The sequence below is a fragment of the Gymnoscopelus braueri genome (genome assembly GCF_963280865.1).
Source record: "Gymnoscopelus braueri genome assembly, chromosome: 18".
Taxonomy (NCBI): Eukaryota; Metazoa; Chordata; class Actinopteri; order Myctophiformes; family Myctophidae; genus Gymnoscopelus; species Gymnoscopelus braueri.
This window is the reverse complement of record NC_137618.1, coordinates 4,076,494-4,148,582: the sequence shown is the minus strand read 5'-3', so window position 1 is coordinate 4,148,582 and position 72,089 is coordinate 4,076,494. Positions and strand designations below refer to the sequence as shown.

Below are 72,089 nucleotides of genomic sequence, written 5' to 3'. Positions count from 1 at the left end.
TTCATGATTTGAGGCATTTTGTTCAAGACGGAGCACTCCTGCAAACTTTGGAAGCCAATCTTAGCCAATCAGGATGGAATATGAAAAATCTGAACACCCGTTTTGTTTTCATCACAATAGAGATACTGTGTACGGATTTGCGTGATGTTTGGACAAAATCTGTAGGAGTACTGTAATTTTTTTTGTTGCAAACATTGGTCTCCTGGTGGCGCTATAACAGTGCCATGTGAAAAATTTAAGGCAGAGGCTCTGCTCTGGCATCCAGGGAGTGTGTGTGCACAGTTTCGCTGCGATCATGCCAACGGTGCCGGAGATTAGCTGTCCACAGACGGAACCACACACACACACGGACGGACGGACGGACGGACGGACAGACAGACAGTGTGCAAAACATAGTCTCGGCCATGCCTTTCGGCCTGGTGGAGACAATAAACAATTAAATGGTGGCACACTATAGAAGCAGACACTAGATGGTGTGTCTGTATCAGTGCTATTGAATACCCTTTACGTCTGTGTGTGGATTCTGCAAATATTGATCCAATGAAAAGTATTAAAAAGTGGTTCTGACTAAGGGCTCCTGCATGCTACCAGATCAGTCAAACCACCTGACGCCAACTCTGGATCATCATTGATTAGAATGACAAAGTCAGACGGTAAAAATCTCCACAATAATGGTAAAAAAAACCCTCCTAACTCCACTTCAGCTGTATTTAGGTAAAGTGATGATAATATAAAGACACATTCAAGTATCTGACAAATGTATAAAGTCACCAACTTTGATGAGGCAGTATTGTTTTGTTCTAAGAAAAAGTTTTTTTTAAATTTTCCTGAGAAATATTTTGGACATGGTCTCTGCCTGACAGCAGAGATATAATAGATGAACTGGTAATGATAGAGATATAATAGATTAACTGGTAATAATAGAGATATAATAGATAAAGTCGTAATAATATAGATATACTCACAGAGTAGAGCGCAGGGCAGAATGCGACCCATCCTTTACTGTGATGAACGGCTCTGAAAAGCTACTTCCTATTGAAGTAATTATACATTTATGTGGTATTGCTGCTGATGTAGAGGGGTGGGGGCGGAGGGTGGTGTAGAGAGATGCACGCGAGAGAGAGAGAGTATGAGTAAATGCAATGCCAGTGGTGGAAAGTAACTAAGTACATGTACTCAAGTACTGTACTTAAGCACATTTTTGAGGATTTTTTTTACTTTACTGGAGTATTTCCAATTTTCAATACTTTTACTTCTACTTCACTACATCTCAGAGGTAAATATTATACTTTTACTCCACTATAATTATTTGAAAAGTTTAGTTACTAGATATAGATATAAATGATTATATCATAAAACATACATTAACCACTTTAGCCCTATTTTATATATAGGCTATATGAAAATAGCAGATCTACAAGCTCACAACGCGTCGCATCGCGACGCGTTGTGAGCTTGTAGATCGTCTATTTTCAAACATTTTACTACTTTTACTTTTGGTACTTTAAGTATATTTTAATGCCAATACTTTTGTACTTTTACTCAAGTGACATAGTATTTCTACATTGTGGTATTGCTACTTTTACTTGAGTAATATATCTGAGTACTTCTTCCACCACCACTGTGCAATGCACATTGTCTAGCGCTCTGGATAAAGGTGTAAATGTGTAAATGCACCATTTAGCATTTATTTTACCATTAAAAGAGTATGAGAAAGATGAGTATTATAAACATTGATATGAAATGTAGCGTGTTTAGAGACACAGGAAGGTAGTTATTATTTGCATGGTGAGTCATGCTGTGGTTTGGAGGGAGGATGTAACTTTAGGTCTTGTTTTCTTTCGATTTCTTACCTCTCTATAGATGGGTTTCCGCGCGACGTCATCACAGAGCAGAGTGTGCATTCTGCGCATGCGGGAGGTAGAACGACCCGGAAGTGCCATTCACTCTATTGTTATTTTCGGGATTTAGATAGGCATAATGCTGCTATTATAGGCATACTAGGCATAATGCTGCTATTATATACAGACAGATCCAACTTCCGACAAATCATTTTTATTGAGTAAAGAAGATATTACAAACTGCATCATTTAATCTACTTTCATTAAACCCGGTGAAGACCATTTATTTTATCAATGTACAGTGGCCAGAGATGCTGCGGGTAATAGCGCCCTCTACAGGCTCTTCCCTCCACTGCGCGCGCATCATCCTCTCATGTTTACAAACGGGAAACCCATCTATATGCTGGTGTTTAAGACAATACATAACAGTGTGTTAAATGTGATTAAATGAAATAAGTTGAAATATTAAGACAAACATATGATAATGCTGTAGGATTGGTGGATTTAAGTTTAGTGTGTCCTTGCTGTTACACTGTTGTTACAAACTGTTGTTTGTTACATCTAGCAGTGTAGTGGTGCAGTAAGCAGCAGTATGTGATACAGGAGACATGGATTAAATTAAATTAAATTAAATGAACGGTAGAATGATGGAAACTGTGTACAAACAACAGCAGAAAAGTAGTTAAAGGCTGCAGGCAACAATGAGTTGTCAGTAGAGTAGAAATGTACAGGAAGCAGTAAGTGGTTTAGGCTGAAGTGTGGTTTGGATCATGTGACAAAGATGTGAATGTACAAACATTCACTTTGGTGGGTTGCCGTGCAACATATTGTAGAGCAGGGCCCAGCGTGTCCAAACGTTTTTCAAATGTGACCATATTTGAAAATATGAAAATATCTCAGGGTGTCTGTCTGAATCTCCTGTCATATCTGTACCATACCTTTGGATCATAGCAAGGTCACATGGACATGCATCGCTTTACAACTATTTTATCAACCTACAGTGCAATAGCAATAGTCTTTAGATGACAGTGTAGCAAATGCAACCAGGTGTGAAAAGTCCATAAAAAAATCTGCCCTCATGCCATTATTGGCCCCAGGACAGACTTTGGACATGCCTGCAGCCTGCTGTGGTCACGTGACGGGTGCTGCCACTCCTCCGCTTCCTTTCGCCCCGGGTCAGCGGCGACGAACGGCGGGCGGCCTGCCGAGACGTCCGGACCTGGACGGGCACCGCCAGTTTCCAGGTGCGCCGTCCGGTCCCTCCGTGCTGGTTCACGGTCTCGGCAGGGCCGCTCGTGACCCGTTTCCCGGTCGTCGCTGTCCGGGGCCTCTTCTCTTCTGCCCTGGTTTTGTTCAGGTAAATAATAATGTGACTTTGCATGTTGCCTGAAATACTTTATAACCTAACACAAATAGGGTGACCACCTCCAAACAGGCCCATTGAGGGACAGGTGAACCCCTTTTGCGGGACATCGCGGGACACATGCACGCGCGCTGTGACCCGCCCGTGCGAAACCTTTCGGTTATTGGGCGGATTCTGTTAGTTTTCTTTCCGATTTTTGGTTACTTTATTTCGGTTTTAGGGTTAGGATTATAGGGTCAGGTTAGGGTTATGTTATTTAATTCATATTTTTGCCTGATTTTACCGATTTATTATCACAAAATCTTTTGCAAAAAGTGGGGGGTATGAAATCACGGATCTGTGAGAGTGAGGGTGTCGCGTCGTACGCACGCACAGTGAATGGCCATGACGCCCCTTAAACCCCTTTCTTTCAGAAGATAGACAGACAATAATAACAAATATAATGCGGCTGAAAAACTTTGGTCAACTTCATTATGTACTTGCATAATACATGGTCTTTTGGTCGCAAAAAAATACCTAGTCTACTTTGGATCTGCTGGATAGGGTTCTGTGCAGACTGCAGTCCATTTGGAAACATTTGTTTGGACCCTACCTGGTCGTAGTGTCACTGGTCCAGGTCCATTGCTCCTAACATTATCAGAATGGCAGCTGCTAAATCCTTTGATCTCTGATGACCGTAACATTCTCAGTGTCCTCCTCTTCAATACCTTCGGTTTTGGTCAAACCACCCCCCAACTTGGAAGCACCAGGAGGTTGTTTGTTTATAATTATTCACAACGAATCTTTGGATTTGATGATAAACTCCCGTGGTCGCTAGTTTGAGTCGTGGTGGGGGTCTATCACTTTCTGTTTCTTCTTCCTCGGTAGCTTTCACTGTTTTAAAATACTTGCTTAAATCTGCACACTTTGCAGCTATAGCAGAGATAGCTCTTGTATCCTCTCATTATGTTGTTGAGCTCCTGATTATTTTATTTCCCCAAATTTGACTTGTAAACAAGCCGGTGAATGAATCACATGTTGCTGCTGGTGGCCGGGATATAATACAAGAACGCCTCGTCCCAAAACACACTCGGCCCGGGTATATCCGGCGGCCTCGGTCGGCGAAAAAAATCGGGGCGAGTGTGTTTTGGGTGCGAGTGGTTTTTTGGGGCTGCGTGCGTTTCTCGTCAATGAGTATTGCGGAAATAATATGAATACTATTATGGGGATATGATATAATCCTATAGACGCTAATATATTGGAGAAAAAATATATATAATAGCAGTTTTTTTTCCTCTCTCGAATCTTTGATTCGCGGGACATTGTTCCGTTTGTGCGGGACGCGGGACAGACGGTCCAATTTCGGGACTGTCCCCCGAGATTCGGGACGGGTGGTCACCCTAAACACAAACTTTACATGCAGAACTCCCAGAACACACAGCTTCATATAATATATGAAGCTTATTATTTTGTACATAATTTTTCATAGTTTATAGGTTTAGATTACATAAGATTACATAAGATACTGTAATTTTGAAAAGATAATGATCATTTCTTAAAATATACAGTAGCGCCCGGTCGGTGCTCTTCTTTGGATTTCTCAATAAAATTATACATTGAGCAGTGAGCACATTGAAAAACGGTATCAGAAAACTAATGTGTATTATGTGGAGAGAGAGAGAGAGAGAGAGAGAGAGAGAGAGAGAGAGAGAGAGAGAGAGAGACTTCCTATTGAAATAGCTTCATTTGGTATTACTGCTGCTGCAGAGAGAGAGAGAGCGAGAGAGAGCGAGAGAGAGAGAGAGAGAGAGAGACTTTAATATAATTAAATATAAATATTAAATAAATACACAAATAAATAACACAGGATCACTCCATGCTCGTTCATAAATGGAAAATAATAAGAAAAGCACCAACATGTCTTGTTCTAGGTCTCAACATTCCTAAGAAGTGATTACGTAATTTTACCTTGACCTTTGATCTGCAGTGGGAGAAATGTATAGAATGCCAACTGTGCATATCATATGTTCAAAATCATTTGTGTTGTATCTAATTCATATTTAATGTTGTATTTAGAATGTTAGGCTCCATAGCAGGGGATCAAAAACTCCTGTTGCTGTCATTCAGTTAACAACTGTGTTTCCATATAAGGACTGCTCAGTTAGTTCTACTAATTGTGGAACTCTCAGTGTAGCATATTGTTGTGTTATTGGCTTCGTCCACACGTACACAGGTATTTTTAAAAGCGTAGCTTTTTCGTTTTCGTTTTTGAAAAGCCCCGCGTCTACGCCGCCCCGTTTACAAAAATATCTCTGTCCACACTACAACGTATTAAGACGGTAAAAACGCAGCTGTTATCGAAAGACTGTCTATTTACAGCGGCCAACAACTGCAGTCTCGTGATGACAGCCAGATATATCTTATTCAAGATTTTTGTAATTTTGAAAAGATAATGATCATTTCTTAAAATATACAGTATAGTCAGGGCTGTTAACAAAAAAAGGGGGACACGGCTGACAAAAGCGCCAATTTTTTTCTACATGCTCTCCATCACCATAAGTTTCATTTTGGACGGGGAGCCACGTCATCAAGATGGCAGAAGGCGGCCATCTTGGATTTCAAAGATGGCCACCATGTAATATCTTAAAGTGCCAATATCTCGGCTTCAAAGCCACTTAGAAGGTCAATCTTGGTGTCAAAATATAAATTTTCTGGGTCAAGGAATGCAATAAAGCTATTGAGAATTCCACTAGATGTTTATTTGTGCCACGATCAAATAAATTTCGGTTAGCAGTCAGACACAGAAAATGGAGCATGAAGTGAATTGACATTCAAATTATCTGTCACATTGACAACTGCAAAGCTCTGTGCAATTCCAGTGTGCCTTCTTGCATGAGCACCTTGCACCACAACCACGTTTACAACCGCACTTGACCAGTTCATTGCAGGCTTTTGACGCCATCGGTAGAATGCTCCACACAGGAAGCCAGACCTGGTTGTTGTCATCCAATGTCCATCCCCATCCTTCTGGACTGGGTGTCGGCTGCTGGGCCAGTTCAGACGTGGACCAGATCCCAGACTGGTAGGCAACTCGCTTCACGTGCTGCAACAGTGAATCTTGCGTTGGTGGAATGTGTTCCATCGTTTTGTTCTTCTGGCAGAACAACTCTCGCCGTGCTTCATTGACAGATTCCAAATCACTTGTCTTATCATACATGATGACTGTGAAACGCTCAAGAAGCTGAAAGTGTTGGGCATCTATGGTCACTGAAGTGTATGGATTTTCTGCCATGTAGTTGAAGGCCTGGGTGACCTCAGGGTAGGACTTCCATGCCACCCATGCTGACTTCTTTCCTTTCCCGCAGAATGCTGATGTTGTGTCACAGCCTGTGTAACAGTGGAAGATGGGAAGTGCTGTGGACTTGTCTTTGCCCAGAGCATGGCAGATGGTGTTTATATGAACATAGGTGTAGTTCTTGCCAGTGCCAAAAGCAACCCAGATGTCTGCAGCTGGATACTTGGTGAGCAGGGCATGGAACTTGCCGATGAGGATAACGACAACATCCGTATCCACAGTGCGTATCAAGCAGGTAGAACAGCCATGTTCCAGGGCATCAAGCAGGTGAATCAATATCCTGGTGTCGGCCTCTTCGTGGTTACATGGCAGCATGGAGTGGCTGGTGTCTGTGCCGACCATTGTGATGCCAGATGTGATGAAGACCAGCTTGCCCTCTGGCCAGGCGGTGGATGCAATCTTCCCAGAGAGAAAGGTAAAGAGTTCCTGCTTGTTTATAGGATCACGCAGGAAATCTGGCCAATTCCCCGTTAGCTTGTTCTGACCAGCCACCTTCCGTCGTATACCTTTGCCTCGCTTCTCCCTTGTTGACTCTTTTATGCTGCTGGTGATGTAAGTATCCCAGACCACATCAACTCTTTTGGAGATCTACAAAGCCCAATCCATTGTGTGCAAGAGACGAGATTGGCAAGGGGCAGGCAAAAATCTAAACTGTGTAAGGCAAGGGGTCGAAAACCAAAGGGGCAGTCAGAGAAGGCAGAGGTACCGGCAAGGGCTGGGCAAAAACGTAGTATAGAAAACAGAACAGAGATCAGTTAGGGCAAAAAACTTGATTTTGAACAATGCTTGAGAGCTTGGGTAAACACAAGGCAATCTGGCAAGACACTGGAGAGAGACTGAGGCTTAAAGGGATACTTCACTTTAGGGCCGGGGAAACATTTAAAAAATATATTAAAAATAAATGAAAAAACTTATGGAAAATTCATGGCCCCCTCACGCATTAGAGTGTCCTACTAATGTGTGAGGGGGCCTTTATTTTGCCATAACTTCTTTCATTTTTTTTTAATATATATTTTTAATGTTTATTTTATGTGAAAGTGAAGTATCCCTTTAAGTACTGTAGGCATGATTGCAGGTGAGTGAATGCAGGTGGTCACACTGGCAGGAACCAGATCCAGACACACCCACACCCTAGGGACTAACAGGACACAGGTGGAGATAACTAATAATCACAGGGAGGAGAGACAAGGCAGGTAAACAGTAACTAGGCAGACAGGAAACAATAGGAACGATACTACAAAATAGATAGGAAAAATAGGAAATAACAAGAGTCAGATCTGTCAAAGTTTAATAAACACACACACACACACACACACACACACACACACACACACACACACTGAGATGTTGTGCATAATCTAGACGAAGCATTGAGCACGAATTGTGTACATATATTGCCAGAATTTACCAAATTATCTAATATTGGCTGAATTAGTCACTTATTGATATTCCCTATAGTTTTATTGCATTCCTTGTCCCAGAAAATGTATATTTTGACACCAAGATTGACCTTCTAAGTGGCTTGGAAGCCGAGATATTGGCTTTTATAGATATTGCATGGTGGCCATCTTTGTAATCCAAGATGGCCGCCTTCTGCCATCTTGATGGTGTGGCTCCCCGTCCAAAATGAAACTTATGGTGATGGAGAACACGTAAAAAAAATGTGGTGCTTTTGTCAGCCGTGTCCCCCTTTTTCAAAAATCTGGTCTTAAGCAACCGGGCTAGTAGCGCCCGGTCTGTGCTCTTCTTTGGATTTCTCAATAAAATTACATTGAGCAGTGAGCACATTGAAAAACGGTATCAGAAAACAATGTGTATTATGTATTCTTATATTTACAACACAAATCTTCTATGGGGCCAAATACATGTTCATTTGGGGGTCCTTGACATGGAAAAGGTTTGAGAACCACTAGGCTAAAGGAAGCACCGGTCCTGCAGCCTGATCTCCAGAGATCTCCGTAACATTGCACGGAACAGTGCACTTCATTCCGTGGATAGTCGCCTAGAAACCCCGAAATTGCGTGCATATGTACGGCGAGTCCCACGGTGGGCGTAACCAGTCGCAAGCAGTCCCCACAACAAAATTTACGATTCTGTGCCTATCGGTACATAACTCAAACGGCGCTGAGTAGGCACAGGCGAACGTCACACCGTTCAGGACGGCAACTCGGTCGCCTTAGCTCCCTCGGTGGTCCTTCACGGGGTGACAGTTCGCCTGTGACTGCGCGCCTCCGTCATGGTTTAGTCACAATGGGGGAGATGCGAGGCGGCTATTCACGGAATTTCGGGTTTTTCCGTGTCTATTCACGGAATTTCAAAAACTTCAAAAACGTTCAAAGAGAACGTTTCCTCTGGAGATCGGGTTGGGTCCTGACTGACATCATGCTTCTTGTGACGTGTGACGATGGACTGTTTGTTTGGTCATCATTTGTCCTGGTTGTTTAGGATGTTGTTGATAAGATACAATAAAATAATACAATAAAATCACAAAAAAAGTCAGTAGTCTTTGGAAGCAACTGTTCTCACCAATACGTGGAGTTACATCATAGCAAGGGAACTACACAAGCTAACCTCTACCAAAGTAGCATTGTGCTTTAAAGTGTGTTGCTCAGGGGCACTGGGCGAGCCAAGGGTTGTGTTGTGTTGTGTTGTGTTGTGTACTTAGACGTTGTATGTTCCAGTAAACAGTGCAGTTATGTGGGTTGTATAGGTCATAGTAGATGAAAATACACTATGAGAGAACGTGTGGTTGCATGTTGTTCCTCTTGTGGTTTTTGTTCATCTCTGCTCTGCTGCGTTCACACGCTGCTGTGGGTCTGTGTGTGTGTGTGTGTGTGTGTGTGTGTGTGTGTGTGTGTGTGTGTGTGTGTGTGTGTGTGTGTGTGTGTGTGTGTGTGTGTGTGTGTAAAGCACCATTTTGTAGTAGCAGGCCGGTGGTGCAGTTTTGGTAGCCATGTTGAGGACATTGCTTCCTCTTTGACAGTGACATGCTGCAGTGTGAGCTGTCATCATGGAACTGACAATCATTGACAGCCTGTCGACCAATTTTCTGATGAAAGCCCGTACTTATTTTATTTTTCAACTTGTTTGTTTTGTTTTAAATTTCTGTTTAGTTTTGATTAGTTTGTGACGTTGGTTTGCTATGTTTGCTATTTTGGAGAAGAGGGTGTTATCCAATTCTAGTGTTAGTTATTTTTGATAGTTTTTGTTGAGAGCGAGGGCCAAGCCACCAATGTGACCCCTAGACCCCGAGCTCCTGTGAGGCCGCCGCCCCAAGCACCAGCCGTGTCAGCCGGAAAGAAGAAGAGAGAGAAGCTGAAGCAGAACCGTGCTGCGAGGGCACCAGCCAATGGGTGGCCTGCAGGCGGCGAGCAATGGAACAATTGGAATCAACCATACAACGCTGTTCCTACACCAGGGGGGGGTCCGCCGACCTACCCCCATCCATATGCACCGAGGGGACCTCACCAGGGACCCTACCCCAGCCCTCATCCTAACACAGGATTCTATGGGGCGCCCCCTGCCCAATACCAACCCGATACAAGAGGCCAGCAAGGTCCCTATTACTAGGGATTATTGCCACATGTAAAACAATGCTTAGCTAGTTGTTAGCCCTTCAGAGAAATGCTAGCACTATATGACTCAGCTATAAATGTGTTTTCTGCTAGAAATGTTTCTCATGCACTGTCTAGGTAAAACTGATAAAATACTAGACGCTCAAGGTCACGCACCGGCTGCAGCTGTTATGCGTCACTATGGGAACATGTGTACGTGCTTCAAGGGTTGGGAGTTGAGCAGGAGGGAGGGGCGGAGGATGCTATGTACTGACAGTATACTGCCACAAGGGTTTAATGTATTTAACCCCCGAGCGCCTAGGTGGGGCGAGACACTCTTCCTGGACTTTTGCATCTACGACATCTGTTGTCATATACAGCTAACAGCCACCTCGTGGCCTCTCATCTTTTCAATACTTTACTACTCTATATTTGTAACTCACTTCCTAATAAATACTTTTTATTGAACTTCACTTTGTGCGACGACTGCCTCCCCAATGCCTCATTAGCTGAGAAAGATATCCTGGGTTTTTGTCCTTTTCCTGTATTTCTGTGGTAAGAGTGGTAACACAAATTATTACATTAATAATAGGAGCCAGCCTGTGTTTGAGAGTTCCTCTCTAACTGGCACAGGTGGGGACAGGCCCTGTCCACGGCCTTAGGTTTCATTCTCACGATATTTCCCTAGTGGAGATATCTATCTGTTGTTTATTACTGAGTAAGACGGTTGGCGCATCCAGTCCATCTCTCAACGAGTGGCTCTCAATTATTTCCTATACAAGCAGGATACAGAGCGCCGCTCACGAGAGATCACTTGGCACCAGCCGCTTAGTGATAACACAGAGCCAAGAGTGAAATTAGGTCTGTACAGTTGATGTTGAAGCACACGCAGATACGACAGCAGTTGTGTCCCGTAGCTGCTGGTGAAAGACGCCTAGGCAATAGTATTGGTCTCCGATCACTGAGTGTTTATTAAATCTTATTCTAGATTTGTGCCTGAGTTCTGAGCAATGTTTAGTCCAAGTCTGAGTCTGGTCATTGTCGGAAACCACTTGTAATCTACCAAGAATAGATCCTCTAGGTTGAACTCAAGAGACAGAGTTTATCCATTCTAGATAAAGCGATAAATAGGAGTAAGGTTAAAATTCCGGTAACCGGAGAGACTATAGCACATCTCGAAGGGGTTCCGGTGGGGAGTCTGGGTGATTACTGACCCAGGGTCTGATTCCCTCAACATGGCGTCCCTGGGTGGACACGAGTCCATCGTTATCTAGGAGTTACAAGCCGTATATCAGGACTCAGGAAGTATAGCTATTATTACTCTAATTTGTGAGCATAGAGCTAATTTGTACTGGGGGCTGTATCCGCTAGCGTATCTCTCCTAACAGGGTGAAACAGAGGCTGGTATGCGCAACCAGCAGCCACAGGTGGTAAAAACATCTCTGTGAAGGACCAGCATAACTGCTCGAAAGCCACGAGATAAGAGTTAGAGATAATATTACTTATGCGAAAGATTAGCAAAATCCAACCTAGCTAAAAGGATATGGCAACCTCAAGTTCCACTCCCACAGAGGGAGCGAGTAATGAGGATTTTTCCTCCTCATCAGACGAGGAAGAAGGGGACGATCATAGCGATCCTCTCCAAGCCTTTCCTGCCCTGTCACATATTACTGATGCATTAAGGCATTTCCATTTGGGCATTGTAAAATGCCCAAATGCTACCATTGTAGGCCCCCCACCGGGCTGCAATGAAGCCTTCCCTAGTGAAGGGCAAGTACAACTCACTAATGAGGTTATCGGTCGGGGTCGACGCCATGCACTAGCAATGCATCGGCGCTTGGATCAAAGGAAAACCTCAAAGGTGACAGAACCCCGGGCTACAGGTTCCCCAAACGAACCGCCACCCCGGGGGGAAAGAAAGGCCAGAGAGAAAAACACCCAGAGCCCGAAGTCCCAGGGAGAACCCCGGACCACAGGCCAAAAACCATTGGTACCCTACCTCGATAAGGAGGTATGGGGGAAACTCTCAAAGGAGGAGCAGGAAGCGCATCGCGCCAAGCGTGTTGCTCGGAAAGCTCCAGTCCAAGAGCAAGAAGCGCACCGCGCCAAACGCGTTGCCCTGAAGGCTCCTGTGAGCCTATATATGCTTGCCTATATATTTAAAAAGCAAGAGTAAATACCATTATCTCGATAGATTCAGAATACAGGCCTCTATCAGCGGCACTGGAAATTAATGCTACTGAGAAAGACTGAACGCTCCTCTGTAATATTGACGGGGAAGAACACCTCGTAGACACAGGAGCTGAAGTCACATTGCATGCTAATATACCAGCTATATGCCCGTATGATATATGTGTGTGTGTGTGTATATATATATGTGGATATGTGTATATGTGCATGTCACTCTTTAATGCCCACTGCTGGAAAGCATGGGATTGAAGGGATAGTGGCTAAGCCTGGTTTGGCGCCTTTATTGGCCCCAAAATAACTCTTGGCCTTAGCAAAACCGGATGATGAAATCATTATTCAGGTTTAATAAAGGTGCTTCCTATGTTTGCACCTACTGGCTTGCAAGTAGCTATCATATTATGCAGCGTACTGAAGGAGGGACCAGAAATGGAATCCCTCCAGATGAACAATGCAACCTACTTCAAAGCCGAACCAGTAACCAAGGTATTGGAAGATAGGGGAATCCAGGCTCTCTGGTCAGTACCCTATCTAGCTAGTACCAATGGTGTGGCCAAACGCACAGTGCGGGAGGTCAAGGATTTCGCGTGCGTGAGGGGGTGGAGAGTACATAGGACGAACCCCTCCCTCTCCTCAGGTTACACGACACTGTAAACCTAGGAAGAGAGTTGAAGAGGTACGTGCCAGGCACTGACCCCTCTCCTCCTCTCTTTTCCGTAGGTGAAGAAGTGTGGGTGTGCCGCAGACCTGAGGGACGAAATTCTAAGCTGAAGAGTGAGGGACGTGACACTTTGTTAGAGGTGTTGAGTCCACACAGGTTGGTATTACAGGAATTTGGTGTAGTTAATACTAAGCAGATTCGCAAAACTCAGTGATTTAGTACTATGGCGTCGAAGCATTCTAAAGCAGAGAATAAGGTTGAGACCCAGAGGTCCCTACCTTTTGCTTTGGAGTGTGCCAACAAGCGGGCACTCTTTGTTATGTCTCCTGGCACCAACGGTAAGGATATCTGGCTAGGGAGAGGCATGGGGACGGCTAAGGAGGCGAAGGGTGGGTTCTTGCCAATAATAGGTTTTGACAAGAAGCCCATAGAGTGGCTGTGGAGACACTCCCCCTGCCTGTGCGCAGTGTGCGACGTGATAGTTGCAGCACAGCGTTGGGCGGGGCAGGGTAAATGCAAGCCAGCTGCAGTTCCGCCAGGGTGGGTGACACAGCTGAGTATGAGGGAGGATGCGACTATTGACCTAGGCCCTAGAGAAGGCCCTAGGGGCTGTCGTATCCTACTCTGTGGCACGTGTTACGTTAACTGGTGTGGCAGAATAGTACTGGCGAGTTATCCGCCCATGAGTAAATCATGGGCCAACAAGTGCCAGTGCGCTTGGACGGGAGATGAGTTGTTCCCATGCCCCCTGCATAAGGGCGCAAAGGTCAACTCTGGCGTTTGTATTACAACGGGAAAAGGTTACCTGCAGAGTGGGATGACCCCGGTTCGAAAGGCCCTGGCCAATAAGGCTGGGATCCAGTTCAAAGGGAGTACGGAGGATTTACACCTCCTGACCCTGTCTGACCTGGAGAAGTCTATCAACTGGTGTTATCCCATTCCTGTGCCTTCCCGTTCCTCTCGCACCCATTGGAAAAAGGGCCGAGAGACCATATGCATCGCCGACACTCCATCACGGCGGATGGTCCTGGGGGCCGACCCCAAAGGCAAATCTGCTGAAAAGATGGTGGGCAAAGCAGTGGTACTGAGCATACAGGCATTAATAAAATGCATGCTGGGGGCTCGTACTGCATTAAGCGTACCGTGTGAGCGTGTGCCGTACCAAGACGATAGTTATAGTCTATCTCCCGGCCCCCTTCGGTTCTGAGGCTGCCGGGCTGTCATTAGGCTCCTGTGTAACCCATGGTAAACACCCTGAAAAGGAAGGATACCAGTGGGTCAGGGCAACCGTGTCAGTGGACGTGGACCCTGAAGGTAATGTGATCTCATTTGGGTTCGGAGTTATTCCCGTGCCCGATAGGACCCTTACACCTAAACTGCCACGGGTTTCATTTGCGGTCCCCTTAGGGGAAAGACAGGTGCAGCCTGATGGATGGGTGGAGGGGACTGAGAAAGAAGGACTATGGCGCAGGGCCGTAAGGACTTTCGGGGGAGATAGAAAGGATGCGGGAACCTATTAAGGTAGTCTTGACTGTGACCCTTCTCCCCGCAGGTCTCCAGCGGTGACAAGGGGAGGGGGAGTGCCAGGATGACTGACCGCGCTGATGAGGGGAATGACGGAGGAGATGATACAATCTTTAGAGAAACTTTCCTGGGCCCCAGGACAGGTATTACTCCTCCAGAAATTCCCCGAAAAATCAGTATCACCCGAATGACGGCCAAACTATTAGTAAAAGTCACTTTCACGGCTATGGCTCTGGTGGTGACTTTAGGACTCATAAGGGCCCTGTCGCACCCCCGGACACGGGTGCAATGGGAATATGAGTTTCCCCCTACCCTGAATACCAGGGAAGGGGGGGTACTAGGTGTCCTTACAATAGTAAGTCCAATGCCATGCATGAGACAGAATAACCCCCAGACACACTGGGAGTTGTGGAAGTCATTCCAAAACGCTGAGAATGGAGGCCCTCCTTTGGACTTAACAAAGCTAGGGCCACCACCCCAGTGTTCTCTTATGGAGAATGACATCGACTGTCACGTCATGAATCCCGAGCACTGTAACTCGCACCTTACATGGCCCGAGCTAACGGAGCAAAGGGAGGAGGAAGTAAAAGGATTGTTAGACTACGAAATAGACTCAATCAGTGTAAACAGGCTACGTGGAGAGGTGGTCCAGAAGCTGAGAACAGTAGAAGGGCCCCGAACCACATATGCTTGTGTGACTGTGACAACACGCTTCCGCTATGAGGGGGACCCAAAGTGGGAACCTTGGGAGGAAGTGTCCAATTGTTCTCTGACCCAAGTCAATCAGACTAAGGCAGTGAAATTGGAAAACGGTCGCAAATTTGTGTCAGTATTGAACCCTGTAACAGTGGAGGTGCATGTTGTAACTACTGTGACGAGATGGCCCATTAGTGAGAAAAGAGAGCTAGATGCTTTCTTAAAGGAAATGGCAAACCTTATGGAGGTTCTAAATATGCTAGATATTCTAGAAAATCCTCAGAGGGATACGCCAATAGCTATTCCTTTGATGGCTGCACCTCTGGTAAAACATGGTTCAAAACAATTGGCCCGGGAAAAGCTAGCCTCAGGGTTCTCTTTATCTCCGGTCAAGAAGTGGTATCCTTGGGTCCTTGCTAAAAAGAAGCCAGGACCCGGAGGATACCGAGCCTACCCACCTGGCTTGCCATGGATTCTTAGAGAAACCTTGGCCGGAGGCCACACTCTGTACACATTCGAAGCTCCCGTTCTCGACCCAGAGCAAGTAAGCAAACTCACCGGCTCCTTTGGGACCCGAGTGATGGATGCTCTCTTGCACTGCGTGGAGGGAGGCCTGAATGAAACAGATAGGCCATGGAGAGACCTGGATAAAACCACGTTTCTCAAAAAGGCGATCCGCGAGGAAGGAACCTTGGTCCCTATGTGCCGTGAGGCCCGGACTATGGGGATCCAACTTGGCGGAAATGGCACAATAGGAGAACCGGCCTCCTGTCGATTCAATTTTAGAGATCGATTAAGGAGGTATAGAATGACGTTGAATAGGGACGGAAATGCACTAAACGATTGGGGCTATTATGCGGGTCTGGGGCTAACCCATGACGAGACACTGCTAATACAGCACTGTTGGCATAAAAGCCGCAAGTCAGAGGACGACAAGCTAGTCATGTTCCTACATCAACAATTCGCAGCAATGGTCACGGGTCTCCAGTTATCTACCGAAAGAGTAATCTCCAAGGAGAAGCCCTCCCTCCCCGGGATGTTGCGGGTGTCTCTAGGCAAGATGGCTAGAGACATAGTGCCCCCAACTACGGTGAGGGGGAATACTCTGGAGGAACTACTGGAAAATCACGGCCCTAACCGCGAAAGCAAAAAGGTTCTCCCACCTAAATTACATAAGTCATTAAACCCAATCCATGATTCCCCAGGGGAACTGGATATCCCCCCACCCTTGCTTTTAACCAGGAAGACGAAAGATGGTTACAAAGTAAGGTGGGGCCTGGAGCCCTCTTTTGGGGCGACAGGTGCGGAGTTGGGTGACTACCCGGACACCACCTATGGGTATCCGGGGAAGCAATATTGCACTAAGGAAAACTGGATGTGGTGCTACCAGGTAGATTCGTTTCCCCAAACCCATGTGGACGAAGCCACATCCGCGATGGTGGATCTGGTATCCACTAGGAGAATAACCCACGTCAATAACCAGACCTGGGTGACCTGGGGAACACAGCCACTAGGCATAACACAGACTTTTGGCCAAAGTATGGACAAAATTCTGGATTGGTACTACGTTGCGCGTAATCCACCCCCCCAGCCGGGGGCTTGGGCTAACATGCACTGGTATGACGCTCCTATAGCTGCGACGCCTTTAGATGGAAAGAGGTGGAGGGCTGTACATGGAGATCTAGGCACAGAGTACCTAGATCCCAACTACCCTCGTAATATAGGAGCCCCATTAGTGGTGCTTAACTGTCACCGCACTTCACCTGCCGGCCCTTTGGGTAAGCGCTTGGCAACGGTTAATTGGCAAGGAAGGACCCTAAAATGTGGAAACTCAATGAATATCAATGAGGAGGTCTACGTGAAGGGGTACCCCTACTTTTTCCCGCCTTCAGCGTACCTTCTGAATAGATGGAGCTATGCTAATTCCCGATTTTGCAATGACCGAGATCGGACTAGGCGAGAAAAACAATTATATGATTGCAATAGTTACAATAAGTATGCTGCAATCACTGGACAGTGTGCCAGAGCCACCTTCGATTACCAATCTCCCTGGCAGGGCCCTTCCTCCTACCTCCAGGAGGGGGGTTCGGTCACGGCTCCTGGCGAAGGATGGACCACTAAGCAATTCTCTCTTGAGGGGGTCTGGCCTATAACTCATGGCTGGAACCTCAGCGAGGGGAATTGTTCACAGGATAGATCTCCAAGGGACCGGTGGAATTATAGTGATTTCACAGCTACCATGATAATCTTAGCAGCAGCTACCGGTAGCGCTGCCAAGGATTTGGGGAATTCTATCATAGAAGGAGCCTCTGAGATATACACTCAAGTTACATCTCTCATTCAGACAGCCTGGGTTACCATAGCAACGATCCTCAAGTGGGGGGTTCCAGTAATGTTGGCTGTGGGATTTGTTATCTTTGTCTCAATTCTGCATAAAATTGGCCTCCTTCCATTAGTGGGCGAGACCTTGAAGGCAGTGGGCCAATCTGTAGTAGGAAAAATCAAGCCTCCCCTCGAAGGGGAGGATGAATTCTTACTGTAAGTTACGTCACAACTCCCTGAAGAGAGAAGTCACCCTTGATAAGCAAGGATGGGTAGGGCTCTTACACACTCCGAGGTTGACTCTCCGAGGTAAAAGTGCCAATATGTCTCTCTTCCAGGCAAACGACGTCGAAATGACAGGAGATACAGCAGGGCCTTCTGGTCATATGACAGACGCCCAGATTACTGTTTTTCTGTCTGAAGACCAGACCCTGGCAACCCCGACTGAGACCCGTGTCACGACTGGTCTGGTTGAGACTGCCGGGGTCTGGCGAACTCCAGGGGTGTCTCCTCAAGAGACCCCCAGACCCGTTGGGGGTCCCATACCCTCCTCTACCCAGATGGGCGGGAGAAGCTCAGGCCAGATGACTTCCACCTGGGAGTCAGTGACCGAGACCAGAGGTTTGGCCAGTCGCATGGCCCGGCTGAATCTGCTTGACCTTGCTGGGGAACGGATGTCTGACTTAAAACTGCGTGATCCAAAAAATTGGATCAATATCATGGGAATCCAATCTGGGAGGAGGCCTACTAGAGAGCCCTACCACCCTATGGGATGGCATGCTAAGGCACGTTTTGAGGAAGTTTCCGAACTACTGTCACGCATCACCAATCATCTCCTTGGGGACGGATGGGGTTCTACGCTCCCGGCCAGAGTCACCATCTACCAAGTCGTCCGACCTGACCAGAGCATGACTGGATGGCAAAACATGCTGTGGGCCTGCATCGACGAAGCCCAGGGTCACGACGAACTGTTCCACGAAGTTGCCGTACTGGGCCCATGTGCAGAACCAGAGAAGATGCAATACTTCACTGGGGTCCGAGTCACGAGGAAAGGCCGCCGTGAGAGGAGAGCTGGAGATCCAGAGGTCAGAGGGGGTGTTGAGAGCGAGGGCCAAGCCACCAATGTGACCCCTAGACCCCGAGCTCCTGTGAGGCCGCCGCCCCAAGCACCAGCCGTGTCAGCCGGAAAGAAGAAGAGAGAGAAGCTGAAGCAGAACCGTGCTGCGAGGGCACCAGCCAATGGGTGGCCTGCAGGCGGCGAGCAATGGAACAATTGGAATCAACCATACAACGCTGTTCCTACACCAGGGGGGGGTCCGCCGACCTACCCCCATCCATATGCACCGAGGGGACCTCACCAGGGACCCTACCCCAGCCCTCATCCTAACACAGGATTCTATGGGGCGCCCCCTGCCCAATACCAACCCGATACAAGAGGCCAGCAAGGTCCCTATTACTAGGGATTATTGCCACATGTAAAACAATGCTTAGCTAGTTGTTAGCCCTTCAGAGAAATGCTAGCACTATATGACTCAGCTATAAATGTGTTTTCTGCTAGAAATGTTTCTCATGCACTGTCTAGGTAAAACTGATAAAATACTAGACGCTCAAGGTCACGCACCGGCTGCAGCTGTTATGCGTCACTATGGGAACATGTGTACGTGCTTCAAGGGTTGGGAGTTGAGCAGGAGGGAGGGGCGGAGGATGCTATGTACTGACAGTATACTGCCACAAGGGTTTAATGTATTTAACCCCCGAGCGCCTAGGTGGGGCGAGACACTCTTCCTGGACTTTTGCATCTACGACATCTGTTGTCATATACAGCTAACAGCCACCTCGTGGCCTCTCATCTTTTCAATACTTTACTACTCTATATTTGTAACTCACTTCCTAATAAATACTTTTTATTGAACTTCACTTTGTGCGACGACTGCCTCCCCAATGCCTCATTAGCTGAGAAAGATATCCTGGGTTTTTGTCCTTTTCCTGTATTTCTGTGGTAAGAGTGGTAACACAAATTATTACATTAATAATAGGAGCCAGCCTGTGTTTGAGAGTTCCTCTCTAACTGGCACAGGTGGGGACAGGCCCTGTCCACGGCCTTAGGTTTCATTCTCACGATATTTCCCTAGTGGAGATATCTATCTGTTGTTTATTACTGAGTAAGACGGTTGGCGCATCCAGTCCATCTCTCAACGAGTGGCTCTCAATTATTTCCTATACAAGCAGGATACAGAGCGCCGCTCACGAGAGATCACTTGGCACCAGCCGCTTAGTGATAACACAGAGCCAAGAGTGAAATTAGGTCTGTACAGTTGATGTTGAAGCACACGCAGATACGACAGCAGTTGTGTCCCGTAGCTGCTGGTGAAAGACGCCTAGGCAATAGTATTGGTCTCCGATCACTGAGTGTTTATTAAATCTTATTCTAGATTTGTGCCTGAGTTCTGAGCAATGTTTAGTCCAAGTCTGAGTCTGGTCATTGTCGGAAACCACTTGTAATCTACCAAGAATAGATCCTCTAGGTTGAACTCAAGAGACAGAGTTTATCCATTCTAGATAAAGCGATAAATAGGAGTAAGGTTAAAATTCCGGTAACCGGAGAGACTATAGCACATCTCGAAGGGGTTCCGGTGGGGAGTCTGGGTGATTACTGACCCAGGGTCTGATTCCCTCAACAGTTTTAGTTAGCTATAATAACCTTATATCTTCCTGAACATGTTTAGCTGGTCGCACTCACTAAAGAAAATATTGTTGGTTCATAAGCTTCTACCCGGCTCCAGCTTGCCTCCCTTGTCTGTGGTGCATGCTATGATGTCGAATGCCTGGCCTCTCCTTCTTTACATATCCTTGCACAAACAGGCTACAAACACAGTGAATATATTAGACTGACATCGCCATCTAGAGGGCCATTGAGTAATAGTTGTTATCTCTATGATAAATACAATTCCAACTACATGCCCTTTATGTGAAGAAGAAGTGGACCATTTTTCATAGTTTTAATGGATGGAAAATGTTTCTCTGATGTATTTGAATACATAATTAATTACATAATTGTTTGGTGAAGAGTGATCTAAGACAGCCTTCATTTAGTGAGTTGGTATAACAGTTGTTATGGCAACTGTTACATTCAGTGGTGGAAGAAGTACTACATTGTTTTTTACTAAATTAACATTAAAGTAAAACAAATACAAGTAAAAGTCCTGTATTCAAAGATGTAAGTAAAAGTACAAAAGTGTTGGCATCACAATGTACCAAAAGTAAGTTGTTTTAAGAGACGATCTACAAGCTCACAACGTGTTGCGATGTGACGCATTGTGAGCTTGTAGATTGGCTATTTTTGAATAGACAAAGTACAAAATAGGGCTTAACTGGTTAATGTATTGTTTTGTAATCTAGATCTACAAAATAACTTGTAACTAGTGGAGTAAAAAGTACAATATTTACCTCTGAAATGTAGTGGAATAGATAGAAGTATATATAGTATTGCACATTTATGTAAATACTCAAGTAAAGTAAAAAAAAAAATTGTGTCTTGGACACAGTAGTTACACAAATGAGTGAGAGATTAAGCAAGAAGGCATGCAAAATATAAAACAATTGGAAAACTCACTCGCTCCTGACAGGTATTCCAAATGATGCTGTCCGTAAATATCCTGAACTGCATCAAGACAACAATTCAATTGGCCATGTTTAAACAGAGCAGAGCACAGAGCAAAATGGGGGAAATTACCGGGGAACAAAACAAAAAAGGGCCCCAAAGGACCCATATGGTAGATCCGGCTCTGGAATAAAATGCTTATGAGGAGAGGTCGAGGGATGACAGAGAGCTGAAACGTTTGACATGGTTGCTCTCCATGCCAGCTTGCACTGAAATCAACATTGCTATGCAAGAGCTGACAGGGGTGAACCACAGCACTGGCTCGAGCAGATCACAGACCTGACAGATACAAGACAAGCACGGAAACACTCACGGTTCTGAACTATTTCCTAAAAAGACCATTTCTGCTCGGATTCAAGCTTGCACAGTATGTGGAGTATTGCGCAGTATGTGGGGTCCATGCACATTGCACACACTTATGTGAATGTAGCAAAGGCCATCTTGGCCAGCATGGATAGACAGACTAATGCTGAGTTCAAGTTAAAGAAGAGGGGTCAGGCAATCACCATGAGTACAAAATCCTCATTGAAGATTGATGGCGAAGCAGTGCAGTTGGATCCTCAACTATGCAATTGGATCCTCAACTACTTTTCCAGCGACTCACAATTGCTGCAAAGGCTTCCCAAGACCTGGCATCAGTGTTTAAGTATGAGTAGTCATCCTCCAGCACTGCACTGTTAGCCCAGATTTTATTTGTACTCAAAAAATGAATTACAATGTAAATAGATTATTAGAATGTACTTAACATTTTGTTTTGTGTTGTGCTGCAGGTCTCAGGAAGAGATGCTTTGGAAATGTGCTGCAGGTCTCAGGAAGAGATGCTTTGGAAATGTGCTGCAGGTCTCAGGAAGAGATGCTTTGGAAATGTAAGTGTTGCCCTTTTAACATTTCAAAGCCAGGGTCAGTTAGACACCGCCCGGCTGCTTTGGCAGCCACATAAGCCAGTGCTAGCAGAGGCCATCTGGGCGCTCCATACACCTGCCTTCCAGGAGTCACAGGCCATGTTCAGTATGTGCTGGATGGTGGAGAACTTGTTCAGCTTATCCCGTGGACACTCATCTGCAAGCGGTGCGGCAAGAATTTCACAAAGAGCTATGGAGAGGCAGTTTGACGGTTATCAGGGCACATGCACCAAAATACATGTAACATGACACACCGCAGGCAAGCAGGTAGGAGGACTGGAGCAACCGTAAAACCATGGATGAGTGCATGACTGTTACAATGAATAAAGACTAGTTCCTTGCAAACAACACAGTCTGCAGTCTTCACCTGCAGACAAAGACATGTCAGACTCAGACATACCGTGCCCCAGGAAATGCTGATCTCCTGCAAAAAGCAGTGCAGTGTGAGACCTGGAACATCAAGTTTCTCAAGCAGAATCTGGGTACCAGTGTGTGTACTCACATCCTCTTCATCCTTGTGTAGTGATTCGCGCCGAGCTGGGGTTGAACCCCAGTCTCCCAGTCGGCAAACTGACGCACAACCTACCACAGATACCTTAAAAAAAAAACTGATTTATTAACTCATTGACTGCCATTGACGAGTGTACTCGTCATGTGGTGTTTTCAGTGGTTTACGATAGAGGGCGCTGTTCCGCAGCCTGTGAATGATCCCATGATCACCCAAGAAGAGTACACCCAGAAAGCATGTGATAACAAAATGAAGCTGGTTTCGTTTAGTATTATAGGATTTGTAAAAGTAAAATTTTCTCTGCTTTCTGTTGCTTTTTGGCAAAAACAAGCCACATTCAACTGCCTATAACTATGGAATGGATTATCCCGACGGCATGCTTTTTTCCCCCACCGGGTGGATCGTCGTGAAGGATAATATTCTATGATTTTTTACAACGCTCAAAATCACTGGCAAGGCGGGTAAAGACGATGTTTTAACTCTGGCAGTCAATGAGTAAAGTACCTAAAGACCAATTAACAAAACTGTTATGTAGTGTGTTAGTCTGTAGAATCAATCAGTAGTGTAGGTGTAGAATCAGTAGTGCAGGTGAGTGGATGTGTAAGGTATGGGGTTTTATGCAAACAAACAAACAAACCAAAGTGTGCAAGGGGAGAATGAGAGAGTCAGAGTCGTATGGAGTCAGTTCAGTCTCATAATTAATAAATCCACAAGTCCTGGTTTGAATCCACACAGGGTGATTTGCAAGTGTTTTTCAGCACTACAAATAATATGCTTCACGTTTGTGTTTCAAATCCTCAGTTTCAAATGCTATGCTTCACGTTTGTGTTTGAAATCCACAGTTTCAAATGCTCACGTTTGTGTTTCAAATCCACAGTTTCAAATGCTCTGCTTCACATATAACATTATATTTGTGAAGCAGAGCATCTGGAATAGTGGATTTGGATATTTATCTCCAATTCACTCAATTTACAAATGCACACTTAATTAACTTTGCAAATAAAATATCTAATTACAAATGAAAAAGTAATCTACAAATGTTTTTTTTCCCCCACACACGCGTCATAAATCCACCATTCATGCTGTGATGTGCATTTGCACACTGCTTCTCTGTGGTGAAACTCCCCTGTGCATTCGTGAATCTCCCCTGACGTTGGGCATAGACGAACGTCATCACTGGCTGATGAATCTGTCAATCAAAAATCATGATTCTGATTGACAGGTTCATCAGCCAATCAGATGCATTCGCTTTCAGCTAATCATAATGGGCTTTTACATTTTCTCTGCCAATCTCTGCCAATCAAATGGTCATTATATCTATTATCTGCACCTGCGCAGAGTTGAAAACAAACACGGTGGATAATGGTGGACAGAAGTTTGGAACGGCAGAGAAGCAACATGAGTAATACTACTGGGTCTGGAAGTGGTCAACAACGTGAATCTGTAAGGATTCAGTCTCCCCCTGCCACTTGTGTCGTCATAGTGACAAACTTTCATGTATACGTCCTGCCGGGACCCGCTGAATTCACGCCAAAGGGCTCAGAAGAAGAACTATAGCTTGCCATTGCCGGGCTTGGGAAGAGGATGCTAAGCCTACCAGATCACTGGGAACACAATGTGGTAATGTGTTGATGCTAACTGATTAATACATATTGATAAGTTGCTGTATAGTGGGTTTTCTTATTTTACTTAACTTTTCTTTCTTTCTTTCTCCCCTTTTCTTTTCTTTTTTTTAAAGATTGAAGCTCAACTTTTTGAGGAATTTCCCAAACTGAAGACTTTAAAGGGAGGCTGTGTTACAAGTCTACAGGTAGCATTTTTCTCCATTTCCAATTATGAACATATGTTGCATGTGTTTTTCATGTTAAAATCCCCAGAGAACATCCTCAAGAAGGCGCAGCTGTACTTTCTGAGGCGCCTTAAAAAATTTGGCTTAAGTACAAAAGGACTAGTGAACTTTTATCGTTGCATAATTGAAAGTGTCTTAACTGGCTGTATCACAGTGTGGTACGGTAACACGACCGCTCAGGACTGCAACAGGTTGCAGAGGACCATTAAAACAGCAGCTAAAATCATCGGCAGCACAGAACTACCCAGTCTCCACAACATCTACACCACTCGCTGTATGAAAAAAGCCCACAACATCATTAAAGACACCAGCCACCCCGCAAATACCCTGTTTAGACTACTTCCTTCCAAAAAACGCTACCAGAGCATCTATTCTCGCACCACCCGTCTCAGTAACAGTTTCTTCCCTCAGGCAGTCAGGCTGTTGAACAGCTGACCTTGTTTTGCACTGTATGGTCATTCACTTGCACTTTATTTTGTATTTTGTGTTTGTCTTTTCTTTGCACTATAGATGTTGTTTATGTGTATATAATGACTGAGAATGCTCTGAGCAAAACAAATTTCATTGTATTTATACTTGTATTTATACATATGACAAATAAACCTGAACTGAACTGAACTGAACTTTGAATTAACCATTCACATCACTCTTCGTATTGTAGAGGTGCATGTTATTGTAGAGGTGCATGTTTTCCTGATTGATTTATGTTCTAATGGACACTATTTCCATTTTAAATTAGGTGGTAGTGGACGTCGCAAGTTGTCAGTCTTTTTACCGGCCCCTAATGATCTCAGGAGCGTATCCAGTAATGGCAAGAACACTTAATTTCTAGCACCGCTACAGGAGGAGATGTCTACTGAGCCACTTCCCTATGTCTCTCCACTTCCCCATGACTCTCCAGAGTTCGCCAAGATGCCCAAGGCAAACTGCATGAAATGTGGAAGTCTTTTGCCTTTGCAGATGTTACCGTTGCATTTGGAGGGATGCACTGGCAAAGTAAGCTGTACAGCTTTTCTCTAATTTCTTATGTTATTTTTTCTCTTTTTCGTGTGTGCAAATGACTGTTTGAATGTCTACAGCTCTGGCTCTCTTTTATTTTTTTTAAGGAGAGTGAATCCGAGGCATCTCCTGACGAAGACTGCACTGTTATTGAGGAGCTAGTACTTCGTACTACAGCTGTCGCAGACCTTCCTACTGCTGAGATTGAAGACTCCACAGAGATGTGGTGGTGAAGACATTTTTGACCCTACTCAATATTTATTTCCTGTTTATTAACAAGCTAGATAGACATAGGCTCCTGTTACTGAACAAACACTAAAGCAATGATTACTATCAAAATGTAGAACTGTTCCACAAAAATATTACTTTGACAACCCAAATACTTTTGTATCTGATCCCCTGTAGACCATCATTAAGAAGATTCGCCACAAAAAACTTTCGAATGTAAAGTGTAAAACACAATGTGTGTGTGTGTGTGTGTGTGTGTGTGTGTTTTTTAGGTTATTTTCGATCTCCAGTGAAAGGAGTTTATTACTTCAGCTTCACTGCAGCTACCATGGGATCATCAGAGTGTATGGATATCAAGATGTATACAAATAATCAGCAACTCATTTATAACTATTTATGCAATAATCATGCAGCTTATGAATACATATCTAATGGAGTGATAGTAGAGATGGAGCAGGGAGACACAGTAGACGTGAGGTTACCTGGCGGTTCCTACAGGCTCTATGATGACAAAAGCAATCACAACACATTCAGGTTTTTGTGCGAATGAAAGATTCGCCACAAAAAACATGCGACAGTGACGAGGAAGAGGATGACGCTGGATTTCTGGATTTCTCAGGAAATTAACTGAGGAAGGTAACTGTCTCCTATGAAAAAGAAGAGTCTGCACACTGGTGAGGCTGAAAAAGCTCTGCTGTGTATTTATTGCGTTTGTCAACATTTCGGCACATTCAGACCTTCATCAGACCTTCATTTTTGTTTAAATAATACTTTTGTTTGTCTTGCACCTGGGCCACAATGTGTGTGCACTACCTTTTTCAACTGTCTCCTATGTCCGCATGCATTGCATTTCTCATTTCAATTTGCCTTGGCGTTTATGTAAGAATGGACAAAAGGAGCAAATGGCAGTTCTGTTTCCAAAACTGTGAAAATAGCGGAGCTACAAGCAAAATCGCATGACACATTGTGAGCTTGTAGATCGGCTATTATTGCTAAATTTTTGCAAATGCATTTTTAGGTGTCGCATCATTTAAATGTTCTCTTCCATAGCGTCACCAGAGGTGCTTCGTAAACTCATCAGATTCTGGGTCGGTTGGGAGCAGCTATCGATTAGCCTCTATGTCAAGGTTGTACACTCAACCTACCCAGTGGCTCACACCTGCCTATACACTTTGGAGCTCCCTGGCCATTACTAGACCTACGAAACTTTCCACCAGGATCTTCTGATGTGCCTTGACTCCATCAGCTCTGGCTTTGGAAAAGTGTAGGTGCCAAGTGTAACCCAAAATGTCACAATGCCACTTTAAATTATAGAACGATACATGCACATGCATGCATACAGTGTTACTGTGATTGGTATTATACATGTTTGAATGTACTCAGTTCTGGCTTTCTCTTATGTACTAGCTGCTAATGTAATAGCTGCTAATGTTAAAGGTCTAGCACACGTCTTCACTTTATCTTTCTTCTTGTTTCTTCTCTTAAAGGCAGCTGTTAACTGCAATTGTTCAGGTACATACAGTAAATCAAGATTGTATTGTGTATACAATATTTGCAGGAATGCAATTTCTTCTGTAGCAGTCACTTGAAAACAAAAATACAGTTATATTAACTGTAATTGTTGAAGTACTTCATTTATTTAGTTATTTGTATTGTTTATGCAATGGTCACACCACTCTGATATTGTGGAACAGTCACTTAAAGGAGTAGTTTTTTTTCTATCATTTCATGGAGCCAGCATCTCCATCTTCCAACATACGACATCAGAAAATCAAGCCGAAGTTCGAGAACCAATTCGATTAACTAAGGACAGCAGTGTAAAGAAAGTCCCGGAACTGATTCCTACACAAATGTCCATCCTGCTTTCTGCACAAAAAATAATCCATCTCCTCCCAAGGGCAATGTCACATGTGCATCTCTGTCAAGTCTCCCCCTGACAAATGAACATGAATGGCTGAAGGTCAGCCTCTCACAAGAAGTAGATGATGAGGTTAACATCACTTGGTCTTGAAGAAGCGAGGTCTTGAATTTCTTCGTGAAGAGGCCCATTCTGTTGCCACAGTGAGGCATTCCATGAACAAAGTCAGTGATGCTATTGCACACCTCAACCCAGACCTGGTTCCCTCTTGCCAAAGAAGTCCAGTGGCACTGGCCTGACCTGTATGGTGAGGACACATTTGTTGTAATGTTTGGCGGTCTCCACATAGAGATGGCTGCATTCAGATCACTTGGGACCCTGCTTCAGAGTAGTGGGTGGACAGATGCTCTTGTGGAGGCTGGGGTGGCTTCTTCTGGAACAGCTGACTCTTTTCTTTCTGCCTCAAGTGTCACGCCACATGCACCAAGGTATAGCATGCTGTCTCTACATGCTCCGAAAGGAGAGGAGAATGAAGGAGCCCTCAATTTCAATGACTGGCTTGAGACACACAGGAAGGAGAGTCTTCAGTTTCAATTCTGGGAGCTTGTGTTGTCAATGGAATTGGTGGCTTTCTCATTGGTCAGTTCTTTCAGAGAGGCTAACTTCAACTTGTGTAGTCAAGCACTGTCTGCTCTAATCCTCTTCTTTGCAAACAACAATGTGAACTATGCTCGATGGCTCCCCATCCACCTCAGAGACATGGTTTCTTTGGAGAAAACTCATCCTCAGGTGTTCAAGGAATTTCAGCTGGGAAAGTTTATGGTGCACAAGACTCACAGGGAATTCTCAGGCTTAGCCATTGACCAAGCTCACGAGCAGGCCAATGCAGTTGTTAAAGGTGATGGTGGTGCCATTGAAGTTACAGAGGATCCATCTGCACTGAGGCGGTGAATGGCGTCTGGACCAGAAGTTAGCTAGTTAGTCAACCAGTATGAGTTGGCATCTCAGGTCAAAGTAGCAAAGGAAGATATCAGGCATCATGAGCAGACCAGTCAGTCCTTCACTGACAAGGTCCAGAAGTTGTTTGGTGTGATGAAGGATCTGGGCAATCCTTTCCAGCAAGAGTCCAAAGATCTGCTCACATTGGACACAAAAAAACATTGCACATCCCAGTGCTGCTGAGCTTGTAAGAACTCACTTTGAGAAAGGTCTCAAGAGACTTGCCTTCAGAGACTTTTTCAATGGTCTGGGTGATGAGGCTTCCTTCTATAGGCTTCCTTATATAAGTTGACATGAAGAAACAGGTACTCAAAGACGACTGTCGTCTGTTCTCGCAGCTCTTTATATCCTGCCAATGGCAAGAGTGTGACCTGCTTGAGTTCTTCGAGCATGATAATCAGTCTTTCCCTGCAGCACTGAGCGGCACAAGGAAACTCCACTCCGGTCAGAAGTCTCAGCTTGCGAAAATTGTGGAAGCTACCATTTCTACTCCTGACAAACGACCAGAATATGATGCTATTATTGTTGATGGTTCCGCTCTTGTGAATTCATTATCTCCAAAGACATCAAAGACATTTGAGGGATATGCTGTCCAATCACATCGGAAACATCCCAGAGAGTGTTTCTTCGTTTAATTCCCATTGTATCATCATAATATTCAATAATTTAGATTTTCTAAATGCAGAATTGGATTTCTCATACTCAAAAACATATATTTCGATGTATGGATCATCACATAGGATTATTCAATCAAAATATAGTTCACACACCGTTTAAAACCCCTTTGAATGCCGGCCATTTTGTTTTTTCAAGTGGATAACATACTTTTCTGAGAGAGTAGGTTCTGAAGCACTTGTGTGCCAAATGTAGTGCTTGTATCACCAAGTGAAAGATCGTTTCAGCAATCTGCTCCACTACACTAAGTACCTAGCTCAGTGAAATGTTATAGACCTAAAAGGTACTAACTTGAATCATGTTTTCTCTTTAGTTTCTTCAAGCATACTACGAGGAGAATTGCCCAAAAACATTAATAAGACAGTGGCAAACCAGGGAAGATTCTTCCTCAGGTCCAGAGGAATGACAGTCGATGCCTCCACGGATATAAGTGCTCTGCTGAAAAACTTCAAGTGTAAACCGGTGACAAGTAATGACATCAGAAAGGCGGTGAAGAGAAGATACAGGGGTGAATTGACCGAGGACCAGAAAAGAGGCATCCTGCAGTACATGGTACTAAAATAATGAAAATGGAACTTTGAAGCACGGCCAAGCTTATTGACTGCCATTGAAGTGTCATGGTGCGGGCCTTCGCCCCCCCCCCCCCCCCCCCCTCCCTCCCTGACTTTGTTGTGCCTTGATTGTGAGCCTGAACCCGCAGCACGCCCGGCTGCAAGCCCTTTGGGCTGAGTACCTTGGTTCCTATTTAATGCCTCTCCAGCCGGTGCCCTCTTGTGTTAAGATAATCTGTGTCACGGTGTGACCTGGCCTGTCGTGCGTTGTGTATCCTTGTTTCTTACCTGTATCCCTCCTGCGTGAGGTCGCCTGTGTTTTACGTTTATTGAAGTAAAGTACTCTTTATTACATCATTCCCGTGTCGTGCCCTGCGTTTGGATCCAGTTCCTCCCCGGTGTTCGCAGCGTGACAGTATCTTAACACGGCCATTATATTAATAACTGTCCTGTGAGGCCCCCGCGTCCTAAATAGAAGTTTTCAGTTCTGTTGTTTTGTGCTACTGTGTTCTTAGTTTGTTTGTGCTGCTGTGGTTCTGTTGCTCTTGGTTTTTGCTCTTGGTTTTTCCCTCTGTCTCTCTTTCTAACCTGTCTTATCTGTAGCTCCTCCTTCGCCCCGGGTCAGCGGCGACAAGCGCCCGGCGGCCTGCCGATACGTCCGGACCTGGACGGGTGCCGCCAGTTTCCAGGTGCGGTGTCCGGTCCTTCTGTTTTGGTTGGCGGTCTCGGCAGGTTCGCTTGTGTCCCGTTCCCCGGTCGTCGCTGTCCGGGCCCCCTCACGGGATGAACACACCATTATCTCTCTCTCCCTTTTTTCCCGAAGCCTTCTTTAGAAGTACAGTCATGACCTTGTGCTTTCAGACTAAGATGACCTGTTCTCCTCCCTTGTGTGTTGTCTGGTCAGAACGTGGAGGCGGACTCTACTGTTAAGGCGCCGTTGACTCGTCAGGACAAGATCATGGAGAACCTGGAAGAGGTGAATGACAAGCGAAGAGGCCCCATGCAGACCTGGACCTGATGGTCAGCGACAGCCTCGCTGCCAGTCATCGATGAAGAGTGTCAACCTTTCCAAAAAGGACACAACTTACTCTTCAGCTATATGGACAGAACTGTCCAGAAAGTTATTTGGCACCACCAACAAAAAAAAATAATCATTGGCTGTGGGTAATTTGGACCCAAAATCGAAATGGAGTCAGAGATTTGGTGACACATGAAGAAAACACAAACCCACAGGATAAACATAATTCACTAATACCAGAGGACTCTAACCAGGACAAACAAGACACAAACCGACATGAGGAACATGAGACACTAACTCCAAGGGACTCCAAACAACATGAGACACGAACACCAAGGGACTCCAACCAACAGGGGGAACAAGGCACAAATCGACATGATGAACAGGAGACACGAACACCAAGGGACTCCAAACAACATGAGACACGAACACCAAGGGACTCCAACCAACAGGGGGAACAAGGCACAAATCGACATGATGAACAGGAGACACGAACACCAAGGGACTCCAAACAACATGAGACACGAACACCAAGGGACTCCAACCAACAGGGGGAACAAGGCACAAATCGACATGACGAACAGGAGACACGAACACCAAGGGACTCCAACCAACATGAGACACGAACACCAAGGGACTCCAACCAACAGGGGGAACAAGGCACAAATCGACATGACGAACAGGAGACAATAACACCAATGGACTCCAACCAACAGGGGGAACAAGGCACAAATCGACATGACGAACAGGACCTCCCTCAAATGAAGCCTGGATTCCTGGACACGGTGCTGCAGGTGCAGTCTCATAAATGTGTGCGTCCGTAAAAACAGATTTGTACTCATATAGGCAATTTGTACCAAACAGTATAAATCAGATTGGTACTTGTACTTGTAAAGCGCAATTCGTAACTCTTATTGTCAGATATGTAACTATATCAACATTTGTAACTCATATATCAGCATTTGTGTCAACTTATACATTTTAAAAGGAAATGTATTCGTGACTCTCCACCGATTAGCAGAGTAATTATGAGACTCTTTTACCTCACTGTTAACTAATACGATTCGTGGCAGGTTTAATTCCATGGTTCCTCTCTACATGCCTCTATGTTTCTGTGTCACAGGGGGGTTTCCATGATCGTTGCCAATCCGGCAAAGCCTCCCCTGACCTTGATGTTGATCTACCACTCACTGCTGAACCAGATAAAGGTGGAGCCCTTAGTCAGCATTGAACCCTCAGTGCCCACAAGTCGCATGTCCTATGCGCTAGCCAACTGCCTATGCAACCAGGCTCGGACCTGGCCTTCAACCTTATATGGGCAAATGGTAAGTCTACAAGGAAGATGACTTATGTAGATCGTTATATGCTATGCTTGTGTTCCCAGGTGTTCAGCATTGCCTTTGAGGACACGTGTGTCACTGCTTTCTTACTCACACTGCAGTAGTTTTAATCTGGTTGCCTACACACTATAGAGAAGAATCTTATCCGATTCTCATCTCTCTCTTAAACATGCACACACTATAAGACTTGAATGGTGCATCACACATTGCAGGATTTTATGGGATGGGAGGTTGGGACTAGAGGTTAGGGCCGCAAAGAAAAGCGGGGAGGGAGGAGAGGAGAGGAGAGGCCAGAGGGGCCGGACTTCGCATGACGTGTGTGCAGAGTGACTAGGCCAGCAAAGGTCGCCGTCCTGGTTCATATATCTCTTACAGAGCCATGCCACGGAAAAGAAAACTATCTCTGGGCCGTCGGACCCGAGACGCCAAGCGCAAGCGTTTGCTTCGTCTACATCTAAACGCAACACGCTGTACGGAAGCGTGCTACTACTGCGCCCTTTTTTGAGATTTTTTTTTTAGGAACCTTTATTTAATTTGGGGGAGAAAAAAATAACCCTACTGGCCAATTTTTTTTTTCATTTAATTTCTTATTTCATTTCTGTTTCATCGCGACGCATTGTGAGCTTGTAGATCTGCTATAGACCGCCGAAGTCTGACGTCATTTACACATCCTTTGTTTGTCTACCTGGTTCGCAGTTTTCCACCCCCGTTCTGAATCCCATAGACGTATTTAATATCGCGTCAAATAAGAACTGTGTTCCAAAAATAAACAAATGACCACGGCGGGTTGACTCTTATGGATATGAAGCATCAACTGACGGTGAGAAAACGCTAATGTTACTTCCGCCGAATTAGTTACATTTTCGCCAGAAACAGACTGTATCAAATATAAGTGACTGACTATGATAAACGATACAGAACCTCCTCCCTGACAATAACGCCGACACGCGGTGTTTATTTTTGGACCACAATTCTTATATGAGACGATTCTAAGATGACCCAATGTTATTCTCCATAGAGAAATTACTTCCGCAAACCTGGGGATGAACGAGTGACGTCAGGACTTCGGTGCTCTATTTGCAAACATTTTATTACTTTTACTTTTGGTACTTTAAGTACATTTGGATAACAATACTTTTGTACTTTTACTCAAGTAAATTTAGAATTTCGGACTTTAACTTGTAACAGAGTACTTCTACATTGCAGTATTGATACTTTTACTTAAAGGGAAATACCACTCATTTTCAACATTTGAACCGATTGCAACACAAAAGAGGAGGGTCTATGGAGAGCATGTTTGGTTTTATGTTTGCATGTTTTGACATCTTAGTGTTCTTTCATGTTATGTTTATATCTTACTGTGTGTGTTTTAAGAAAAAAGAACCTCCACATGGGACTCTGCCTTGCCGTGGCGTGGAGGCTTAGGGCTTAGGCTAACCAAAGAGTCCACAGTTGTGTCCTGGACCACCTCGAACAGCTTAACCGAAAAACGTCTCTCTCAATCCATGCGGTGCTGAGTATTTGTAGCAATACTTTGGGCTTATTGAAAGCATGACTGTGTGAAGATAATTTCGTTTTGTCTTTGCATATATGTGTGTGTATGTATGTGTGTGTTGTGTTTTCATGTTCTGTTTTGTTTTGCTGAATTGATGCTTTAGCCTGTATCCTATAATAAATGTTACATTTCCTGCATTTAAAGAACTTTCAGAGTGTTATTTCTCACACGCTTGGGAGCTGTGTCACACACGCTTGGGATAATTCCCATGCTTGCCCTTACAATGACTACAGTCATGGTTGTGCGTCTAAAGTGTTTGGGGGTTGAAACCAGGTGGATAGTGGAAATTGACAGATTTTAGCGCATGTGCAACATTCTGACCTTTTCAACTTGTATATTACAACACCATGGTCTATACAACAATTATACAACACGCTTGGGATAATTCCCATGTTTGGTTTATCTCCTTACAATGAGTACATGTCAGGATTGTGCATAAAAAAGTGTTTTGGTGGTTGAAACCAGGTGGAAATTGGAAAAAGTCAGCTAATAGCAAGTGCAACATTCTGACCTTTTCAAATTAAAAATAAAACACACACACACACACACACACACACACACACACACACACACACACACACACACACACACACACACACAATTTGTGCTGCGACACTGGTTACAGTGGTAAGGTTTCCCTCCAGTGTGAATTGTCTGGTGTGAAAGGGTCCTGGTTACTTTAATTCAATTCAAACTTTATTACAGACACTCAGGGGGTCCATAGTACATACAGATAAGAACACATACAAATATAAGAAAGTAAATAGCATGCCTGTTCGGTGCCCCTGACAACTTTCCACGACATTTCCTGGAGAAACGCCAAGTGGCGGTCTGTCGCCACCATTTCTAGAACCTTAACCCATAAACATGACCTCAGTAAAACTATGCCTAAACCTAACCATAACCCCTAAACATAACCTCAGTATGACTATGCCTAAACCTAACCTTAACCCCTAAACATAACCTCAGTAAAACTATGCCTAAACCTAACCTTTACCCCTAAACATAACCTCAGTAAAACTATGCCTAAACCTAACCTTTACCCCTAAACATAACCTCAGTAAAACTATGTCTAAACCTAACCTTAAGCCCTAAACATAACCTCAGTAAAACCATGCCTAAACCTAACCTTAAACCCCTAACCCTGTCACACACACACACACACACACCAAAATGAACTTGGAATATTTTTGAACAATTTGACAAAGTGTTTGAGGTGCCTGTTTCACCCACTTCCGGGGGGCGGAGCCAAAATCGGAGCCCCAATATGTGTTCGCAGAGCCCCACTTAGTGGGGCTAGGCAGAGTCTCAGAGCGATTTGGACACTTTGATTTTAACATGGAAGTGGGTGGGACCTGCCATCCGGGGGAAAGGGGGCCTGGTCGCCACAGGCGGGGCCACTGCTAACCGGGACCACTATTCTAGTTGTTGATTAGCACCCCTGTTCGGTGCCCTTGACAACTTTCCACAACATTTTATGGAGAATCGCCAAGCGGTGATCCCTGGCCTCCATCCCTAGAGTCTAATAAACAAAACTAGAGGTTTGGGCCGCGAATGTAATTAGTATAATGTGTGCATGTAACATGTTTTGTATTCCTCAGGGAAATACAGAAGGTGATGCAGGTGGGAGGCACCATCACCACTCAGCTCAGCAAAAAGTGGGAAAACTTAATGAAAAAATATAAGGTGTGGTTGCAATGTGCAATTTCAAGTGCTTAATGCTGTTTGTCCTTTGCTGTGTGCATTTACTCTCACACAGTGTGACACTCATGTAAGACTGTTCAAATAGGCTCACAGCTCAACTACGATGTTGCTTCTTTTCTTGCAGGATCAAATGTCCCCCTACTGGGACGGGGACAGACAGAGGGGAGGACACACCAATAGGGGTGGGACGATATGGGTATCTCACGATACGATATCTGTGGCGATATTAGGCCTTCGATAACGATAATATCACGATATTCGATATATTGCGATTTTTTTTCAATCCATGTAAAATTGAATACAAACAGTAGCCGCACTCTAGTCTTTCTATCAACATGAATGTCATGGGGAAATAGTGTACATGAATGTACATCGACGAAATTCATAGTTTGTGATTTGGTATATTGATATGATGTTGGATCTAGGATGTGAAGTGATGTTATCCACTATGATATTGAAAAGACTGAAATTGTACACTGATTGTTAATAAACAATTCCAATGAGAGAAGCTAAAACTGAATGCAGCATGTTTTATTTGCCTCATCTGTCTTCCACTTTTAGGAGACACTCCTACTGCATACACTGCCCCGTGCCCGGGAGATGTAACCTAAGCACACCCTACCTGTGCCATATTTTCCTACCACATCCTCTATTTCCCAAGCACACACTGCCCCATAATGACACAATACACATCAATCTTTGCTTGTATTAAGAACATAATGCATATTTATTTGTATAAATAACACAATATGCAGCCTTTATAGTGTTTTAGAGGTGTGCCGATATATCATCCTGCGATATATTGCGATACGTTTTTGTGACGGTAGCTATCGTTTTGGCGTTTTTTGCTTTTTTAACCCCCATATATTTTCATAAGCTTTTTTCCCCCCCATATATGTTCATAATAAAAAAGTGCCATATATCGTATCGATATCGTGAGCCCAATATCATGTATCGTATTGTGAAATCGGCACACCATAGTGTATACATTATACTATTTTACTGTCTAAAAGCCTCCAAATGGCCAACCCAATATGTGACAGCAGACTAGCAATTCACCAGGAGATGTCACTATCACTGAACCTTTTAGCAATGAACCCATTTGTGTAACAATTGGTTGAGGTGGTTCATAATAGCTTCATTTATCCATCACTATTCACAGGCAACATCCATACACAAGGGCCCTGGCAGCTCTCCATTCACATTTGCCACACCACTATATTCAAAAGACCATTAAAATAATATTGCACTTGAATACAGACAGACAAACACCCCTCCTCCTCTACAGTAGTTGGCACCCTCCAATCTACAGAGTGCCAGCACTGCAGAGGAGAGACAGGTGACCAACAACTAATTCACTCCCCCCAGTTCCAAAAAATAAACATTTATTGCAGTCCTTGTGATATTTCTTAACATGCAGTCAGATGTATGATTTAAGAAACATGCTCTATTGAACAGACACTCCCAAAGAATCACGTCCAAGTCATTGGTGGTGTAATTAGTGATTGGACGCAGCGGGGTGGTGTGTGTGTGTGTGTGTGTGTGTGTGTGTGTGTGTGTGTGTGTGTGTGTGTGTGTGTGTGTGTGTGTGTGTGTGTGTGTGTGTGTGTGTGTGTGTGTGTGTGTGTGTGTGTGTGTGTGTGTGTGTGTGTGTGTGTGTGTGTGTGTGTGTAGGGCGTGGACTGCCCCTTGACAATTACGATAACAAATGAAGAAATAGAAATATAGACTATGTACAACTGTATGTGCAGAGTAAAGGTCCACACACACCGGGGCCGATTTTTTCATGCAAATATATATATTTTTAAAAACCTTATAAAGTCAATGCAAGCTTCCACATCAGTTTCGCAGAGCGAAAGAGCGTCTTTTATTTATTCGGGCCGAGTCCGAATTTTGCGTATATTTGCATAATCGCCGGTGTGTAATGACCTTAAGTGTGCAACATTGAATTATGTGCAAAACTGAATTAAAATGGTATGCTAAATGCAATTTCTGCCTTTTATTTTTAGACAGAACTAAATGGACAAATTAACTTTATACAGGACGCGACCTGGTGTGAAGCCATTTCAAACCAGGGTTCTACCAGTCCAAAGTGATGACAGCTGTCGAGATTGTACCGGTCCAGGGAATGTAGAATAGCTCAGGTAGCTGATGTAATGCCTCGGGACAGATGGGGAAAAACAAATAATAATAATTCATTTCAATGACAACAGCAACAGCCGACAATGAGGATAAGCTGTTCAAAATAAGGTCAATTGTTGATTCACTCCTCCAAAAATGTTATCGTCTCCCTAAAATGTTGTCCCTTTCATCTGGTCTTAAGCAATATATCCCCAAGAAGCCACACAAATGGGGATACAAAATCGTTGTGTTTTGTGACACAAAAGGCCATGTGTATTAATTTGACATGTACACAGGGCAAATGTATCCTGTACCTGCTTGGTGCAAGTGGAAGCATTGTCCTACAGCTTGCACAAATCATTCCTGGTGGTGTCAATCACGTATTGTATTTTGACGACTGGTTTTCTTCCTTGGATTTGTTTGTTTGCTCTTGCGAACAAGGGGATACCACTACCAGCCCTTGGTACTGTGCAGCTAAATTGCCTGAAAGGGTGCTGTTTCAGCTCTCAGACGCAGATTTGAAAAAATGGTTTGAAAACAGACGGGTGATCATTACCAGCACTTTTCTACCATCGAAAGGTGGGACGGAAAGTTGAAACCAGACATGCAAAAGTGTCACTTTTCAGCTACAGTCACCTTTTTGAACCCAAATAGGGCAATTGTGTGACACCTGACCCGAAAGAAAACAACATCTTGTCACCTTTTTCACCTCGGGGCTGTTTGCATGCCTGTGAAACAGAATGCCCAAGCATCATCAGCCAGTAAAACAAGTTAATGGATGGCGTCGATGCTCTTGTGATGCACTAATTGCATATTATCGCATCAAGACAAGGTAAAAAAAAAGTACTATCAAAGTTTTTCTTTTCATTTTGGCGATATGGTCATTCTAAAAAGGTGGCTGTTATATTGACGTGATTGTGAGTCAATGGGTGTTCCCAGCGCTCCAGGAACTGTACAAAAAGCGGTGTGTGGTCAAAGCCAAGCGCTTCATCAAGGACAAGCACCACCGAAGTCACAAACTGTTCAAACCCCTACAACGACCGCGACCGGGCAAGGGGCTCTACCGCAGAATCAAGAGTTCCACCACCAGGTTCTGGTGCAGTTTTAATCCGGCTGCTGTCAGAATGCTGAATGAGGCATAAACCTTGTTCAGCAGCCTGACAACAGGCGGTACTGTCCAGCTGGTCGCAGACTTTTCTGGCTCTTCCTGAACACACCTGTGGATTATACCAGGGACAAATGACTTGGACTTAGCTCCCCCTCGGACATACCTGTGGACTACACCAGGTACAAATGACTTTTTGTTGCACATGGAGCCACTTGCGGATTATACTAGGGTCAGTCCACCCTAGGTGGACACGCATTGACCTTTTGCACCTTAATCCCATGTATAACGCACTGACTTTTTTCGTCTTTTTTATTGTGCTCTTTTTTTTTCTCTAAGCACCTTAACGTCCATAAGTATATCATGCACAGTATAAGTATATATCATGCACAGTATACATACATTGCTGCTATGCTCAGGCACCTTAGTTTTTTATTATCTCAGGTACTTTGTAAATATGTAGATAACTTGTCTGGCCTTCTGTTGTTCTCTTGTTTTTGATCTCCTTCCCACTTGCCCCCCACCCCTCTTCTTCTCCCCTTCCCCCTCTTCTTTCTATGGAACTAACGTTGCGATGGGAACGATGTACAAAAAACGAATTTCACCCACTTTTTTACCTTGTAAACCTGTGATGTGACAATAAAACTGATTCTGATTCTGATTCTTCTATGTGTTTCTAATGTAAAAAAAGTTAAGTTTTGTGAGGATTGGAGAAATGGTGTGCCTGAGCCCGCCGGGGGACCCTGACGTGGCCCCTGGTGTGACTATTGCCATGACAGACCCCTGAACAGTGTTTGTGCCAACTTTGATGGGAGCAACGGTGCGCCTCGCAGGTCTGTTGTTACATTTGTGACGTCCACCGTCCACCCACCCTCCAGGCAATTTTAAAATAGGATAGTCACTTCTCTTTATTTAATTTACTCCAAAGTCTTACATAACCTATATTTATTTTTTATTTTTATTTTATTATCTATTTTAAATACAGCATCACTGACCAAGCATATCGCCACAGCATTTCATTCTGCATTTCATTCTGCAGCGAAGCATACACATGTTAATTAATACCCGAATATTCACACATTTGTATTTGGAAAACGATATCACATCCAATGCAGACATACAAAAGGGAAATGAACAGGCTTTCCAACGGTATCAAAAGTATTGCCAAGAAGCATTGTAATAACAGAGAAAGAATCTACACAAACTTCTGAACCTTTTGTGTCATCTACCTTTACATTTTTCTACTACGTCTTGGTGGCACCTCGACCCATGATGGACTTCTTAGTGTTCTTCTCAGGTCTAAAAATCATCAAATAACACTTTGGTCCAAACAGTGCCACCAAAAGACCAAAACTAGACGCTAAAATAGCAAATACCTCCACTACATCTGCATATTTGCCTGGAGAGCTTATATATGCTGGGATGAAAGCTATCCACACGGCACAGAAGATCAACATGCTGAAAGTGATTAACTTGGCTTCATTGAAGTTGTCTGGAAGATTCCTTGCCAAGAATGCTAGGAGGAAGCTGAGGAGTGCCAGTAAACCAATATAACCTAGTAACACGGCAAAACCAACTGTTGATCCCACATCACACTCATAGACTATCTTATCACTGTGGTATTGTGTGTTTTTATGAGGAGTTGGTGAGGCAGACACAAGCCATACTGTGCAGATTATCGCCTGGTTTAAAGTAAGAACCAGAACTGTTCCTCTCTGCTGCAGCGCACCGAACCACTTCATAATGTCTGCACCCCCAGGCTTGGAGGCCTTGAACACAGCCAACACCACCATGGTCTTTACCAGGATACACGAGATACACAGCACAAAGCTGATCCCAAATGCTGCATGCCTCAGCTGACAAGTCCAGAGCCTGGGACGGCCAATGAACAGAAGTGAGCACAAGAAACATAGTTTGAGTGACAACAAGAGAAGGAAGCTGAGTTCTGAGTTGTTGGCGCGTACCATGGGCGTGTCTCGATGATAGATGAAGATTCCCAGGACAATGGCACTAGTAAGTGTGCCTAGCAATGAGATTGCTGTCAAGGAGATACCAAGGGGCTCGTGGTAGGAGAGGAACTCCACGCTCTTAGGGACACAGTGGTCACGCTGGGGACTGGACCAGAAGTCCTCTGGACAACTGGTGCACTCTGTAGAGTCTAACAAATAAGAGAATATTAAAGTGACAGTACAATACCAGTCTAAAGATAACCACTGTACATTAATAACATAGATCTACCAGTCTCATTGCTGATCTCTCCCTCAGAACAATCAATGCAGTCAAAGCAGCAGACAGGTTCTCCTTTCCTTCTTGCCACACGGGTTCCAGGTGAACAGCTCTCACTGCACACTGACCGAAGTGGCTACAGAGTTAAGTAATACATGATCAGTTTCAGTCCAAACTAAATTACAATCACATCATGAGCTCAACATCAGGTATTTTAGAAAGCCAAAGTGACCTTTTTGGTTTCAAAGTTCCAGAAGATTCTGTCTTCATCAAGGACGAGTTCTTCACCTGTGGAGGATGACTTCTTGAACATGCCTACATTGTGAACCTTTGTGCTTCCATCAGGGAGCCACACCCAGTTCATGACATCACAGATTGGTAAGGCATCACTATTCGCATCAAATGATACTTGATCACCAAATGATGTGGTGAAGTTGATCTTTTCCAGGTAATACACAAGCTATTAAATGGTGATGAACACATTTTGAAGAGCAAGACATAAATAACTGTGCATAAGATATACAACAGTGACATTGACAGTTTATAAACCTGGGGGGGGGGGGTGTCCCCCCATAAATAAATCAAAATAAAATAAATTACTTAAAAACATTTACAGCAGGCAATAAGTACATCACTATATGAATGTTGATACTAGATTTTCAAATCCAGTCATATATTGCGCTGATCAGAGCAATGGTCACTGAGTTATGGCCATTTGACATGTTAGACACTACTGAAACATTGCTGTAGTGGCTCATATGAGTGAAACTTTTTGGGTGTGACCATTGTCATAGCAGACCTCTGAACAGCATTTGTACCAACTCTAGTAAACTGTTTATTTATATTACACCTGCCATGGCTGTATTGTGTGCAAACTGGCACAGCTGTGCCCAGTGAAAGGCCCTCTTCCTGGCACACATTGCAACATGTCATGGAGGGCATGGGCCAGAACATACACAGCCTTGTACACAGAATACTCTATCGTGAGATCAGACACATCCAACAGGATAGTTTCTGCTGTTGCTTGGTCCTCTTGTCCAGTACACACCCCTCCACCAGTATCCACCCACTCTGATGGAAGGGGTGCAAATTTACACTGAAATGTGTGCTCCCAAAACTGCTTCACCTGAAGAAACACAATCAAGTCTTAAGCAGAAATATAATACCTTTTGAATATTTAAAATCAGATTGAAATTGCAGCTTGAATACTACATTTATCTTGCGGATAGCCAAACACATCAGCGGATGTGATCTTCCCTCCAATCAAGACTCATACGATTAACAATGTGTCAGCGAAGCTCGCCGAATCACCAAAGATCGTGGTCACCACAACAACCGATTGTTTCAGAAGATGCCACATGTAAAGTGGCTCCACACAGCCACACAAGGCCAGCAGTAGACGGCCTAAGAGCTTCTTCTCCAGGACAATCAAACACTTCAGACACAAACTAGCCAAAGTAAGGCTTGAGAAGCGCTAACGGCCCCCCCACCTCCAAGCCCGAAAATGCACTCACTCATACCCACTATGATATTTTCGTGGCTGTTGTCAAGGTCATTGTCAGGATGTAGTTTCAACAAGAAGTCCCTGAGGCCTGGTATCTCTCCACGGCGGACTGCAATTCCCAGGCTGCCTCTCAGGTAGGGCATGTAGCGAGGAGTCTGGAGGTTTGGGTCTGCTACCCAGCCCACATCAGCTATCCACTGTAGACCTGACACCTTCTGCTTTACAACCTGTTGATTGTGAACAACAACAACAACACCACCGATAATAATAATAATAATAATAATAATAATAATAATAATAACAATAATAATAATAATACTAAAATCTCCTGTAAACTATCAAGACAAATGCAATCTAATAACATTTTAACAATATAACATTGACTTTTAGCAATGAGATGTGAGAATGCTTTGATTGCTTGCTTATTTATTACTGAATTTGATGAACGTTTTGAACTGATTAATACATTTTTTAATTGTGATTAAATTGCATTGCAATTAAAAAATGCTTGCACTTAAATACCAATCTATTTTTTTTTAATATGAAAGGATGTCTTCACTTCAATATAACTCATTTCATTCCTATAATATGAGTTCCTAAATGAACATGGATCATAACCCCAACCTCGTCCATGAGTTTAATCATACGGATCCCATGACAACGACCACACGAGCTGTGGATTTCTTCATCACAGAGACGATCCTCCGTAGCTCAGCTGGGTCGTTGTCCCATGGCACAGCCTCTGAATACGCCAGGCAACCCCAACCAGACTGGGCCAGCTCAGACTGGAAGATGTGGGCTGCATCGCGGCCATAGGCATCATCAGTATTCAGCAATCCTGCCCAGGTCCACCCAAACCGTCTCATGATCTGGAGCATAGCTCGCACCTGATTAGATAAAGAATGGAGGGATACATGCTTAAAGGAATAGTTCACATAAAAAATTTAAAATAAAATCTATCAATTACACACCCCATGAAGCCTTGAATTCATGGAGATTTATTCGTTTTTGTCACATTCCTAAGCCAATAATGTGATGACCGGCGGAAAGATGCTAATGTCTCCGGTAGGAGAGCCGGCGCCAGTCATCAAATTATTGGCTTAGGAATGCGACAAAAACAAAAAAATCTCCACGAATTCAAGTCTCCATGGGGTGACTAATCGATAGAAAAAAAGTCATTTTGAGGGTGAACTATCCCTTTAAACTAAATTATTCACAGTGGTAAATCCTTGACATTAAATTTCCCCTGCGATATCAATAAAGGTCTAGCTATCTATCTAAACCAGTGAATCTCATACACAGATTGACAATGAAAAGGTCTAATAATATCATTTTGTGTCAACAGAGACCTTAGGCTCCAGCAGTAATACACACAAGCACACGAGAGGTGATTATGCAATATCAATTACACTTACTAGAGGGAGGTATTTGTGTGTGGAACATGTGCTTTTTGATACAAAGAGATCTATTAGAAGTTCACCTGGATGGCATTACTTATGATGGTTCTGAAGAAGGAAGGGTAGTGATTCCGGTCACTCAGACAGGAGCACATGGAATAGTAACTTATCTGAAAAAAGGCATAAAACATCTGTTTTATAGTATGCATTTATTTTTTTTGACAAATGTTCCCTACAAGCAAAGCATGTGAGTGGATCGAGGACTGACGACGCTGTTGTCATGCTCCACTCAACCTGTGACTCTGCTCAACATCACTCACAGCTCACCCCCTCTCTGCTACCCCACTCACTGCTCCAAACAAACAAATAAATGAACAAATGAATGAATAAACACCCTATTGACTGCACCTTAAGGTTTCATGACATCCAAGAGCTTGTGTAAGTGTAACATAATTGTGCGTTGCTCTCTCTCTCTCTCTCTCTCTCTCTCTCTCTCTCTCTCTCTCACTGATGATTACAACACAGACATAATCAATTGGATCTTATCTGAAATTTCAAATCTGTTAAGAATTGCATGCAGGGATTTACAGAACCAGGGACATGTGTTGTGTGCACATGTTGCAATCTATTTTAGTATTGTAACATTGTTGTAACTTTTTTATGTATGGACCACAGTGATTCGTACATTTAATGTTACAATGTTATAATACGTAAAACATTCTGAATAGTACACCAAAAAGCTTACTCAACAAACCCATGGATTTATACAAATACATTATATTATCTATGTTTGTAAAACGTTAGAAATGCTATATACATTGTGCATCATATCATATTTGATACACAACTAGATCACCAACATTAAGCATACTGTATATCAAATAGGTCAGGAGTGGGCAACTTTGATGATGGAGAGGGCTACTATATCTCCACACTCACTCCATGGGGCCACATTGTATATACTGTCCGGCAGAAACATCTTATCTCCGTATTTTAACTTTTAAAAATGCCATTCTATGTCACACAAGAGTAGCAAAAATAGCCGATCTACAAGCTCAAAACGCGTCGCAGTGCGACGCGTTTTGACCTTGTAGATCTGCTATTTTTGCATTTTTTTCATTGGAATCCAGATAGTTTTTGTTGCTATTTTTGAATTGGAATCCTGAAAAGTAATTTTTTTAATCTAATTTCAAATGCATTTAGTTATACTTATGTTAACTTTATGAACTTAAACACAAATACATTGGATATTAAAAAGTCACATTTTAATACTAGTCATTAAGCTACTAATATAGACTGAAGTAATTAAAGCGGGTCATGTTTGCATGTTAGGAATTGTAACAGCTGAAATCAATAATATATCAGTATTCCGATATTAAACTGCGGGCCGCATTAAATGAAGGTGGGGGCCGCATGTGCCAGTTGCCCATGTATGAAATAGGTGATGGTAAATGTGGTTTCAAGTGAGAAACTTACCATGGGAACTCTGTACAAACCTAATATACTAGAGATGGCAATGGAAGTTGCTGAGGAATCGGCACCCACAATTCCGAGCACTGGAGGAGAGCCAACACAGCTCTCATCCAATTGAATCTGCTCCTCTCTCCCACTGACCAATGACAACGCGGCACGGAACCCAACTCCAAGCGAGTAACAGGTATCATAGAGAACATACCCCAGAGTCACATTGGGGAGCAGGCTGGGGTTTCTGTTGATCTCTGTGATGGCAAAAGCCATGGTCTGGGCCCACCTGAACGTGTCAATGTTGAAACTAACACACAAAATGTAACCGTGCATATTTATCTTCATAGAAATATACAACATCAACTAATCCTATGGTACCCATACTTCAAAACAAGTTACTGTATCACTCTTTGTGATACTCACCCGTGGTGGAAAAAGTACTCGCATGTTTTAGTAAAAGTATCAATACTGCAATGTAGAAGTATTCTGTTACAAGTAAAAGTCTGGTGTTCAAAATTTACTTGAGTAAAAGTACAAAAGTATTGGTATCAAAATGTACTTAAAGTACCAAAAGTAAAAGTACTGAAATGTTTGAAAATAGCAGATCTACAAGCTCACAACGCGTCGCGATGCGACGCGTTGTGAGCTTGTAGATCGGCTATTTTCAAATAGCCTAGTTATAAAATAGGGCTAAAGTGCTTCATTTATGTTTTATAATGTAATAATTTACGTCTGCAAAGTAACTAGTAACTAAAGTTTTCAAATAATTGCAGCGGAGTAAAAGCACAATATTTGCCTCCGAGATGTAGTGGAGTAGAATCAAAAGTATAGACAATTGGAAATACTCCAGTAAAGTAAAAGTACCTCAAAATTGTACTTAAGTACAGTACTTACTTAACTACGTAACTTGTACTTTCCACCACTGACACTCACCCATAGCAAATGGGGTCCTGCTGCTCGGAGGTGAAGGACAGATCAGGAAACACAGAGGAGAGATGGATCTCAAACACGGCGCCCAGAACCAAGTCCCCGGGCCTGTACATTCTGTTGAGATTAAACCGTGCCTGTAACTCACAAGAAGAGGAAGGTGAGGAAGACAAAGAAGAGATGGAAGAGAACAATGTCAAGTACAGTAGCAGGTGTGTGTCTAGAGAAGCCCTCATGACTGTCCTCCTCTGTCTGACACCCTCCCCCCTTCTCTAAATCCTTTGTCCAGTTGTTTTGTGCGTTTTATACACAGCGCTGTGCCATCCATCCCCTGTGCCACCTTATGGCATTACGTAATATTTCACCCCTCTGAGCAGAGGCAGAATTAGGGGCGTGGCTTAACATACATTATTTTCATTAGAAAATAATGTATGTATGTGGCCTTGTAATGTGTCAATGACACTATCTCACCAGGGCTACATTGGCAACCATCCACTCAGTCGTGAAATGCTATAACCACCTTCCCCTTCCTTTTCAGAGTAATCCTTATCCTTAACACATTCGGTGCCAACACCCTCCCTGCAGGGTCCCCGGACCCCACTTTAAGACACACTACCCTAAAGGAACATGTTTTTTTGTGAGCTTGTAGATCTGCTCTTTTCCAAACACTTCAAAATCAATCCTTCAGATGGGGGTCCGCAGACAAATACATTAAATATTAGGGATGTGACATGATTGTTTTCCAGAGCTGTGGGTATCCATTGATTGATTGATTAAGTGAATATACATACATAACCATACATCTGTACATATCTGTCAAAAGGATAAAACACCAAAAAAGCTTAAGAGCTTATTTCCATTGTGGTCCAATTGACTGTAATGTGTTTGTTCTGGGCTTTGCTTACTCAGATCATGTGACAGAATTTCATAATAACAGATTACGTTCGAAATCTCACCGTTGAGCTGAGCGGCGCTGTTTAAGCTGTAGACTCCAAGACTAGCAATCCATGTGAAACAAAGCATGCGTGCATTGTGCACGATGATCCTGGCTAACGCCTGGAACGATAACATCTTTACCGCGGGTCACAATGGCGCAGCGATCACACATACAAAATTAGTTGTTTTTCCCAACGTAAAAAGTTTCGGAGTTATAGGGGTTTTAGAGAAGGAGATAGAATGGAAGCGGATGGGAGCCATGTTTTTTGACACAGTGATCCATCTGTCCTTTCCTTCTCAGAATCACCACAGGTGATTCCAGAGCTGCTCCAGCCCCTCCCGTGTGGAAAAAAACGAAAAAAACAAAAGAGACTGAAAACACGCGTTCAGACCGTGTTCGGCACCAAAGCGCTACTCTGTGAAAACACGGTTCAGACCGTGTTTGGCACCCGATGTGTTAAAATATCACTTGCTCGCTTTTAGCGCAACCGCTTTCCCCCTGCACCAGAACAGAACAATCCCATAATACTCTTTGCCAGTGCTTCTCAGCTGGCCAACCACTTAACCCATTCAGACCTGATGAGGCCCATTCTAAAAACGCATTCTAAATCCTGACCTAAGTTTTCTGAAAAAAACATTTATTCAAAAATGACAACAAATGTATGTTGCTATATTATACTGTACATAGCAACCAGAATCCCAAAAGAGGTTCCCGTCCTGAAAGGTATAGTAACAAATAAATGGGTTCTAAAGGAACCCCTGTCTATACAGTAGCATAGGGTTACAATCCATCATGCTTTCTTTTTTTTATATATGAAAGTAAATAAAGAAAGATGCAATTTTTTTTTTGAGGGGGGGGAAAGGGGCATAAATATGCTCAGAAATACCACCTTGCGGTTGTAGGCTGTGCATCTGCCAAACGATTGCACTTTTGTAATGATTTTATTCTCTAGGTCATTCAAAGTCTGGTCAGATGATGTGGATGAGAGAAGTTCATAGGAAAACACAAGGTGATGTCTCAGTTATAGCAGCATAGAAGAAGAGCGATGCATCGGGAACACATTGAGTCTCAAACAAGCGTCCAAGTCAACATATTCTAATTTATTGAAAGACAAGCAGTCACATATATACATTGACAGAATTAGTGTTGGACAGCCCACCGAGGCGGTCTCGTATGGGCGTAGCTATTACACAAATAAATTATGCCTATACTGTATGTGTAAGTGAGTGAAGTGCAAAAGTTCATCAGATGAGATAAGCGAAGACATCGGCAGGGCCCCTTTGCCACATCCTGGATTGTCAGACAGATGTGCTGATGGGAGGAAGTGCTGTGGCTTTCCAGAGACCAGAATTGAGCAACGTCGTCAGGTTTTCACCACGGGTGCAAATGGCCTCCCGCACGGGGCGCTATAGCCTCCCAGAATTACAGGAAGGCTGGTAGATGTATTCTGTAGAACATTTCTGCAAACATCGCAAACAGTTCTAGGCTAGCGTTTTACCAAGAAACGTTAGGGTGACAAGGGGACAGGAAATAAGGTTAAGAAGCACTGCACCTCAGCACTTCCATCCAGGACAGGTTGCACCCCTAACATAAAGAAAGCCAATTACGTTTTCATTATGTCAGTGACGTGAAACTGCATACAAGGAGTTAGGTAAAGAAAGGTTAGGATGAAGGAAAGAGCATTGTATAATATTCAACAACAACTTTGTATCCATGTCTGTCCAGACTCAAATAAAAGGTATTATGTTTATTTTGACGGTGGTTCTCAAACATTTTCAAGTCAAGGACCCCAAATAGATCTGCAATTTTCGAACACATTTCAGATAGTTGAGCAATAGGGTGCATGTGCTTAAACTGTTCCTCCTTTTGCTGGGGACCAGCTGAAACCCCCTCAAGGATCCCTGGGGGGTCCCGGACTCCACTTTGAAAACCAACGTATTTTTAGATGTAACAATGTGTTATGTGACACTAACTTTTGACCTTTGACCACCACTATGTAAAAAATAGTGAAACTATTACTGAAGATAGCTGATCTACAAGCTCACGACACATGGCAATGTGACGTGACACATTGTGAGCTTGCAGATCTGCTCTTTTTAGATGGACTATATTTTTTTTTATTAAAAGATTTTTATAAACTGAATAAACTAAAGTTTTCAGTCTGGAACCCCCTCCCTGCAGGGTCCCCGGACCCCACTTTAAGACCCACTACCCTAAAGGAACATGTTTTTTTGTGAGCTTGTAGATCTGCTCTTTTCCAAACACTTCAAAATCAAGCCTTCAGATGGGGGTACGCAGACAAATACATTAAATATTAGGGATGTGACACGATTGTTTTCCAGAGCTGTGGGTTTCCATTGATTGATTAAAGGAGGAGTTCAACCAAAAAAGTACTTATTTTCTATCAATTACACACCCCATGAAGCCTTGATTTCATGGATTTATTTTTGTTTTTGTGGCATTCCTAAGACAAAAATTTGATGACTGTGTATTTCCGGTAGGAGACACAAATACTCTACTTTGTGTCTCCTACCGGATACATTAGCCGGTAGGAGACGGGAATCAAATTATTAGCTTAGGAATGCGACAAAAACAAAAAAGAATCCATGGATTCAAGGCTTCATATGGTGTGCAATTGATAGAAAATAAGTACTTTTTTGGGTGAACTCCTCCTTTAAGTGAATATACATACATAACCATACATCTGTACATATCTGTCAAAAGGATAAAACACCAAAAAAGCTGAGCTTATTTCCATTGTGGTCCTTTGACTGTAAATGTGTTTGTTCTGGGCTTTGCTTACTCAGATCATGTGACAACAACAGCAAACTAGTCCCCAGGTGAGTAGGAATAAAACATGAGCTGTTCAAGCAGTGGCAGGTGTGTGTGTGTTTACCACTGATGACATCTGGCCCAGAGGTGATGACATAGTGGCTCAACAGGTGCAAAGTTGGAAGATAATTAATTTTCACTTCTAATGAGGGGAATTCATCTCTGGAGATATTTTCAAAACATACTCAAATTAATGAATAACATGTCAGCATGCCATAATAGGGAAGGGCAACACTACATGCAATTAAAATGGTTATTAAACTACGACTTCACCCATGTAAGTATTATAAACCCACATACACACTTAACCACTTTCACTTTCAAATACTAAAACAAAGATAGCAGATCTACAAGCTCACAAGACATCGCAATGTGACACATTGTGAGCTTGTAGATCGGCAATTTTTTGCTACTATCGTACGACAAAGTATGTAATAATTAATTTACAACAACAAAAGAAGAAAATTGACATATGGTGTTACAAGAGCTGAACATTACTGCCTGGAAATACAGTAAATAAACTCCTAAAATAAAAGTTCGGAAACTTAACTTCTCCCCTAACAAGTAGTTAGTATTGTATTTTATATTGTTGTTATTGTGCAACTTTTTGAGTACGTTTAGGCCCTCAAAAACATGATAATAATAATAATAATAATAATAATCTTTGCAATTACAATAGGCCTCTGCACTGGTGCAGTGCTCGGGCCTTAATAATAATGATGATACTTTATGCTGCAGTCCCCCAGACGTCACACTCACTATGTAGTCAGTTGGTCTTTAGCTTCCTGTAACAAGAAACCACATGATGAAGAGATAAGATGAGCTGACGTGTCACCAGCGGTGTAGTGTAGTTATGCCCACCCAGGGCACATCATTATGAAGCTCACACAGGTTGTGGAATTCACTAAACAAAAAACATGTGATGAAATATATCATTATGTTAGCTATTGAAATTCTGCCTTGAAATTTGAAAATGGAAAGTGGATGTTTTTTCAATATTAGTTTCTAAAACCAAGTCAAAACATTTATAATTTTACAAATTTCAAACTTTTGGCTCTGAATCAAAGGTTGAGAAAAAGGAAAAAGCCATTTTGGAGCCCTCAATTTCAATTTGTCATTTTGACTATTCACCATTTTCTCGTTTTAAAAGCGAAAAAAGTGCGTCTATATAGTAGAGTTTAAAAAAACAAAAAAGGACCGATTTTCATTAAATTATGTCAACAAATTGAATTTTGAGTTGTTTTCCTATTGTGGATTTTTACACCCCCAGGGTGGACACTGGACAGGAAAATCCAGTTACTGTAATAGAAGTGCAGAATTCGAGCATTTAAAAAAAAAAACGTTACATATCGACAGGTGAACCGGAACCGGAAGCTGCCGATGTTTTTAGCTGACTGTGTGGCTAACAGATTAGCACTGTACTATACCGGCTGAAGCCAAGACGTAGTGCAGGGGTACTCAACAGAGGACAACTCTATGCGGACCCTGGGCAAATTATAGTTTAAAAAAAAAAGTTTATTTTTTCCAATAAATTATTTGTAGGCTATTAATCTGCGAGTTACCGCGAGTCACAATTGTCCGTTGTATTCACTGCACGCAGCACTCTGAATGTGGGCTGACTGTGTGTGTGTGTGTGTGTGTGTGTGTGTGTGTGTGCGTGCGTGCACACACTTGTATTATGGGCTGTCATCTCCATGACAACGATGCACTGATTGGCTGTTAGCTGGGGTCACAGAAAGTTCAGCAGCAGACAGAACGAGCCGCGGCAGGTTTCAATTTTGCAGCAGTGAGTTTGTTTGCTCCTACCAGCACTCCGTCAGCTGTTACCAACAGTAGAAGACTACATTTTGAATGTGAATCACAATGGCATGTTCTAAGTTCGCTAGTAAGAGAAAGGTGGACAGTGGAAATCGGAGGTTCAAAGAAGAATGGACTGACACATATGCTTTCATCCTACCTCCATCAAGTGACCAATGTGTCTAATATGCTTAAAGACTGCAGCTCTGGTGAAGAGTGAAAATGTGAAACGCCATTATGCGACAGAGCACAGCTCTTTTGAAGAGGAATTTCCTCCTATTTCAGAGCTAAGGACAGAAAAAAATCAAGAAGCTGAAAAAGTCATATCAAGGTTCAAGCAGGATTATTGTGTCATCTATGACACAACAACAAAAAGCAACGGAATGCTCACTCAGAGTGTCGTGGGTTTTGGGTAAGCACAAGAAGCCATTCTCTGATGCAGAAATAATTAAAGAATGTTTGAAGTGATGAAGTGATGGACACCATGTTTGAAGGCAAAGCAAAAGAGGAAATGACAGCTAAAATGAAGAAAATCCCACTCTCAGATTCCACAGCAACCAGACGTAATGAAATACTGGCTGGTGATTTGTGCAAACAGCTTTGTAATGGAATACAAAACGCAGAGTAGTGGCAGCGGTGGCCTAGTGGTTAGAGGGGCGGCCTTGATACCGGAAGGTCCCTAGTTCGATTCCCCAATTCATCACATCAATCATGAATCACCGCTGAATAGCCCTTGAGCAAGGCTTCCATGCAGGGTCTGGCTGTAAATAAGTTTTGCACTTAGTCCAACACCCTGGGTAAACAACAAACTTTGCTTTGCTTTGCTTTGAGTGTATTTCCCTAGCAGTGGATGAGTCCACTGACACCACTGATAATGCTCAGTTTGTTGGTGTTTGTGAGGTATTATGATGAGGCGAAGGGGGAGTTTATTGAAGATGTGTTGGGCCTGGCAAACCTCAGTGGACAATCAAGGGGGGGAAGACATTTGCAAAGTAATATCAGAAATGTTGAATGAAAAAGGGATAGATGTGAAGAAAGTTGTGTAAATTGCAACTGATGGAGCTCCAGCCATGGTGGGTGGAGAGAAATGACTGGTTCAGTGTCTGAGAGACCACCACCCTGGCCTGATATCTTACCACTGCATAATCCACCAGTCTGTCTTGTAGAAGTGTACTCTGAAATCATGACAACTATGATGAAACTCATAAACCGCCTGCTGCGCACATTCCTGACAGAGGTAGATGCAGCTTTTGATGACGTTGTTGTTCTCCTGCACAACAACGTCAGATGGCTGAGCAAAGGCAAGGTCCTGAAGCGTTTTTTGGGCCATCAGGAAAGAGCTGCATGTGTTTCTGTCACAGCAAAAGACCACAAAAGCAAAACAGTTCCTGGAATTTCTGCAAAATGCTGGGAAAATGTAAGGCCAGGCCAGGCCGGTGACGTGAAAGGGTTACCCTTCCAGTAACCCTGGCCTGGCCTGGCCAACCGGACAAGCAAGGCCGGGCCTTTGTTTTGTTTTTTTTTATTTACATACACTTGTTTTCATTGTTATTTAAAAAAACGTATACATAAAAAATAAAGGAATTTCAGGGGGAAAAAAGATAAGTAATAGTGAACACAAGCTCACGGCATCACAAAGAGCTATTTGACTGTTAACACATTCCCCTGACATCTCCGTCAATTCATTTATTTATTTGTATTCCACAAGAGGGCGCTCTAACACAACTTAATAATGATCCCTTGACTCTGAGAGAAGGAATGGACGGATGTGACGTCATCCCAAAAAACGTCACTCCCGTCCACTCCTGTTATTTCTGGGCGGTGTAGCCGCCCCTATAAGTGGGGTTGGGACACCTCATTAGTGCACCCTTTCCTGCACTGTGATTGGCCCATAATAGTACACCCCTCTACATTAGTACACCCCTAGCTGTACTGTGATTGGTGGACTCTATTGGCTGACTCTATCCAGCACTGTGATTGGCTAGCGAGACACATGATGACATAAATAGGATTATGCAAAACAATAATTTTTTTTAAGTGAGCTTCCATCACTGTGATGACCACACCGCCCACTTCACACTGGGTGTGATTTTTTTGTAGAAAATCTACCTCGGATTTCTTCTTTTTTTTGGGTGAAAACAAGCCTTATTCAATGGGCGATACAAAATGGCCGATCGCGGTAAATTTGAGTCTGAGAAGTAAGCCCCAGTGTTGTTTAGTAGTAATAGTATTGATAATATTGTCTTCGGTGCATAATGTAACACTGTTTTTTACATGTTTGCAGTGATGATGAATCACCCATGAGCACCAGTGTTCTGCAACCAGCGGTTCTTGAGCCTGAGTCAGAGAGATGAGCATCAGTGTTGTTTACTAGTAATAGTAATAATAATATTGTCTTCGGTGCATAATGTAACACTGTTTTTTACATTTTTGCAGTAGTGGTGACACACAGAGGGGCAGGAGGAGAAGGAAGCCTGTCCAGCTACCAGCTCTTATCTGCCGTCGCCTGAGTCAGAGAAGTAAGCCCCAGTGTTGTTTAGTAGTAATAGTATCGATAATATTGTCTTCGGTGCATAATGTAACACTGTTTTTTTTACATTTTTGCAGTGATGGTGAAACAGGTGCAGGTAGTGGAAGGCCCCAGAAAAGGCGTCACACTCAAACAGGGTCAGTATATTTATTGCAATTTTTATTCAACTGTTTTTAGCTATGCATGTCATGCGTGGCGCTAATCGCATGAATTTACATACTGATCGGTGTGATTATCTGTGTGAATCTATAGGTCAAGAGCTCAGTCAGCTCCACCCTGCAGCCCTGAGTCCGAGCCTCCCTGGTTTACTGATGAAGTGCACGACGATGGCCCAGAGACAGTCTACAGGTTCAAGCCTAGCCAGGAACTCGGGACCACAAATGGACCGCACCAGCAAATACAGTCCTGGAGAGCTTTTTCTGCTTTTCTTTAGTGAGAGTTCACTGCGCACCTTTGTGCAAAAACACTAACAAGTGTGCTGCCAGAAACCTGGCTAAAGGAAAAAAGTACAAGTGGAGAGATGTTGAGGTTCCGGAACTGAAGAAGTTCTTCGGTCTCCTCATCTATATGGCCGTTGTGGAGCTTCCCAGTGTCCAGGACTACAGAAGAATCTGCTCTGTGCCATACCCAGGTCAGATCATGGCCAAAGACAGATTCCAGGTCATCATGTTGAACATTCACATGAGTGATCCCGAGGAGGATGTAGTGAATGACCTGAAGAAAGGAACACCTGAGTTTGACAAGCTCTTCAGAGTGAAGCCTCTTCTGGATGAAATCTTCATTGCCTGCCGGGCTTCTTATGGGCCAGACAAAGAGCTGTCGATCGATGAGAGCATGGTGCCAACCAAGGCAAGAACCGGCATGACTCAGTATATGAACGACAAACCGAACAAATGGGGCATGAAGCTATTTGTGTTGGCCGAAGCGAAGACTGGCTACACTTTGTATTTCAACGTGTACAAAGGGAAGGCTCAGACTCCCTCCGTGCAGGGACTGCCCTATGATGCGGTGATAAACCTGATGGGGCCAGCTAAACTGGGGACAGGACACCATATTTATATGGACAATTTTTACACAAGCCCCACACTGTTGAAAGACCTTTTTGAGAAGAAGTATGGAGCTTGTGGAACATACCGAGATGGCAGACAGGGGTGTCCTAAAGGAAGAGAGAATGCCCTCCCGAAAAAGGCACCACAGGGGACCATTCGTTGGATCCGTGAAAAGCCCCCGGTCTTAGTGAAGTGGATGGACAAGCGCGAGGTCCGTATGTGCTCCACCATTCACTTGGCTTCATATGACGGTGTGGTGAAGAGGAAAACGAAGGACGGAGGACAGTGGGCAACGCGCGACGTCCCTTGCCCCGCTCCCATCAAGGCATACAACAAGCACATGGGTGCAGTAGACTTATCAGATCAGCTAATACAGTACTACTCCGCCCATCGTAAAGTTGCTCGATGGTATAGGACACTGTTCCTCCACTTCGTGGACATAGCAACGACCAACGCCTTCATCCTCCATAAAGAGCTGGCCAAAGAGCACCCCATTCCACCCCTGGCACACAAAGATTTCATGGTAGGGATCGTGTCGGACCTGTGTGGGAGGGACGTGTCAGGACTTCCCAGCAAGAGGTCCTATGACCATCTGCCTGTTCTCATTTCTGAAGTGGAAGACAGCAGCCAGAAAGCCACCAACCGGCGTAAGAAATGTGATCAGTGCAAGGCCAGGATAAATGCAGAGTGGGAGAGAAAAGTGCAGGAAGGGACAGTACAGCCAAATGACAAGAAGCCGAGGCCCTCCGACACATCATGGATGTGTGAGTCCTGTGGAACTCCCCTTTGCATCATCCCTGGCAGAAACTGCTTCAGAGAGTTCCACCAGAAATGAAGAGACTTCATCATCATCACATCACCCTTTTTCCCCTTGCTCCTCCACCTCTTCTTCATTCTTCTTCTTCTTCTTCTTCTTCTTCAATTTTGCACAGGTAAAAAAAAAAGAAAAAGTGTATATTTATACATATTTGCACTATGTTCACACTTCCTACCTTCAAAACAAATGATTGAGGATAAGATTTAGTCTGTTCTCGGGGTCAATTGCACTGTGTCCCAGTGTGCAGGGTCTGAAAATGACTGTTGAGAGACTTATTTGAGAAGAAGTATGGTGCCTGTGGAACTTACAGAGATGGCAGAAAGGGGTGTCCTAAAGCCAGAGAGAATGCCCTCCCGAAGAATGCACCAAAGGTATCCCGTATCGGGGTGGACGTGTCGGGACGTCCCAGCTAAAAGTCCTATGAGCATCTGCCTGTGCAGATTTCAGATGTGAAAGACAGCAGCTTGAAAGCCACCAAAGGACGAAAAAAAAGTGTGGCCTGCAAAGCATTGTCCTCTTTTATTTCATTTGTTTTATTTGCACTATTTCAGTTGAATTTTCCACAGGAAAAAAAAACATGTCGTGCCTTTATGTGATGGTTTGGGAAAAGAAAAACATATTTATATATATTTTCACTATTTCTTTGTATTTGAACCCCTCAAAAGGCAATGCTTACTGAAAGAAAAGAAAAAACGCCTAATGGCTGCACATGCTTTGTTTTGTAAAGTGTTGTATATAATTGATTTTATTTCAATGTGACCATTTTCTGACCAACATGTGCAATCCATGTTCACATTTCCTACCTTCTAAACAAATTATTGAGGATGTTTGTGCTTTTTTTCAAGTAAAAACACTGAAGTTTTCAATTCCGATTTTGTGTATTTTGTCTGTTTCTGGGTCAATTGCACTGATACAGTAGGTCAAAGTAAAATACATTATTGTTGTGCCATATAGGTGAGGTTGTGCTGAAATAAAGGAGACCAAACATTGCTATGGTAAACACTTTCTAGTGAGGGATATAAAGACAGAATGAAAAGATTTCAAAAACGCCCAACATGGACTACACATAATATTGGCTGAAAATACATATATATTGCTTTATTTTACTTCTATTTCATCATTCCATGTTCATATGGGCAACCTATCCTGACATTTTCAACATAGAACATGCTTAGCAGGGCTTATGTATGATGTTTACTCCATGAACTTTATTTTCTGGATCCGATTTTGTTTTCTCTATGTGTTTTTAGTTCCAATATGCTTATCATAGTATATAAAAGTGAACAATACATTGTTGGGTCGTATAGCTGAGGTTGTCCTGATAAAAATGAGACCAAACATTAGTGGGTAATCACTTTTTAAATATGTTTTATGAAGGAAAATGAAAAGTATGCAAAAACGTCCAAAATAACTTCAGGGTTTTTAGGGTAAAATAAATACTAACATAAAACTTTAATTTTAATTTTTATTGAACAACAATTCAAATACTTTTTCACCCCCCCTCCAAGAATCCCCCAAAAATATATCAGGAGGGGGGTTAAATAACCCTCTCTTTTTAAATACAGACACGAGGGAGCACAGGAAAGGAGGGGGACAGCTGTAGTGCTGTTACTTCCACTAAGGGCGGATTCACACTATGGTCCCGGGTACAGGATACACACCCTGGACCACTTGACTGATGTTGTGATAGTGTGAACGTTGCGTATCGTTCCCCGAAACGGATCACTGTACCGTACACGAGACCGCCTCCGGAGGTAGTCTCGGATCCGGATCATGCGTATTCGGGTACGGAACGATGCAATGTGAATCCATCCGTACCAACAGGAGGAAGTGGACTGCTAATCATATATCATTTATATATTTTTATAATGACACATTATTTTAGCTGGGTTATAGTTCTACTTGAATGTTGACAAGAAATAATAATCCCGCTAGTGTTTGAGTAGCGTGAGCCGTGAAAAATAATAAACAAAAAACACATGTGTAGCGAACGCGTATATAAGGATAAATATACTAAGGATTATTCCGTGACGTCACTGCTAAAATACCAAGGATGCGTCCGTGACGCCAATATCATATTAACAGAGACGACGTTACATTTCGAGGTTTCAAAGACCAGTGCACACACTGCTTTGGTTGTGTATTGTTGATCTGTTGTTATTATAACTCAAGACAACGTCAGGAACACAGTCAAACTTTATTATTCACTCTAGACTCTGACAAGTGACTTTTCTTCTGTGAATGACGTTCTCTCTCCCAAAGCCCCATAGTCCACAGCGCCCCCATGAGGCACATATTTACCATTACTGTTAAATGAAATGGTCTTGAGTGCGGAAGAATCTTGGCCAATGTGAATACTGGCCAGCTGCGAGAGGCCAATCGTACTCGGGAACGGTTTGAATCAATCGGACCCAGTCTGAATCCGACCTAAAGGTGAATCAAGTGTCTCAGGAATTCAAATATTCACATACACAACCTGCTAAAATAATACAAAATGTCCTTTTCCTTTTAACACAAAAAGAAAAAAACTCCAATCCTCTGGTAAACAAATGACAAGATCTCAGTTATTAAGGTGCAAAAAATAACTATGGAACAAACATTGTGGCAAACTCTGCTGCTTAACACATTGCCTGCCAAGGACGTATGTTTACATACGTCTTTAAAAAAAAAAGACAATTCCACAAGAGGGCGCTCTACCACAATTTAGGAATGATCCCTTGACGCTCAGAGAAGGAATGGATGGATGTGACGTCATCCCAAAAAACGTCACCTCCGTCCACTCTTTTTTGGATTTGTATGTTTTAATCTCAGTCAATGTGTTAATTTGCATTTTCAACAATAGCAGTTGTTTTTGCCAGACCCAGGGGGTCGGCCTACATGAGGCTTTGTCTGTCCCTCTTTTCCTCCCTGTCCCTTTTTTCCTCCCTGTCCCTCTTTTCCTCCCTGTCCCTCTTTTTGATTAGCCAAGCTTCGCGTGACGCTGCTCTTCAACCACTAGGGGTCTGGCAGTGCTCCGAGGAGCACTTTTTCTAGTTTTCCCCTTTTCTGCAGCCTACATTGTAAAATCCTCATTGTTGATTTAACTCCGAAAAGTGTACTGTACACTTGACATGATGGGTCTATTTCGTTCCATTTGTACACTCATTTGAATTAAATTAACACTAAAAGGTCCTTTGCAGACTGGTGCGTTTTTTCGGACGAATATCGGTGCAAATTTCGGAGCACGTCAAAAAAATAATCGACCTCACGTTATGTCAATCACGTCTACACACTGCCGCCGAATATTTCGTCCGTATTAAGTTGGTTGGCTCGATTGACCGACTTAAATAAACTGACCTTTGCCTTATTAAAAAATACATTTGTGGACTGATTTGTAGTTGAGTACCCCTGACGTAGTGAGACCGGAGGAGAGAATAAATACATTCTGTATATATATAATATATATTCAGAATGTATTTATTCTCTCCTCCGGTTCTGCTGCCAAAAAAACAACAACATTTACTTATATATTATATAAATAAATATAGTTATAGCAGCGGATCGGATTGCGATACAACTGTAGAAGACGGACGGAGGGACGGACGGACAGACGGACGTCATGGTTTTGTTCGATCCTTCTGAAAATACAATAAGAGAAATGATCAAAATCAGACCTACACGGATATTTCCACTTATCTAGTAGGCCTACAGTTAGGTGTGCAGCGAGGATCTTCTGAAATGAGTGTCAGGATATTTTGTGCCAATCACAACATTTCAAGGAGAGGACATCATTTAGAAGTTGCTGTCAGCAGGGCAATACAGTACATGAGGTGGGTTATTTTGTTTATTTTTCTATTATAATCAAATATAAACGTATGTGGTGTCGGCCTACATGATTGTCGGCTAACTTATGTTGGTTCATCAATGTTAATTTAAATCTCATGAGCATGTACAAATAGAACCAAATGGACCCCTACGGGTCCACAGGGTCTGTTTGGTTCCATTTGTTCCAACTCTTCAGTTACACAACCCACAAGGTCCCATAGAACCCCATAAAGATACTTTATTTGCTTCAGTTTTAGTGTTCAGATTTTGTCAGCTCTTTTTTTTTTCATCAATTAAAATTTCTCTTGTTTATTCTGTATGCGTTCTCTTTCCTGTTTGGATAACATTTGTATCCTACAGGTCTGGTTTACTGATGAGTTTGAGACAGGGCCTAAACAAGAAACTGTAAAGCCATGATTTGCTATTGGAATGTCACGATCCGTGACTTGTTCTGTTCTACTGCTGTGTTTTCTTATGTTCCTTGTTGCTTAGTGTGGTTGTGTGTACCCTTATTTTGTAGTGTTGTTTTAGTGTTTCCTGTTTTTCCCAGTTACTGTTACCTGTCTGGTCTCACCTCCCTGATTACTAGTTTTCTCCACCTGTGTCCTGTTGGTCCCCCAGCCTATCCGAGAGTTGATTGTCTGTTGAGTTCACCTGTGCCTAGTTAGTCCTTGTCTATATATATGCCCCTCTGTTTTCCTTTGTTGTTAATGCTGTCACTGTGTTCAGTCAGTGACCTACATAGTGATGTCCTTGTATTCTTTGTTTGTTCCCCGAGCATCTTAACTATCCTACCCCCCCCCCCCCCTGCCTCACTGTCTGCGCTTGGGTTCTACACCTCTCTGCCTCGCACCGTGACAGAAATATGGAGCTAATTAACACTTATTTTAACAACGTTCTGTCCAACTGACCATTTGACCGTAACCAGGTTCTTCTGGGCACCCCCAGTACACACCATTGGTTCTGCTCCGTTTGACACTGTATCATATCACAAAGCAGAATTAATTCACAAACTGTAGTTGTAATTTAAAGGGACTACACCATGAATTTAAACTTTTCCTCATTTTTTGTATTTTTGGTCTCACCTACCTCTCTTCTATCCCAAAAAATACCCCAGTTTGAGCACTAAGGCTTCAACAGCATATCTGGGGTTTTATGTAAATTGGTCTCAAAATGGGCCAAACTGATTCCCCCCCGCACGTGACCTTACAAGCGATACAATCCCTCCCATTTTTCAGTTCCAACATAAAAGCTTTTATTTAAAAAAAAAAAATTGTGAGGGCCATAAACAATATGTATGTCAGGAATACCCAGTCATTTGGTAGCAGTAGAAGACAAATAAACTAGGAGAGGAGTTATTGCCACATGCCTCCCAAGCAGCAGACTTGGGAGACACTGACAAGTCTCCTGCTTTGGAACTGACACCTTTTCAAATGAGGACAAAATATCAGCTTAGGCGGAGGAGTACAACATTTCCGTTTTATTTGACATGACAATGTATAACTCAGATGAACATTGGAGCAGCAATATGCTTGAAAATTAACACAAGTTTGGCATTGGAAATTAAACATTGGATTAAACAGCTGTAGCACATTTCAAAGGCCTAACATTAATGTGAGCCAAGTGGCATGAAACCAGGCTGATTTTGTCAGAAGTCGATGCCATCATTAAGTTAATGCTTTTCCACTGCATGATAACTGGCTCAACTTGAATCAACTCAACTCTCACTGGCGTTTTGTACCACACATGGTGTTAGGAAGTGGATTTGCACTGATCTCAGATCATCATGAAGTTAGTCTATATACCAGATTAATAAACTAAAAGCAATATTTCACTCATGAATAAAAATGTGGTCACTCACCCTCATGCCCCTTGAAACGCAGGTGAAGTTGATCATAGCACAGGAAGGTTGCCCATCAGGTTACATTTGTTCTCGGGGGGAGTCCGTTTAAAAAGCATTGTTTATTTCATTATCATCTGATAGTAACTTAAGTGTCTAAAAACAAAACAGCCATTTATACACTCTCAGGGTTATTGGGGTTTGTGGCCTAATGCAGTGGTTCTCAAACGTTGATTCCAGGGACTGGGTTCCTATAGGGGGGTGTCTAAATTGACCCTTACAAGTCTGTAAGTCCGACAGTGTACAAATGGAACCAAATTTGGTTCCATTTGTACATTTTCGGAGTTAAGGGGATAAATAGGGGTCCTTGAAATTAAAAAGTTTGAGAACCATTGGCTTGTGTGAGCAGTAGTCTCAGTACCCAGGCATTTTATTTGTATGTGGGCAGTGACACAGCCTGGATGACAACTGAAAGCAACCGTTGATTTTTTTTTTCTTTTCTGTATAACACCTGTTTGCCGTTGCTTGTTTTGAATATGCAATTAAATTTGATGTAATTTCAGAAACTTAATTAATCTGAAACGAGTGAATGTATATTGTTGCCTGAATAACAATAAAAACTTGGTATTTGCTTAGCGCGTGCTGTATTTCCCTTTATAAAAGTAGCGCTGCCTTTTAAGGTGTAATTCCAGACATTAATCTGAAACGTGTTAGTGCTGTACATTGCCGTCTGAATAACAATACAAGCTTATATAGGGTGCGTTCGAAAATACAGCACTGAGCGCACTGGCCAATACAAACTAATAGGCGAGTGTGCTCCGGTGCGTAATTTTCGAACGCGCCCATAGTCTTTGCCCAGTGCACACGGTTTCCTTTTTTAAAAATAAATGTCAATAAATGCTGCGGTTTTCTACCATTACAAATTATACTGTCCTGGAGTGGTTCTCAAACAGATACGGTATCTTCTCGCTCTGCACATTTTGGTGGCTTTCTCTTCTTTCTCTTTGGTGTGTTCTTCCTGAAGTCTGTTGGTATCTGACCGGGTTAGGTGATGTCAATGTACCTAACCCGGTTCTTCCTTCCACATTTGTGGAACAAGGGACAGGAGACGTCAGCGGAGAATGCCAAGTTGAGCACCAACACGTCTGTGTCATCAGCCGTTATTACAACAGCGCTGTAGCCTTCTGCTGCAGCATGAGCTGCATGCAAGGACATTCTTGTGTCTGCCTCTTCTTGGTTAGACTGCAGGCCTGCCATAGGAAAATGAAATGGAACAGGAAATAGGTATGCAACCTTCTGAAAACCTGGGACTACAGTTATGCACACAGAGCTGATTTACTAGGTGTAGGTAGAGTGAAGATGTTCTGAAATGATGTGTCAGATTTTGTGCACATAACACTGGCATGTATTTGACACTAATTTAGCAATGTCTGTCAGACAGCAGCTAGCACGTTGGCACACCTTGATCTAACCCATTATTTTATAGCACCAACTGTAATGCCGGGGTGGTGGTGGTGGTGGTGGTGGGGGGGTGGTCCAGGTATGGCTGGTGGTGGGGGGGGGGGGGGTCCGAGTAGTAGGGCCTGAAAAAGTGTTGAAAAAAAGCACAATATTTCTGATAGCAATCAGTGTTATAGTGTTTGCTCAGTAACAGGGGTCTCCCTGTCTCTCTAGCTCTAAAGTAAACAGACATTTTCAGAATGGTATAGCAAACGTTTACAAAATAATTGTTTATTCTAAAAAATATATTTTGCTCTTCACAAGAACAAATAAGTATGTATGTTACAGGTAAATTGGCATTCCAGGTAAATTGGAAAAGGTGCGCTTGTTTTCACCGCCCCCCAGGCAATTCTGTAGAACCAACGCTAGAGGGCCAATGAATGCACACTGAATCCACACTGAATCCACACACATGCACACGCATGTGTGCGCACGCGTGTGCTTGTGTGCATGCGCACACATGCACACGCACAAATGTGTGTCGTCGTGGACACTGGATAGTAACCATAGACTGTATGATAGTAACCCATAAAAAGATCTATTCTCCCCCTATCAGGTTACAACTCGGACGGCGCTGATTCGACTCAGCAGACCTTCGGCCGGTCGGCGCGAGGCGCGCGCCTCCTCGGCCTCAAGCTCTGCTGAGTCGGCGCGCCTCCGTCATGGACTAACTATTATCACGTGCGGTCCGCGTCGGATCAAAGCCCCGCATCGCGCCGCCTCCTCCTCCTCCGCCTCCTCCTCGCACCGCCTCGTATCAAAGCCCCGCTTTGCGCCTCCTCCTCGCGCCGCCTCGTATCAAAGCCCCGCATCGCGCCTCCTCCTCCTCCTCGCGCTGCCTCGTATCAAAGCCCCGCTTCGCGCCTCCTCCTCCTCCTCCTCGCGCCGCCTCGTATCAAAGCCCTGCATCGCGCCTCCTCCTCCTCCTCGCGAGCCTCGCGTAAGCAGGGATTTACGTTGAGCCGGGAGTTACGTTAAGCAGGGAATTACGTTAGCGGGCGAGTGCTTCTTTAGGAGAAGCCCGACCCTTCCCCGTGATCTGGACTTAGTCTCCTTTGGTTTAAAGGAAACCTATGAAGGAGTTTAGTTATTACTTGATTCATTACTCAAACTGTTATTGTTTAAACAGGGTTGTCCTCAGTTTGTCTTCATTGGAGTCCCGTTTAAATTTTTTATCCATTTTTTTGTTTGTTTTTTTGTTGTTTATGTACATACATGGGGACTTGCTGGAAGTACTCAAACCCAGGCAGTATAACCAATTGAACAGGCGAAAATCAGAGAGTCAAGGAAACGAAAAACACCAACATCCTAACAATTGTTTTCAACCAAAGTAGCAAAGGATATGTGCATAGGGAAGAAAATCAAATAAAATACCATACATCAAAGAAAAGGAAGCCAAACACACCAATCCCCTATAGACTAGGCATATTCAGAGGTCCCAAACATTAATTCGACACATATATAGCACATGGAAAAAACAAAAGGAGAACACCAATAACCCAGAAAGGAAGGAATAAAGAACAAAAACCCATCAAAATCCTAATAAACTATTTCCATGTGTGGGGAGCTAACCTTATAACCAGAAAATGAAAAGGAATTAAATTCAAATAAGGCACATAAAGGTGATCTCCCATCAACTATTTTCAAATCGAATTGTCCATTCTAATAACTATTTACACTATAGTACTGTTAGGTCAACTGATATTTGAGTATAAGTACATGGTACAAGTATTGGTATCAATGTACTTAAAAACAAGTACTCATTATGCAGAAAAAAACAGAAATACTGCTGCATAGTAAAATGTATGTATAATAAGTATTAAGGAACATTCTGATTATTCCAGACTGAAGCCGCCACCGTCCGGGTGGGTAAAAGATTGCCCTGGTGAATGTACAGTAGATCGGACCGAACTCCTCATTCAGAACGACTCTTGCCACGTTATCCACTCTGGTAGGACCCCCGCTATTGTTCTCGCAGTAGTCCACGCTTACGGTCCAGGTCACCCGTGCCATTTCTGCGTAGTACTTGGGTTGAGAGAAAGGAAAGTGTAACGTTAGTGTATTTGTTATATAGCTGCACACAACACCTCACATTTCCACATCCATTTCTGCATCAAGGATGCAGAGAAAAAAAAGCTTGTAGATCGTTTATGTTTTAATTTTGGAGTGTTTTTAGTGTGATGGGTAGGGCTATAGTCCTACCGTGTGGTTGTAATTGTAGGCGACCAGGAGGGAGTCCCACTGTTCATGCCAAGACCAATGGTCTAATCTGGGGATGTACAGTAAATCAGAAATTAACTTTCTTGACATTAAGTTAGAGGGATGATAATGTCAATGTACACAAATCTATCTATATCATAGAAAAGGTAAGAAAACCGTCGGGCGAAATTCCCCTTTAACGACATAATTGGTGCATTGTAGAGAGAGAGACCCTGATTTTAAGTCTGTGTTTCCTCACCCTCCATCTTTCTCTTTCAGACGTGCCCCCACCTTAAAAGATAAACTTGTGAGGAGCTACTTACTTGCACAGACTTAGAGACAGATTGGCTGAACACAAAAAAACACGCAAAATTAGCAAATTTGAACACATATGGACAAACCCACACTTTGATATGAACATAGAAATTACACCCATTTATCGATAAACCAAATGTATCAATATGTAATGGAAAAGTAATTAAACCCCTCTCTCTCTCTTTTATCTTCTTAAAATTGCTAAATACAACGCACAAGCACTTAGTATCAATGATACAAAGTCAAATTATATGATATTATACTGATACTAATATGGGACCTAGTGTAAGGGCGTGTTAGGAGGAAGTGTAACCCATGGAACAAAAGGGAATTACTGAGGAATAAAGTAATGCAGAATAGAGAGTACATAACCACAAATTCCAAAAAACTATTTTCCTACAATTAGCCCTGGTATGCAAACCTAAACCTGAGTCTCAAGCCTAGTAGGGTGAAGACCCCAGGGACCTCCTAAGCATGCCGCTATCCCCGAAGGGACTGCAGCGATGCAGAGGGAGAAGGCAGGGGAGAGCCGGAGGCAGCGTAAGCTAGGCCTCTCCTCAAGCCAGTGGAAAACCCTGAGCTGAAAGTTATACCTGGCAGAGTCTTTAAGAAGACAAAGAAGCAGGCAAACAGGAAGTAAGAGTGATAGACAGGAAGTGAGAAAGGTCTTCTTCAGTCTGCAGGATGAAGTCCCTCAACATCGGATTGGAATGGCTAACCTGTTAAAATCGCTGCAGTGTGGCCAAATGTGCACACAACCACATGACCATATCTTTACATATCTGTCATCAATTGTTAGGTAACATTTTGTCTCTGAGGGTTTTTTGGCTTTGGGAAGTCTACCAACCTCTAAAGGTAGGGTAAGTGATTTTCTTTGGTTAAAATAAGTGTTAAATAGCTCTATATTCTGATAGTACTCATTGCTATAGAGCAGTGGTTCTCAACCAGTGGTCCGGGGACCACCAGTGGTCCTTGAGGGGGTTCCAGGGGGTCCCCAGCCAAATTAATAATTAGGAACCAAATTGACCCTTATATGTCTGTAACCCTGAGAGTGTACCCTAGCGGGTCCATTTGGTTCCATTTGTACACTCAGGGTTAAATGAACACTGATAATGATGATACAGTAGTGTATATTGGGACCCCCAATAAATCAAAATGGTTGAGTCCCTGGCATATCTTTTCTAAAAGGTTGAAAACCACGGCTATAGAGCAACTATCCAGATAATTCCCATTATGAGGTGAGCCCAGAAGCTCATCATCGCCCCTGAACGCAAGCCCCCTCTCCCCTAAAAACGTTATCACAGCCACAACTCTTATTTATACCTGCCTACAGTACTGCCTCTCTCCGTCGATTTGATGGACACGGTCCGTGTCAATTCTACCCGTGGCCTTGGAGCGCTGGTGTAATGACATCGTGCACTCTCTGTGCTCTGCGCTCCCCTCGTGATCTTCAATTCGCTTTGAATGTTTCCAGTCATCAAATCCATCAACGAAACGACTATTGGGCTTTTTGCAAAATAGTTTGCAAGCAAAACAGTAAATGCAGCCTGTCGATGGAAAGTAAAGTAACCACTGTCTAGACACAGTTTGTCCATTTGGCAAAGAACAACTGAGCAGTCCATTAGTAAAGCTCCTATAGAACCCCTCACAAGCTCTCACCGGACAATTATGGTCCGGCCAGAGGTTGAGCTGGGAGGAGGACAGCTGGGTCAAAAACCGGACTGTCCGGCGTAAAACCGGACGAATGGCCACCCTAACATGCAGTACGTTGATTCCCTTGTCTTTCTTTATTCTGACCAATATATGCTGATGTTGCTCTTGGTAAACTTTGTTGATGACAGGTATGAGGTAGGATGACTGTATTGAGTAGGAAGTTGTCTTTTTAGGCATTTGTAGTTTTAGCACACCAGCCCACTCTGATATATCTGTATATGATGCTATGATGAACAATGTGGATGAGCAGGTTGTTTTCAGGCATTCCTCTTGTTTCAGGGCATGAACTCCAGTGGCATTTCCATTGCACTGAAATACGACTTCCGCAAGGAAGGGATGACCTTTGTAGTGTCCATTGCTAAGCCACAAATATGGCATCAAACAAGACTCATTCACCACCCATTTATTTTCATCCCATCTTTGTCCTGGTTGGCTATCACACTCCGACGGTGGTCCTCCTGAGGATGAAGCACTACTCAAAGGAATAAAATAGGTATCAGCAGGGCTTGGTGGAACTTCAATGGACTCCATGCTGGTGTCATGTAAGCTGCTATTCATGGATATATTCATTCCAGACTGTTCTGGCAGTATCTGTGGGGTGAATCTTTTTTTTAATTATTGACAGCTTCAAAACACTGCTGTAAACACTGGATTAAGACATGCCATGACTGTCTTTATACAAGTTTCGTCTCACCTTTGGTAGACACCACGTCGGAGGCAAGGCATTAGACAGCCACAACGGAGTTCACACATCTTTTGGGTTTTCATGCAGCTTGCAGCACACAACTGTGACGTTAACACAGTTTCTCTGAAACCAAACAGTGGCCAATCCTTTCTTTCAGTAAATGAGAGTGAATGTTTGGTCATGTTGTTGTATGTCTGGTCCTTTTTAGATCAATTCCCTGATGTTTAATTTCTAGTCCGCTGTGCGAAGAAAATCACAGATCTACAAGTTCACAACACATGTAACGCTTTGTGAGTTTGCAGATTGGCTATTTTCGGGAATGACTGGACGTGGATGATTGTGTCCCATTTGGGACGTTCCGCCTGCTGAGGGCTTGGGCTTTTAAGGAAAAGCTTCTTTCTGGCTGATGACTCAAAAGGATGTGCTTGAGTGATCCTCTGTTTCATTGGAGTTCATAAAGGACAGATCATAAAGTATAAGAAAACATGACAACAAAAAAGTACACACTCAGAAAAGACTAAACAAAAAAAACAAAGCAAAGACATAAAGCTACTATTCGTATGAAATACAAAATAAAAATATGTTTTAGAATACCCATAACGTGACAATGTTATGGATGCCTATGTGGTGGCCACTAGGTGGAAATGGGCATTCCATAGGGAGACAAGTGCATTCATTTGAAACGTCACAATATGATATTATACTGGTATTACAATTTACTTAAGCAATGTGATCACAATTTAAAGGTTAAAAGGGTAGAAAAGCACTATTATATCATATCAAATACACCTGTAAGAGAAACCACCGTCAGACTGTAGGGAGAGGAGAGATAGAGGGGTTAGTAGAGTGAGGGTTCAAACACTGTAAAAACTGTAAAAACACACTTACACACGACACTATAGGTGGGTTAGGTGCACACTTCAAACCACACACACACACACACACACACACACACACACACACACACACAGAGAGCATGCAGTGGATAGGAGGGGGCCCAGAGCTCTCCAGACAGTTCTCCCCCACAGTGCGACTGTGGTCGGCTCCAACTATCTGGATACAAGAAATAACAATTAGTAATATAAATCCATATATATATATTTTTTAAGACACTCACGCACACACACACAAAAACCCCAAAACACATAAGACCAAAATAAAAATAAAGACCTGCCTCAGGTGACAATTTGGTGGGGGGGTGGAGGAGAAAAGTAAAATAAAATGGTGACTTTTTTAAAGACAGACGCGCACACACACACACACACACACACACACACACACACACACACACACACACACACACACACACACACACACACACACACACACACACACCACCAACCTCCCCCTTTTAATCATGCCCTTCAGGCCTAGGGACTTGGCGTGGGGTGAGTCTTATTTGGCCTGGCCGAGGGACTGGGCGAGGGCGGTTCCTTGGGAGCAGGTTCACATCAGGGAAAGGGAAAGGAACCCCAACCCTCGCCCTGGCCTCTTCCCCCAGTTCCTCTGCAAGGGTTTCAAAGGTCCTCAGGCTTAGGGACTTGCCGAGGGGTGAGTCTTATTTGGCCTGGCCGAGGGACTGGGCGAGGGCGGTTCCTAACCCTCACCCTGACCCTGGCCTACCTGACCTTGTCCCGGTCCCTCCACGGTAGGGACTGGGACAGGGCGAGGTAGAAGATTATTTCATTATTTCAAGATTCTCCATTTTATTGTTGTTTGTAAACAAACAAAATAGAATAAATGGAGAAAAAAAAATGACAGGGCTCCTCCCGCAGGGAATTGGGATTTTTTTTAAATAAACAAACAAAATGAATTAAATGAAGAAAAAAAATGACAGGGCTCCCGCAGGGAATTGCGAAACAAAAAAAGCTTTGTTTACCAGCTTTGTCTACCAGTAAAGTTTTTTTTTCACAACTCTGTTCGGCGTAGCATTCGCAGAATAATCGCATAACTCCTCTAAGGGGTTAGGGTTAGGGTGGCAGTTGGGTTATCAATGAAATCAAATAGAACACATAATATATAGTGGTCTAACAAAGGGGCAAAAGCAGCAGTGGAGCTAAGCCTATAAAATAAAACATAACACAACAGTTAGCCCCCACAATGCATTATAATTACACATCAAAATACATTATATTCAACATACAGAACACTATATTACCTCAACAATGGATACGCGGGGTCTCCAAGAAGAAATATAGGGATGGGGACTTCGTCTTCCACAATCCTCTTTTTTAAGGCAGGGATGCGACCGGTTTTGAAATGGGCGCTCAACTGTGAATTTGCAAACACACAAGCATCGTGAACGCTCCCTGGCCATTTGATCACAACATCAATTCATTGGTATTTGTAATAACATGCGGCTTGGACGTTGAGCGAAAATCTCCCCTTTCTGTTGATGTAATCCATGGAGTTGGTGGTAGGCTGTTGAATTTCTATGAGAGTGCCATCGACTGCTCCCGAGTACTGTGGTGTACCATAGGCACGCCCGCCCCGCCCGTCAATAATCAGATCCGTTGTCCGCCCGTTTACCCGTGCTTATTTCAAAATACGAACCAGACCCGCCCGTTAAATAATAGACCCGTTGTCCGCCCGTTTACCCGTGAATACATGCAGTAAAATATGAATAGCCTACAAAGACAGTAACTCAATTTGAAAGCGCTTTATTTTTTACTTGCATTTTTTAACACAAGATAACAGCAGCCTTAAAACAATGCTCTCAGCGGTAGCTACATTCAGTGGTCAGGGTCTGCAACTCTGCATCTGCAGCATGTCAAATAGCAGCAAAGAACATGGAGGACAGTTAAGTTGACTCACAAAAACACGTTGAACATCCAGTTCAACTTTCACATTAAAAGCATATACAAAAAAGTAAACAACCACACGTGCGTACTGCTCCGCCAGTCCGTCTCCGTGCGTAAAAATAGAAACATACAATATCAGAGTCAGTCAACCACAACACAAAGCCACTCCATTTTACACAACAATAATAGCTTACATTTTGACTGTAGCAGGAAATATATTGTCCAAAAGTCCAAACTGAATGTACAAAACATTAACATAGGCACTGCGCTGCGCTCCTCTCTTTTTTTCTCTTTTTTTTTTACATAGGTGGATTAGGCGCTAGTACTCAATCAATCAATGACAATTATTCCTTGATCCTGAGGTTGCTATGCAGGAAGAAAATTTGTTTTAGTCATGCTGCTTCAGTTGAACCACATAAATGAGTTTACTGATTACATGCATTTAATCTATTGCAATTAGTCCATGAGCCAGAGCCCCAAAATTGAGCCATGATTATCAAATAGGTGGGCAAATCCAGGTTTGATGTTTTGATGTCAAACATCTCTAGTTTGCAGTTTGACATGATAACCATTGCAGACTAGTAGCGTAGTGGTAGTTATCATGCGTTGAATGTGTGGACCCCTATATTGTTACATGCAAATTGTATGCTGACGTATGCTGATGCAGTGGTATAGGGTTGTGAGTTCAAATCTCACTGTGACCAACGCATGTTGTATGTGTCTCCATCAACACAATTGAGTGGGTGCCTATGTAGTTGTAATGTGCAGATCCTGAGTTTGGTGGTGCCTGTAGACCCACATGTTTTCCATCCAGTGCTCCTATACAATTGGGGAAATTCCATTTCCTCTCGAAGTCCTCTGTCCTCTGTTGCGGGCATGGGCATGAACTCTGGTTGGAGAGCTTCCCAAATTGCCTGGGTCACCTCTTCAACAATTCCAGAGACGGTAGAGAATCCAACCCTGTAATTGTAGGCAATTGTAGTGAAGGGGTCTCCTGCCACCAGAAACCTGTAACAAGAAAATAGGTTACATAAGTTAGGGATTCAGGGAATGAAAAATAACATAATGTATATATAAATCTATCAGTTTATAATTTAATGTGCTTAATGTCATCTTTCTTCTTTTGTCTTTTTATTAGTGCCTACAGCCAAAACAAAGTGGAAGAATCTACGTGACACATATATAAAGACAAGGAAG

General features: G+C 43.3%; 1 protein-coding gene and 1 pseudogene across 2 annotated transcripts; one reads left to right on the top strand and one right to left on the bottom strand.

The window, feature by feature from the left end:
- Window positions 1-39,799: 39,799 nt before the first annotated feature.
- Window positions 39,800-46,565, bottom strand: LOC308105821 (extracellular calcium-sensing receptor-like; annotated as a pseudogene). The gene is made up of 10 exons: window positions 46,545-46,565; window positions 46,080-46,210; window positions 45,159-45,432; window positions 43,766-43,852; window positions 42,910-43,172; window positions 42,306-42,512; window positions 41,632-41,907; window positions 41,014-41,241; window positions 40,794-40,917; window positions 39,800-40,713 (listed from the first exon to the last, which is right to left on the bottom strand). The product of its transcript is annotated as an extracellular calcium-sensing receptor-like (transcript).
- Window positions 46,566-54,736: 8,171 nt separating this feature from the next.
- LOC308105820 (piggyBac transposable element-derived protein 4-like) lies at window positions 54,737-56,053 on the top strand (the record flags this gene model as incomplete). The annotated part of the gene is made up of 1 exon (XM_080456745.1): window positions 54,737-56,053. One exon carries the CDS (start codon window positions 54,737-54,739, stop codon window positions 56,051-56,053), a length of 1,317 nt encoding a protein of 438 aa, XP_080312871.1.
- Window positions 56,054-72,089: the final 16,036 nt, after the last annotated feature.